General features: G+C 38.4%; 1 protein-coding gene across 1 annotated transcript; it reads left to right on the top strand.

The window, feature by feature from the left end:
* The first annotated feature begins 16,111 nt into the window (after nt 1–16,111).
* Nucleotides 16,112–49,781, top strand: CD200 (CD200 molecule). Its single transcript, XM_065875862.1, has 6 exons — nt 16,112–16,126; nt 18,896–18,962; nt 22,207–22,527; nt 24,864–25,136; nt 27,188–27,295; nt 49,537–49,781. Exons 1-6 carry the CDS (start codon nt 16,112–16,114, stop codon nt 49,779–49,781), a joined length of 1,029 nt encoding a protein of 342 aa, XP_065731934.1.
* Nucleotides 49,782–72,089: the final 22,308 nt, after the last annotated feature.

The raw sequence follows: 72,089 nt of genomic DNA, 5'->3' as shown, positions 1-72,089 counted from the left end.
GCACCTATTGTCAACTAATCTATGACAAAGGAGGCAAGGATACACAATGGAGAAAAGACAGTCTCTTCAATAAGTGTTGCTGGGAAAACTGGAGAGCTACATGTAAAAGAATGAAATGAAAACACTCCTTAACACCATACAAAAAAATAAATTCAAAATGGATTCTCTAATGTAAGACCAGACACGATAAACCTCTTAGAGGAAAACATAGGAAGAACATTCTTTGACATAAATCACAGCAAGATCTTTTCTGACACACCTCCTAGAGTAATAGAAATAAAACAAAAAAGAAATAAATGGAACCTAATGAAACTTAAAAGCTTTTTCACAGCAAAGGAAATCATAAACAAGATGAAAAGACAACCCTCAGAATGGGAGAAAATATTTCCAAATGAATCAACAGACAAAGGATTAATCTCCAGAATATATAAACAGCTCATGTAACTCAATATTAAAAAAACAACCAACCCCAAATTGGGCAGAAGACCTAAATAGACATTTCTCTAAAGAAGACATAGAGATGGCCAAGAAGCACATGAAAAGCTGCTCAACATCACTAATTATTAGAGAAATGCAAATCAAAACTACAATGAGGTATCACCTCACACCAGTCAGAATGGGCATCATCAGAAAATCTACAAACAACAAATCCTGGAGAGGGTGTGGAGAAAAGGGAACCCTCTTGCATTGTTGGTGGGAACGTAAATTGATACAGCCACTATGGAGAACAGTATGGAGGTTCCTTAAAAAACTAAAAATTGAATTGCCATATGTTCCAGCCATCCTATTACTTGGCATATGTTCCAGCCATCCCATTACTTGGCATATACTCAGAGAAAACCATAATTCAAAAAGACACATGCACCCCAATGTTCATTGCAGCATTATTTACAATAGCTATGTCATGGAAGCAACCTACAAGCCCATCGACAGACGAATGGTTAAAGAACATGTGATACATATATACAGTGGAATATTACTCAGCCATAAAAAGGAACAAAATTGGGTCATTTACAGAGACATGGATGGATCTAGAGACTGTCATACAGAGTGAAGTAAGTCAGAAAGAGAAAAACAGATATCGTATGTTAGTGTATATATGTGGAACCTAGAAAAATGGTACAGATGAACTGGTTTGCAGGGCAAAAATTGAGACACAGATGTAGAGAACAAACGTATGGACACCAAGGGGGGAAAGTGGTGGGGAGGTGAGGGTGTGGTATGATGATTTGGGAGATTGGGATTGACATGTATAGACTGATGTGTATAAAATTGATGACTAATAAGGACCTGCTGTGTAAAAAAATAAATTAAATAAAATTCAAAAAAGGAAAACTATTTTGATCTGTCAAGAGAGTTTTAATCTCCCAATTTTTTATTGATAGCATGCTCTTACAATATACCGCCATTAGGGGAAGTGTTTGGGTTGTATTCATCTTATGTATAATCTCAGTCTTTATAACTCTAGGTCTGAGAATGTGCTTGAAAGCACACCCCAGCTGAGACAGCCTGGCATGGACACCCTAATGAACCACACACCTTACTGAACACAGGTAATTGGCAGATGTGTGATTTTTGCTGTCATTGTCTATACTTCAAACTTAAGACTTACCCTTCCATATTAAATCATCCATTTTGTAGCAGCAATTATCATTTTAAAACTGTGGGAAAAATTTATTTATATATCCAATTTCATGAATTAGTAATTTCAATTGAGGTTATATTAATATTACTGTCTTGGAATGTTCCTATTCATTCACTGTCTATTCACTCCTCCCACTGTCACCAGTTGAATGGCTACTCTGATTTGGGGTGTGCTTTTTCTGATTATTAATAAGTATGAGCCTGTTTTGTTATACACTCCCCTTCTGTGAAGTTCTTGTCTACATCTTCATGTGACTTTGGGTAGGTGGACTGTATTTGTAGAAATTGTAGAATATCATAGATTCTGTAAATACTAGATATTGATTACTTCTCCCTATTTGGCCTCACTCCATTAAATTTCTCAGTTATATCATTAAAAGAACAGGGGTCTTTAATGCTTTAATGTTGTTAACTCCACCACTTTTTTACCTACTTTTGAGTTTGGGGTCTTATTTAAGAAGTCCTCATCCACCTAAATTCACAAAAATATAATCATATTTATTAACTTTATATTTTTATATTTTATATTTAGGCCTCTAAACCTTTATACATAATGTAGACTTGATAATATAGTGTTAATTTTCATCATATAATGATCCAGATTTCCTAACATCAGCTACTATACGATCTATCCTTTCCTTACTGATGAGATCTGTTTCCAGCTCTCTCAGGTGGAACTTTTGTTCCATTGTTTAATTTTTTTTTCATGGATGCATAGTTTTTATTACTGTGGTCTGTGTTAGGTGTTAAAATGTGGTAGGGAGAGGTTTCCCTTTTTTCTTTTTTAACTTGATATTTCAATTCAGGGGTACACAAACATACACATGTATCAAGAAATAAGTTTATTAAGTTCTTTAAAAAATACAGCTGTAATTTTGCTTAGTCCTATGTTGAATTTATAGATTAATTTTGGAAGTTTTGTATCTTTAGTGTAATTTACTCCACCTATAAATATGTTATCTGTTTATTCAAGTCTTTCTGAATGTCTTTTAGGAAAGTTTAAAAATTTTCTCTCTGTAGGTTTTGTGGAACTTTTGCTAAGTTAATTCTTTGATACTTTTTATTTGTGTGCTATAATTAATGGTATCTTATTTTTTAAATGAAATCTTCTAACTTGTTATTAGTGGTTTAGGAACTGTTATGGATTTTGTGACTTAACCTGTAGCTGGAAATCTTGCTAAACTCTTTATTAACTCAAAGATTTTCTGTTAATCTAATGATTTTCCACATAGATAACCATCTCCCTTGCACATAATGACATTTTTGCTTTAAAACACTTCTAAATTTAAAAACTATGTCTAAAATTTCTCTAAATATGATATTTGCTGTAGTGTTTGGTCTTTAAGCATATTATCAAGTTTAGGAGATGTTTCATTATTTCCAGTCTCTGTGGTTTTAACATATATAGGTTGTTGAACATAAGAAGTAATGTTTTTGTACCTGTTGAGATAGTGACATGAACTTTCCGAAGTGATTCATTAACATGATAAATTACATTGACAGATTTGCAAATGCTAAACCATTCTGGGAATTTTTGCTGCTTTATAAGTAAAACAGGACTATACTTTGATTTTTTTTAAATCATCTTTCCTTGCTTTGAAATAAAAGTTTCAAATTAAGGTTTTGAAATTAACACTCAAAGAGCTTAGTCATACAGTATTTCTCTTTTTAGAAACATATATAAGATAGAAATTTCTATTCCTTGATAGCCATCCAGATCTATGGATTTTTTTTGGCAGGGGAATTCTTTGATTTCAGTTATTTCCTTTCAAAATTATTGGATTATTCCATTTTAAATTTCTTATAATTTGTATAATATTATTTCTCTTTTTAACATTTTATTTTATTGTGGTAAGAACATTTAATATGACATTACCCTCTTAATAAAAATCTTAAGCCTACAATATAATATTGTTGATTATTGGTACAATGTTGTAGAGCAGATCTCTAGAACTAATTCATGTTGCTTAACTTACACCCACTGACTAGTAACTCTCTACTTCTCTCTCTCCCTAGCCCCTGGCAACCACCATTTCACTCTGATTTTATGAATTTGACTATTTTAGATACCTCACATAAGTGGAACTGTGCAGGATCTGTCTTTTGTGACTGGTTTATTTCCCTTAGCATAATGCCCATGAGGTTCATCTATGTTGTCACATATTTCAGAATTTCTTTCTTTTTAAGGCTGAATAGTATTCCACCACATACACCATACTGTCATTATCCATTCATCTGCAGATGAATATTTAAGTGGTTTCTACCACATTTTCATTATCCATTAATCTGCAGGTGAATATTTAGGTTGTTTCTACACCTTGGCTAATGTGCATAGTGCTGCAATGAATACAGAAGTGCTAATATCTCTTTGAGATCCTGATTTCCATTCTTTTGGATAAATAGCAGAAGTGAGACTAGATCATATGTGGTTATATTTAAAAATTTTTAGGAAACCTCTGTACTGTTTTCCATAGTAGCTGCACCATTTTGCATTCCCACCAATAACAAGCAAGGGTTGTCACTTCACCACATCCTCATCAACACTTGTTGTCTTTTGTTTTTTAATAATAGCCATCCTGACAGATGTCAGGTGATATCTCACTGTGGATTGATTCATATTTCCTTGATGATTAGTGACATTGACTATTTTTTCATATACCTCTTGGGTGTTTGTATCTTTGGAGAAATATCTGTTCAAATTCTCAGCTTATTTGTTCATTGGATTATTAGGGTTTTTTATTGTTGTTGTTGTGTGTATTTTTTTTTCTATGAGTTATAGGAGCTCTTTATATGTATATGTTTTGGAGATTAACCTCATCAGATATATGGTCTGCAAATTTTTTTCCCAGGGTCATGTTATCTTTTATTACTAGCACTGATTAATTTAAAAACACATCTGGAAACATGCCCTTAATAAAATGAAAACTACTTTTAGAAACTCATTAGGCCAGATAATGTGACTATAATTGGAAGAAATTAGGTGCAGAGGCTCAGGACAGTTTCTTGTGCAAGCACTTTGGGGCTGAAGAAAGACCTCCAAGATTCACATGGAGGACAAACCCTGACAGTGACCAAATGTCGTTGCCTATCCTGGAGCTACTTGTCTGTGTAACTGAGTAATTGTTTCCTGTTCCATATCTGGAACACACGTGAATAAGTTATGGGTTAAATGTCGTTAATGACACTAAGAAACCAATATTTGCATGCTTGTGATGGTTTTATGACTCTTAACGATTCCTGGAAATATTTCTCATATTCTTTAGGTTGCCCTTTCATGCTGTCATTGTTTCCTTTGTTTTGAAGAAGATTTTTAGCTTGATATAATTCCATCTGTATATTTTTGCCTTTGTGGCCTGTGTTTTTGGTGTCACATCCATGAAATCATGCCAAGACGAATGTCACGAAGTTTTTTCTCTATGTTTTCTTCTAGGAGTTTAACAGTTTCAAGTCTTACATTTAAGTCTTTAATTCATTTTGAGTTGATTTTTCTGTATGGTGTAAAATAAGGATCTAATTTCAGTCTTTTGCATGTGGATATCCAGTTTTCACAACATCATTTGTTCAAGAAACAATCCTTTCCCCATCATGTGTTCTTGGACCCTCCCTTGTCAAGCACCCTTGTCAAAGATCAGTCAACTGTATACATTTGGATTTATTTCTGAGTTCTCTCTTCTATTCCATTGATCCATATGTCTGTCATCACCCCAGTTCCATACTGTTTTGATTAATGTAACTTTGTACTATATTCTGAAATCAGGAAGTGTTATACCTCCAGCTTCATTCTTCTTTCTCAAGATTGATTTAGCTATTGATGGTTTTTTGTGTTTGATATGAATCATAGATTTGTTTTTTTCTATTTATGTAAAAAAATGCTATGGGAATTTTGATAGGCATTGCATAAAAAAACCTAATTCTACTCCTTAGAGATCTAGAAAAAGAAGAGAAAACTGAGTGCAAAGTTAGCAGAAGGAAGGAAGTTACAAAGATTAAGTGAAATAGAAAATAAAAAAAATAATAGAAAAAAATCGACAAAACTAAAAGTTGGTTTTTGAAAAGATAAGAAAAAGACAAACCATTAGCTAGACTAAGAAGAAAAGAAAGAATACTCAAATAAATAAAATCAGAAATGAAACAAGAGACATTAGGATTGATGCACAGAAATAAAAAGTATCATAAGAGACTACTGTGATATATTATATATCAAAAAACTAGATAGCCTAGAAGAAATTGATAAATTCTTAGAAACATACAACTTATCAAAACTAAATTATGAAGAAATAGAAAGTCTGAACAGACTGATAACTAGTATACAGGTTGAATCAGTAACCAAAAACCTTCCAATAAAGAAAAGTCCAGGACTAGATGGCTTCATTACTGAATTCTACCAAACATTTAAACAGGATTTAATACCAATGCTTCACAAACTCTTTCAAGAAATTGAAAGGGAGAGGACAGTTCCAAACTCATTTTATTAAGCTAGATTTACCTTGATACTAAAGTCAAACAAAGACAACACCAGAACAGAAAAACTACTGGACAATAGCTGTAACGAATATGTATGCAAAAGTCCTCAACAAAATGCCAGGAAACTGAATTCAGTGGCACATTAAAAGGCTCATATAGGCTTGGACTTGGCCAAGATGGTAGAGGAGGAAGACTCTGAGCTCACCTCCTCCCATGAGCACACCAAAATTACAACCATTTTAAGAGCAAATATCAATGAGGACAACCCAAAGACTAGCAGAAAAGATCTTCTACAACTAAAGATATAAAGATGGAACCACAACAAAATGGATGGGGGAATGGAGACTCAGTATAGTCAAGACCCACACTGCCAGGTAGGAGACCTGCAAACAGGAGGATAATCACAATTGCAGAGCTTCAGGAGTGAGGGGTCCAAGTTCCATATTGAACAACCCAGCCTGGAGGTCCTGTACCAGGAAGATGAGCACCTAGAAAATCTGGATTTGAAGGCCAGTGGGGTGTGCTTTCAGGAGAGCCAGAGGGCTCTAGGAAGTAGAGACTTCACGTTAAAGGGTGCACACAAAAATCTCACACAACAGAGACCCAGGGGAGAAGCAGTAATTTAAAAGGGCCTGAGTCAGACCCACTTGCTGATCTTGGAGAGCTTCATGAAGAGGCAGGAGGCAACTTGGTCTCACCCTGGGGATATAGATGCTGGTGGAATCTGGCCCCAGCTACACCAGGACATGGCCCTGCCCACCAGCAGGCCAGCACCAGTCCTGGGACTTGGCCTCACCCAACAGTGGGCAGGTACCAGCCCTGGGACTCCTATGCCACCACAGTCAACCATACCAGAACCCAGCCCTACCCACAAGTAAGCAAGGAGCAGCCCATGGGCAGACACCATCCGCAGCACCCCATGGGCTCCAGTCTGGCACACCAGTGGGCTAGCACCAGCCTCAGGAGCCCCTGAGCCCAACAGCCAGCTGCAACAAGATTGAGACCCAAAAATCAGTGAGCTGGCACCAGCCCTGGGACTTAGCTCCACCCACCAGTGGCCAGTAACTTCTGTACTAGGCAGGGCCTGACAACCAACCATGCTAAGGACTAGCCATGCTCATCAGAGACCCACAGTAGTCAGTCCCACAACAACAGAAGGGCCTATGCAGTCCACACAGGGGAACCCCTAGAGCATATACCTCTGCTGAACAGAGAGGACTGTGCTTCAGGGCTCCATAGGACATCTTCCTCATAAGGCCACTTCTCCAAAATCTGAAAATGTAACCACCTACCTAACATTAGGTTTACCTAATACATAGAAATAAAAGCAGAGTATCAGGCAAAATGAAATAACTCAAGAATAGCTTCAAAATAAAGGAAGAGGTTACAACCTTAGAAGAAGAGGTGGAAAGTTGAGATAAGCAATCTACCTAATAAAGAGTTCAAGGTAATAATCATAAAGATGATCAGTAAACTTGGAAGAAGAATGGATGAACACAGTGAGAAGTTTGACAAAGAATTAGAAAATATAAAGAAGAACCAAACAAAGTTGAAGAATACAATAAATGAAATTAAAAAAATACACTAGAAGGAATCAACAGTAGATTAGATAATACAAAGAATGGGTCAGAGAACTCGAAGACAGAGTATGGAAATCACTCAAGCTGAACAGAAAAAAAGAAAAAAGAATTTTAAAAATGAGGACAGTTTAAGAGACTTCTGGGACAACATCAAGTGCACTAACGTTGTCATTATAAGGAGCCCTGAAAGAGAAGAGAGAAAAAGAGACAGAGAATGTATATGAAGATATATTAGCTGAAAACTTCCCTAAGTTGAGAAAGGAAACAGACATCCAGGTCCAAGAAGAACAGAGAGTCCCAAATAGGATCAACCCAAAGAGGAACACACCAAGACACATTGTAATTAAAATGGCAAAAATTAAAGATAAAGAGAGAATTTTAAAAGCAGCAAGGGAAAAGTAACAAGTTATGTGCAAGGGAACTCCCATAAGACTGTCAGCTGGATTTTCAACAGAATCTCAGCAGGCCAGAAGGGAGTGGCACAATATATTTAAAGTGATGAAAGCAAAAAAATCCTACAAACAAGGATACTCTATTCAGCAAGACCTTCATTCAGATTTAATGGAGAGATCAAAAGTTTTATAGACAAGCAAAAGCTAAAAGAGTTCACCACCAAACCAGCTTCATAAGAAATGTAAAAGGAAAAGGAATTTCTCTAAGCAGAAAAGAAAAGAACAAAAACTAGAGGTATGAAAATTATGAAAGGAAAAATCTCATTGGTAAAGGCAAGTATACAATAAAGGTAGTAAGTCAACTAATAAACTTAGTAGAAGGGTTAAAAGCCAAAGGTACTAAAATCAACTATATTCTCAATAAGTAGTGAAGGGATACACAAAAGAAAAAGATGAATAATATAATGTCAAAACAGTAAACTTAGAGGGAGGCGTAAAAATGTAAGGCTGTTGAAAAGAATTTGAACTTAAGAGATCAGCAACTTAAAATAATCATGCATATATAAATAATCTATATATAGATTGCTATATATAAACCTCATGGTAACCACAAACCAAAAATTATGATATATACACACACAAAATGGAGAAAGAAATCCAAAAATAAAACTAAAAATAGTCACCATATAACAAAAGAAGAGAGCAAAAGAAGGAACAAAAAAGGACTATAAAACAACCTGAAAACAATTAACAAAATGGCAATAAGTACATACCTATCAATAATTACGTTAAATGTAAATAGACTAAATGTGCAAATCAAAAGATATAGAGTGACAGAATGAATAAAAAAACAAGACCCATATATATGCTCTTTATAAGAGATTCACTTCAGATCCAGAGATACACTAGCCTGAAAGTAAGGGGATGGAGAAAAGTATTTTTCACAGAAGTAGGACAAATAATTCTAAAACTTGTATGGAAACACAAAAGACCCCAAACAGCCAAATCCATCTTGAAAAAGTAGAACAAAGCTGGAGGTATCACACTCCCTTATTTCAAACAGTACTATGAAGCTACAGTCATGAATGCAATATGGTACTAGCACAGAAACAGGTACATAGATTCATGGAACAGAATCAGAGCCCAGAAATGAGCCCACACTTACATGGTCAGTTAATCTATGATATAGGAGGCAAGAATATACAATAGAGAAAAGACAGACTCTTCAATAATTATGTTGGGGAAAGCTGGACAGCTATGTTCAAAAGAATCAAACTGGACTACTTTCTCACACCATATACAAAAATAAACTCAAAATGGATTAAAGATGTAAATGTAAAACTTGAAACCATAAAACTGCTAGAAGAAAACATTGGCAGTAAACTCTTTGTCATCAGTCTTAGCAATATTTTTTTGACTCTGTCGCTTCAAGCAAGAGAAACAAACAAATGAACAAATGGAACTACATCAAACTAAAATTGGATATTGTAAATAATGCTGCAATGAACACAGGGGGAACTAACAAAATGGAAAGGCCATCTACTGTTTGGGAGAAGATATTTTCAAACAATATGTCTGATAAGGTGTTAATATCCAAAACATACAAAGAAGTCATATAACTCACCATCAAAAAACAAACAAGCCAATTAAAAAATGGGCATAGGACCAGAATAGACATTTTTTTTCCAAAGAAGACATACAGATGGCCAACAGGCACATGACATCAGGATCAACATCACTAATCATCAGGGAAACTCAAGACCACAATAAAATACCACCTCACACTTGTTAGAATGACTGTTATCAAAAAGACAACAAATAACAAGTGTTGGCAAGGATGTAGAGAAAAGAGAACCCTTGTGGAAATGTAAATTGGTGCAGCCACTATGGAAAATAGTATGTAAGTTCCTCAAAAAATGGAAAACAGAACTACCATATCATCCATAAATTCTACTCCTGGTTATTTATCCAAAGAAAATGAAAACACTAATTTGAAAAGATATATGCACCCCTGTGTTCATTGCAGCATTATTTACAATAGCCAAGATATGGAAGCAACCTAAGGTCCCACTGATAGATGAATGGATAAAGCAGATTTTGTATATATATACAATGGAATACTACTCAACCATAAAACAGAATGAAATCTTGCCATTTGTGACAACATAGATGAACTTAGATGGTATTATGCTAAGTGAAATGTCAGAGAGAGAAATATAAATACCATATGATTTCACTTATATGTGGAATCTAAAAAACAAAACAAAGGAACAAACATAACAAAATAGAAAAAGTCTTAGCTACAGAGAGCAGATGGTTGCCAGAAGGGATAGAGTGGGTGGATGAGAGAAATAGATGAGGGAAATTAGGAGGTACAAATTTCCAGTTGCATAATAAATGAGTCACAGGTATGAAAGGTATAGTGTAGAGAATATAGCCAATAACTATGTAATATCTTTTTATGGTCTAGGAGGTAACTAGACTTATTGTGGTGACCATTTTGTAATGTATAGAAATATTGAATCACTATGTTGTGCACTGGGAACAAACATAGTGTTGTAGGTCTATTTTACTTCAAAAACAAGCAAACAAACAAACAAGTTCATAGTAAAAGAGATCAGATTTGTGGTTACCACAGGCAGTGAATGGGGGGAGGCGGAATTGGATGAAGCTGGTCAAGAGGTACAAACTTCCAGTTATAAGATAAATAAGTACTAGGGATGTCATGCTCACCATGATAAATATAATTAACACTGCTCTATGTTATATATGGAAGTTGTTAAGAGAGTAAATCCTAAGAGTTCTCATCATGAGGAGAACAATTTTTCCTTTTTATTTTATTGTATCTACATGAGATGATGGATCTTCACTAAATTTATTGTAGTAATTATTTTATGATGTATGTAAGTCAAATCATTATTCTGTACACCGTAAACTTATACATGCTGTATTCTATTATATCTCAAGAAAACAGGAATAAATAAATATATATATAAATAAACAAAACAAAAATAAATAAGTAAAATGCTCATACATCATCTACTATACAACACAGGGAACCATATTCAGTAACTTGTAATAACCTATAATGAAAAAGAATCTGAAAAGGAATATATATATATATATGTATGTATAAATGAATCACTTTGCTGTATACCTGAAACTAACACAACATTGTAAATTAACTATACTTCAATATTTAAAAAAAATTTATTGGCATATAGATGATTTACAATGTTGTGTTAGTTTCTGCTGTACAGCAAAGTGAATCAGTTATACATATACATATATCCACTCTTTTTTTAGATTATTTTCGCATATAGATCATTAGAGTATTGAATAGAGTTCCCCGTGCTATACAGTAGGCCCTAATTAGTTCAATTTTTTTAAAATGTTAAAAAAAGAATTGTAAAGTGAAAACTATAAAATATTAATGAAAGAAATTAGAGAAGACACAACAAATGGAATGACATTCCATGTTCATAAATTGGAAGATTTTATGTTGTTAAAATGTCAATTAAAATGGTAAAAATTCTTATGATCAATCTGTCACTTTCAGAATTTTTTAATTGATATGATTGTTTATAATACTGTCTTGTTATTTTTTCTATTTGTTATACCAGTATTATTTCTAACTTTCATTCTATATTGTTTCTTTTTATTTTCTATTTTTCTTAGTAAATTTTGCCATAGGTTTGTTCAATCAATCTCTAGGAAAAAAATCCTTTTATATATATTCAATTTTGTTCCTTTTTATTGATTTTTACCTGTAGTTTTATTGTATCTGTCCTTCTTATTTTGTCGAGTTCAGTGTTTGCTTCTTTTGCTCAACATTGGTATCTGATATATATATTTCAGGTGATAAATTAGCTCTGAGTGCTCCTTTAAATCTGTCCAAGAATTTTAAACATCATTTTTTCCTTTCTTGCAAAGTGTTAAATTATATAAGCACATTTCTTATTTCCCAAAGAATTTTAAAACAATGTTTATGCTCCATGATGGCAGGGATTTTTTTTCCCCTCTTTTGTTCACTCTTCTGCATCCCAAGTCTCTATCTTTTGTGTTTTTAACTTATTTGTATATGTCATAAATACTAATATAATAGAACATTTTTTCCATTTTATTTTTGACTTTCACATTTCATACTGGTAACATTTTTCTCTTTTCTCCTATACTGTCTTTCACTAGGTTAAATATTCTTTTGCTAGTTTGAATCATATTTTATGCTATTCTTCTGGTGTTTTGCCTTAACTTACTAAGAACTTATATTTTTATTTCTTAAACATACACATCTTGGCATAATTCTCACCTACCTGTCATAATCTTATTATCTAACCTCTTATCCCCTTTCATGCACGTTTGAATTATTGAATTATGAACATACAATTTTGGGGATCTTGCTTTTTCTAGGCAGTTATAAGTTTTGATGAGTTTATTTACCCTTTCTGCATACCTTTCTATATAGCATACTCCTGGATTAATTTTTCTTTTTTCTAGAATACTTCTTTTGAAAATATTTTCAAGGAGAGTCTTGATGGAATAAATTTTCTGAGATTTATATGCTTAACAAAATCTTTTTTTTATCCTGTCATTTTATAATATTTTGCTAATAAAATTTAGGACAGAGTCTTTAAGTAGATTTTTTTAAATGTCAAAATATCATCTGCAAAATATCATCTATATACTTGGGGGGGAAAACAATAGAGAAAATTTTAAAGTAAAGTGATAGAAAAAGATAAAACTGGCAAAAGCAAAAAATAATCTAACAGTATGGTGTACATGTGTTTAGGAAAAGCCATGTATAAGAATGTTTATAACACCACTATTAAAAATAACCCCAAAATGGAAACAAACAAATGTCTAGTAACAGCAGAATAGATAAATAAATGTGGCATTTAAAGAATGGGATAGTATACAGTAGTGAGAATGAATGAACCACAACTGCATGCAATAACATGGATGAATTTTTCAAATCTGTTGAGTGAAAGAACCCAGATACAAATGAGGACATACTCTATGATGCCGTTTATACAAAGTTTACGAACAGGCAAGTCTAGTCTATGATGTTGAAAGTAAGAGTGGTGGGAAGGTGGCAGTGACAGAAGGGGTAGGCAAAGAGAGTAGGACAGTTTCTGGTGAGCTGGGAACAGTCAGGTTTTTATCTGCTTCTGGCTATGCAAGTATGTTTACTCTATGACGATTCATACTGGGTAGTTATGATGTATGCACTTTCCTCTATGAATAACACATTTAATCAAAAAATTAAATGTATTTTTTAAATATACCTCTGTAGCAATATTTATAAAAGACAAGGTAGAATTCAAAGTTATTTTTCTTCAATATTTTGAAAGTTAACTCATTGCCTTCTTGCATCCAGCACTGCCTTGTGACATTTAAAGTCACTTTGGAGGGCTTCCCTGGTGGTGCAGTGGTTGAGAGTCTGTCTGCCGATGCAGGGGACACGCGTTCGTGCCCCGGTCCGGGAAGATCCCACATGCCGCGGAGCGGCTGGGCCCGTGAGCCATGGCCGCTGAGCCTGTGCTCCGCAACGGGAGGGGCCACAGCAGTGAAAGGCCCGCGTACCGCAACAACAACAACAAAAAAGTCACTTTGGGGACTTCCCTGGTTGCACAGTGGTTGAGAATCCGCCTGCCAATGCAGGGGACACGGGTTCGATCCCTGGTCTGGGAAGATCCCACATGCTGCGGAGCAACTAAGCCCGTGCACCACAACTACTGAGCCTGTGCTCTAGAGCCCGCGTGCTGCAGCTACTGAGCCCACGCACCACAACTACTGAAGCCAGCACGCCTAGAGCCCGTGCTCCACAAGAGAAGCCACTGCAGTGAGAAGCCCGCGCACCACAACGAAGAGTAGCCCCCGCTCACGGCAACTAGAGAAAGCCTGCGGGCAGCAATGAAGACACAATGCAGCTAAAAATAAAAATAAATAAATAAATAAATAAAACACAGCTGTTTAAAAAAATAAAGTCACTTTGATTCTCTTTCTTGGTGTCTCTACTTGTCATTTTTGAAGCTTTAAGAATTTTCTTTCAATTTCCTTAATTTGATCTTAATTCCACTATGCCTATAAGTTGGCTTTCTTTTGTCTCCTGTTTGCCACTCCATGAATATTTTAGTCCTTTCAACGTGTTTGTGTTTTTCTGAAAATCAGTCATTATTTTAGTTACCGCCCTGGAATTTACAGCCCCACGGATCCTTAGGTAAAAGCTCTGTCCCAGCACCTTGTCACAGGGGTGGTGTTAGAAAAACAGAAAAGGCTTTAGGAATTGAACACTTCATTGATCTGTTTGTCTTTCTTTCTTTGTTTAAGAGCCAAGAACTCTGGAACTTGTAAAAAATTAAAAAATAAAATGAGAAGAATCCTCATCATCAATACAAATGAAAGAAAACTCCACACATAGAGAAAAAAACCCAGTCACATCATGAGAGGAGAGATCATTACAGCATTGATAGCTTCAATATATAATTTGGTTCTGGATAAAAATAAATATACATTTGTTTTGTAAAGTGTCTACTATTTAAATTCAGCTTCAAAATATTTGGATTTTCCGAGGTGGTAATTGTGGAAACTGTGTAACGTTTCTCAAAAATCATTTCGCACTCGGCAGCTGCACGGTGTAGATTGCCATTCCTCCAAGCGCCAACGCAGGGAAACAATTCATGTCTTCCCACCTCTCCCCGTTTCCTTTCTGTCTGTACAATGAAAATGGAAACGGTGTATATTTTTTCAAACATTTTCTGTTTCCCCAGTTGCCACCTCTGAAAACTGCGAATCGTTTTGAAGATAGGAAAAGAGGAGTACTATTTATTTTATTTTATCCCCTACAAGTAAACTGGAAAAAACTGGCCTTCACGCCTCTGCTTGGGGGGCGGGGCGGGGGTGGGGAGGAGGGGTATTTGTGTCGGAGGAGGAGTGAGGCAGCTCTCCCCAGGCGCTGGCGGGGCGCATCCTTACTCCACAGAACTGAAGGAGCTCAGTCTGGTCCGGTGTGAGATCCCTCCGGGCTTCCCAGCTGAAGCCAAACACCCCGCGCGGCCAGGAGCGAGGATGGAGTGGCTGGTGAGCCGGGCCAGGCGTGGGAAAGGGGGCGCAGGGTGGGCGACATCGCTCCGGCGGCCCTGGGGCGGTGGCGGGCTGAGAGCGCCGGGCTGCGGCTTTCCCCAGTCTGGTTCGGAGGTGGGATTTCTGCTAGCGCTTTCCCCTCAGCTGTTAACCTTGCTGAGAAGCGGATTTTGCCTTCCAAAGGGTGGTTTACAGGCCATTCCTGGCGTTCCAGTTCTCCGTCCCAGTGCGCTGGAAAAAGGATGCTGCCAGGCGCAGGCTCCGGAGACGCTTCTCCGAAGATCCTTGACATCCTCAGGCAGGAACTGGGCTGGGAGGCGGGCGCTGGCGGCGGGGATAGAGGGTGGTGTATTGGCTCCGTTTTGGTCCTGAAACCTGGGGTGGGGTTGCAGAATTTCAGGCTCAGGCTGTCCAGGAGAGCTGGCGCCCTCTGTGATGCTCCAGCCTCTTTCTGCATCCTCTGGGTCTTTGCCTTGGGAAACCATAAAGGATTGGATAAATCAGGGTTAAAACCCTGGGTATCCGCGAGAGACAGACATTTTGTTTATTCAGGACCTGTGTATATGACAAAATGAAGGAAGGGGAGGATTTTCATTTACATTGGTATTTGATAAAAATAATAAAAATTAAAATCTAAATACAAGAAATGCCTGAAGGTAGTTTTTTTTTTTTTTTTTTGTATATAGTTTATTGGCAGGATCATACAGCCAGTTATTTCACTGTTTTCCTTAATAAAGGAGAATGGTGGCCTTAGAGCTAGTGTTTACTGAGTGCCAGGTGCTCTTAATCTTCACCACTATCCTTCAAAGGAGGAGTTATTACCCAATTTTACAAATAAAGAAACAGGCAGAGAGGTTAAGTTTTCCAGGTCCATGTGACTGTATGTGGCAGGATCAGGATTTGGACCTAGAAATTTTCAGGGAAGAGGTATGTATAGGGGCAAAGTAGATGGGCAGCTGTCAGGTAAGACCCAGGCCTCTGAACCCTGGCCCTCTTGACAAAGGTTATAAATGGACTTCTCTATTTCCATTATTGTATGATCTGATTAATGACTTTTTTTAAGTTACCTAATATATATTGGCTTTTACCATACCTTAGGCACTGTATTAAGTACTTTAAATGCTTAATTAATTCTCATAGTAACCCAAAGAGATAACAGCAACATTGATTTAGCGCTTATTTGTATCAGTCACTGTTCTAGGAGCTTTACATATACTATCTCATTTAGTCTTTTTAACAGAGAGAAGGTTGGTACTATTATTTTCTTCTGCATTTCAGAGAGGTAAAATGATTTGTCCTAGCTTACACATCTAATATGGGTGCTAGCCTGAACTCAAGTCAGCCAGAGGGAATGTGTATATAATTAATAGCAAAGCTTTCTTTCTAATTCCCTTTGCCTCAATCACTGTGCTTCTGTTTCTTAAACATTGCTGGCCCCCAGTTCGTACATCTTGTGTTTTGGTGTGTGTCTGCTTTCTCTCTTATCCTAAAAGACAGATTTTTACTCGGAAAGCCAAACTATTTTCATTCCTCATCACAGCCTTTGCTAGAGCCTGGATTTCCATGTGGCATGATGGTGTGGAATTCGAACGCTAAAGAAAACTTTTTAGTTTCAGAAGCCAAAGTTTTTTCTTTTTTTTTTTTAAACATCTTTATTGGGGTATAATTGCTTTACAATGGTGTGTTAGTTTCTGCTTTATAACAAAGTGAATCAGCTATACATATACATATATCCCCATATCTCTTCCCTCTTGCGTCTCCCTCCCTCCCACCCACCCTATCCCCTAGGTGGTCACAAAGCACCGAGCTGATCTCCCTGTGCTATGCGGCTGCTTCCCACTAGCTATCTATTTTACGTTTGGTAGTGTATATATGTCCGTGCCACTCTCTCACTTTGTCCCAGCTTACCCTTCCCCCTCCCCATATCCTCAAGTCCATTCTCTAGTAGGTCGGTGTCTTTATTCCCGTCTTGCCCCTAGGTTCTTCATGACCATTTTTTTTTTTTTTAGATTCCATATATATGTGTTAGCATACGGTATTTGTTTTTCTCTTTCTGACTTACTTCACTCTGTATGACAGACTCTAGGTCCATCCACCTCACTACAAATAACTCAATTTCGTTTCTTTTTATGGCTGAGTAATATTCCATTGTATATACGTGCCACATCTTCTTTATCCATTCATCTGTTGATGGACACTCAGAAGCCAAAGTTTTGAAATAGCATAAGCATTTGAGTTTTAAAAGCCTAAATGCTGAAAGGCCAAGGACAGGCCTTCATCCCAGAAAAAGTTGATGGGAAGAATACAAGGTGATGGAGGAAGCAGCTTCTTTAACCCTAGGCTGGGAGAGCAAAGAGGGACTGACTAGTGTCGGTTTGTGTCCTGAAAAGGATGCTCTGTGCCTGGCCCCTGGGAGTAGGGAGTCCAGGAGGGTGGTGAATAGAACTTACAGGTAGGTGTTGAAATCAAAGAACAGAAAACACCTGTGCCTTGCTTTCTTGTGGGGAACTGTGGGAAGAGGCAAGCCTGCCCATCATGGCGAGGGAACTGTAAAACAGAGATGGACAGACACATGGGAGTCTAGTCAGAGATCCTTGCAGAATTCTCCTTTGTTCAGCACAGAAGAATCCAGGAGCACAGAATCTGAAGAATCGGGAAACATGAGAGAACATCCTGTAAGCACAAGATTTAATTGCACAAACCGATGATCAGGATGACTTGAGGGGAACATAGTGCCAGCGTGGATAGATGGTTGTAACCAAGGGTTAATGGTCCTGTCCCACGGCTTGGCATTCCCAGGACTGTGGATGCAGTGCCAGAGTTTGGGACAATTGTGAAGTGTTGGTGGGCTAAACTGACAGAAATTATGTGGTATTGACTGAAATTAAGTCTCTACCTCTAGTTGGAATGGCAACATGAAATAAAAATAAAGTTCGAGTTAAAGAAAAATACAGAGAAACCTATATTTCTTACGTACCTCAATTATAGAAAAATATAGAATATAGGAAAAAATATAGGGAAAATTTACATTCCTTGCTCATACCCCCTTACAGTGAACACACGAATGTCGACCAAAGCCAGCCATGGGGCTGCTGCAGAGTAAAGATATTCTGTCTTCACTCCACTCTCTCATTTTATAGCAAAATTATACCCAGAATAATAGTCCCTTAAATACCACCATGATTTGTAAAAAGGCCAAGGATTTCTGCCAGACACATGAAAATAAAGCAATGAAGAAAAACTAAAGCCATTACTGGTTTTTAAAAGGTAAAATTTACATAAACTGTGCAAAATTTGCAGGAAAATCTACCTCAGCAGTCACATCTTCGGCCAAGTGGTTACAACCTGAGTTACATTTTTAATATAAACAGATGTGGATTATTGGGGGAGTGAATGTTCTTCAGCATTTGCTGTCTCTATGTTATCTGAGTATACTTATGGCAGTTTGTTTTCCCAGCAGTCTTGACAGTGGTGGCTTTGGAAGCAAGGCCTCAAATTGCTTATTGATGGCCATAATGAAGGAACCACACTGCTGCTTTTCCCTTCCCATATCCTGAGCACCCTCTGTTATTTCTTCCATTTATAGTCTCTGGTTCTGCTTCCACAAAACCAAAGGTTTCCGGTGGTTAAAACTTTAGCTGCAGCATTTCCTGAAACAGAGATTAGATCGAAGCTTTCTTAGCTTTGTCCACATCCAAATGCCCACTTCTGTACTTTGCTTTCTGTCTTCAGGTGTTGAGGAAGCTCTTCTGTCATCTGATTTGGTTCTTGGCTGCCATGATGTTTTGCAGGGCACAAGGTAAAGATACTCAATTCCCCTGCGTGGAATCCAGGAAACACAGTTTTTGGAGTGGAAACATTTGGCCACTCTTGTTTGTGCTGTGTTAGTTCATCTGTCTGCATGAATTATCTAAGTGTGTAATTCGTTTGGAGGACTGGGAGTGGTTCTTTCTGCTTTCCACATTTTTTCCAATGTTTTCAAAGAATTTAATATTAAGCAACTTTTCCTAGATAACACCAGACATGAAAAAATTCTTCCTAAGTTAAGGTATCATTTTTCACCTATCAAATTGAATGATGTTTAAAATAATAATTCCCTATGTTTGTAAAGATATGGAATGCCTAAGGGAGTGTGAATGAATATGGCCTTTTGGGAAGGTAGTCTGGTAATAAACCTTAAATTTGGGTGTGTCCCTCTCACAGAAAAATACTAAAAATAATGAAATATGGAAGTTACGTAGGTTCCCATAGTCTATCATATAAAACATACACCTATGCTCTCCACTCATCTGCTGAATTTCCTACTTGTGCCAGTCCCTTCTCCTTGGTTCCATAGGAGACCACACCTCACTTTGCTGCTGGCCTTTTATCACCTTCTGCGTGATGTTGTACTACATCAGCCTTCACAGGGGTAGGAAAGGGAAGTGTCATACCATGTACAACATAGGATTTACCAACCCTAAATGGAGTTTCATATATGCAGTGAAGAATTATAAGCTTTCCACTAAATTATTAGTCAGAGAGAAAAGTTACCCAAGAAGTTAAAACTCTAGTTTTGATCCCTTTTCTACTCTGTTCTAAAAGCAGCAATTTCTTCAGATCTCTGCTCTGCAAAATCTCAACAAACTTTTTGGAAACCCCAGTCCTAACAACCGGTATTCCCCCCAGAACTTTTCACATCTACCAAGAGTACACCTCACTAAAATTGGAATTATGCAACACTTGTGGGTTCCAGTTTGTATTTGTTGCTATGCCCGTCTTTTCATGCTTGATGTTGTTGAGTGGATACTGTTTGTTTGTTTATGCTGCCTTCTTTTTTTCTAATTACTCTAACAGTTTATCTGTGTTATTAGTCTTAAAAAAAATAACAGATTTGGTGTTTTAAGTCAAAATTTTGTGTACCATTTTATTAATTTGTGCCTTCAACTTTATTAATTCACTCCTTTTATCATTTCTTGGGTGGGGTGGGAATTTTGAATATCTGTGTGTATTCATTTTCTTCTTGTTTCCCAGTAAATTAAGTTAGGATTAAATACTTCCCTCTGAGAACTGCTTTGTAAATTTCTACAGATTTTAATATATGATATTCTTATTGTCATTCATAGTGATTTATAATACTTGTTATGATTTCTGGTGTAATTAAGGAGTTAAAAGAAGCATGTAAATTTCTCATTTTATTGCATTATGGACAGAGTTCAAGGTCATTTTTTTGTACACTATTTCAAGTTCAATTTGAGGGTGTGTTCCATATGTTGTTTGAAAAGATTGTATGTTTTCTTTTGGGTAAAAGTTTACAAATACATGCTCATATGCACATACTACACATACATATATAATAAGTTATATATAAAAATTTGTTTTTCAAATGTTCTATATCCTTATATTTGATTTTATTGCTTTACTTACTTTTTTTAACATCTTTATTGGAGTATAATTGCTTTACAATGGTGTGTTAGTTTCTGCTTTATAACAAAGTGAATCAGTTATACATATACATATGTTCCCATATCTCTTCCCTCTTGTGTCTCCCTCCCTCCCACCCTCCTATCCCACCCCTCTAGGTGGTCACAAAGCACCGAGCTGATCTCCCTGTGCTATGCGGCTTACTTATTTTTTTAATATGTGGAAGTGAAAATTCCAAGAGAACAATGAAAAACTCTCTCATTATGATTATGGATTTATGGATTTTTCTTTGTAGTTCTATTAGGTTTTTATATATTTCAGAGTTATGTTGTTAGGTGCATGAAGGTTCATGATTAGTATGTCTTATTTTAGATTCCTCCTTTTATCGTTTTGAAAAATATATTTTTGTTCCTTACAGTGTTTTTGTCTTCTATTCTCCCCTTTCTCTCCTTTTAAAATTCTTACTGGACTCATGCTGAAACGTTCTAGTCTTTGAATTTTTCTTTAATCCTTTCTATATCTTTATCCCTTTGTGCTACATTCTGGAAAAATTCTATGACCTGGTCTTCCTACTTACTAATTTACCCTTCAGTGATATTCATTCTGCTAAGTCTGTTAAGAGTTTACATTTCTCATTTTCTGCATCTATAGTTTCTACTCTTTACAGTGCTGGTTCCTTTTCACACTTAAGATATCACATTTTTTCACATCAAAATTTATTTATTTATGATAATAAATAAATTTATTTATGATAATAAATAAATAAATGTATTTGTGATAATAAATAAATTTATTTATGATAATAAATAAATGTATTTATGATAATAAATACATTTATTTATGATATTTTTATTCATTTGGTGAGTTCTTGGGTTTGTAGAGTTTATTATTCCTCTATCATTGTGTTAACTTTCTCAAATATTTGGCTATTTGTTTTATTGAGATCTCCCATTGAGTCATCTATCATATCAATATGACTAGCCAGCATGGAGGGGGAAGAAATTATTGCCATACCTTATATTCTGCACTGCATACAGTAAAAATAGGGGAATGTGTAGATTGTCATTTGGTGGTCAAATCTCTCTGGTACTATCAGCCTCCTGGAGCACTGTCCTGTATATCTCTCTATCTTGCGTTCCTATACTCACCACTGCTTCCTGAAGGCAGACATCACTACTGCTGCTCCTTCCTTTGCAGGTATGTGTGTGGAATGTACAGAGCTGCTATACCTTCTTCACTTAAACTAATCACTCTGCCTATTGTCCGTTGGCCCTTTCTTATTCCTAGCTGTTACTGCTCCAGGCATAAACTCACTTGGTGATGCTTCTATCCTATTTGGCACTTTCCATCTTCAACCTCACTTCACCTAATTTCCAGCCTACAGGGATTCTTCATGTAATTTCTGGTCACTGGGATTTTGCTTTCTTATTTTTCTACTCTGCTACTCTTAAAGACTGAATAAATATTTGAACTTATATTTCTCTAGCAACATCAGGAAGGTAGGTAAACGTTTCCTTTTTTTAGCATTTTTCTGTATCTTTTCTAAATTTGACTTTGAACGTGCATTGTTTTTAATCAAAAAAATGTATATTTGTGTATGTATTAAAATGTAAATGTTTTTTATGATTCCATGATGAAAGTGGACACCCAAGATGTAAGAGAGTTGCTGAACGCACCTGCTTCTTTAAGATGCTCTCTGCAAAATCCCCAGGAAGTTTTGATTGTGACATGGCAAAAAATCAAGGCTGTAAGCCCAGAAAACATGATCACCTTTAGCCAGAACCATGGGGTTGTAGTCCAGCCTGCCTATAAGGACAAGATAAACATCACCCAGCTGGGACTCATGAACTCAACCATTACCTTCTGGAATACCACCTTGGAAGATGAAGGGTGTTACAAGTGCCTCTTCAATACCTTTGGTTCTGGGAAGATCTCAGGAATAGCCTGCCTCACTCTCTTTGGTGAGAGTCTCTGAGAATACATTGTCTCTGGCTTGAAATGTTATTTTGCAGAATGTTTGGAATGTAGTGGTAGTGCCTAGTTTTTCAGGATCCTAACCCCAGAAAGGCTCATGAGAGGACACTTGGCCTTTCATGTCTACTGTAACTGTGGTTACTGTTATTTGGAGAGTTCAAAGGACTATGTTGAATCTCTGCCTGGAGTTATCTTTGCCCTGACAAATACTGTTGTCAACAAGAGTAAATTAAGGACCATAGTGAGGATAGTTCTCTATAAGCACTGATGTGGTTCAGACCTGGCTTTGCAATTAGCAGTCATGTGACCCTAGAAGAGTCCTGTCCACTCTGTACCAGAGTTTATTTATCTGCACCAGAAGTGTGAAGTAGATCATCTCTAGGATCTCTAACAGCTTTAGTATTTTTGGATCTAAGGGCAAAGCCATATTGGGCTAAGCTGGAGCCAGTTATAGGGGTCCCTCTCGTTTTGTTTCAGTTTAGCTGTATCAGGATTGATAAGGAGACATGCATCAGAGGCTCTTCATTCCTGATGCCTACTAGGGATTTAACTGAATAATAAGCATTCTTTTAAAATCCAAGAGGCTTAGTTTGATAAGATTCCTTTCTTCTTAACTGATGCTTAGCTGAGATCAAGAATTCAGAATTAGGAATAAGGGGTAACTTTGGAGGATGGCACGCTTGGTGGTAGTTTTAGAAGGGAAACGACAAACTTAGACGGGGTTATTAGGAATGTTAAAATGAGAGTTCGTGCACACCAAGAATATTGGACAAGGGATAAGAAGAGGCTCAATAAATAAGAATGCAAGGGAGGTAAGACAACACCAAATACAAGTTTCTTTCACTTATTTTGCCTGTAATGAGTCCTCTCTGCAGGATCTTGCATCAGGCTTTCTCCTTGATTTCTGTTTCTTTCACTCCTCTTTCTCCCTCTGTCTCCCTGTCTTTCTCTCTCTCTCTCCCCTCCTCCAGTCCTTCCTTCCTCTTTCCTTTCCTTTTTCCCTCCCTTGCTCTTTTTTCTTCCCTCCCTCCCTCTCCTTTCCTTCCTTCCTTCTTTCCACCATTTTTCTTCCTTTTCCTTCTTGTGTCATATTTTTCTCATTTCTGTCTGTTTTCTTTTTCTTTTTTGTTCATCTTTCTTTCTCCTACTCCCCCTTCTTTACTCATAATCTTTATATTATTTTTTTGCCCGAAAAGCAGACTCTCCTGCATCTTCTAGTGAGTAATTCTGTAGTTCTTTTCCACACTGATCCTTTCCAGCCACAACTTATAGCTTTCATCTAAGTCATTCTTTGATACACCAGAGAACCCTGCTGCCAATCTGGCCACGTCAACCATACTCGTCTTCCTTTACCTTATGTCTCTTCCTCCAGGGCTTATTGATGTTAGTAATCTGGGCACTCTGGACAGAGCCACCGTCCTATAGGCTCATTTTCTCTAGCCTACTGCCACCCACCCACCTCTTGAACTTCTGAGCACAGACAAGCTTTCATTTAGCATTGCCCTTTAATTATCTTGTGGGCTCCAAAGCCAACCACAGAAAGGCAAGTTTACATTTGCTCAGCAGAGATAAACTGTATATTCCAAAGAAAATGAACTCATTAATCAAGGGACTTTTGAAAGGGAACAGGGTACAGCTGACCTAAAAATAATGTCCTTTTTTCATAAGCTAGTTATTTTCTGTTAACTCCATAAGGTGATCTCCACGGTCCTTACAACTGTCATTCTGTGATTTTCTGACTACTGACTATGAATTTCTAATTGACATTTTGTGTAGATATTTCAAGCAGGGACTTGCCAAGTCTGCTCCATGCATCTTGCTCCCTGGCCCAGTTCCAAACAGAAAAAGGCTTTCTCTAAGCAGCAGCCCCGCTACGGGCTCTCTGTTCTGAAACTGCCCTCGTGCTTCTGAGAAGTGTAGACTACTTGTGTGGAGGTGCCGATTGGTGGTCATTGTCAAACTATTTGAGAGGGGTACCCAGAAGAAGGCAGAGATCTTACATTGCCCATGGAAGAGAAAAGAATAATTAGGCTCTGCACTGTCTGGGGGAGAAGGTACCTTCTGTCCATCCAGCTCATTCTCCTAGAGGCAAACTACAGGGAGGATCGTACTTGTCACAGGGTTGTACTAGGCCAGTCTCCATCCTGCAATTCAGAGAATTAGACACAGAAAGAACCCAGAAGGCCGCAGTTTGGATTGGATGTGCTACCTTATCTTTCTAGCCTCCACTGTCTTTCTGTAAAGATCTTTTTCTCATCTCTCTGAGGAGAGTGTAGCACTCACACCATGCTTAACTGATGGCAGATCATTTTTTTTGTCCCAGTACAGCCCACAGTATTCCTTCACTATAAACTATCTGAAGACCACCTAAATATCACTTGCTCTGCCAATGCTCGCCCAGCCCCTATGATCTCCTGGAAGGTCTCTGGGTCAGAGATTGAGAACCGTACTGAGATTCTGTCACACTCCAATGGAACAACGTCTGTCATCAGCATCCTCCAGATCAAAGACCCCAAGAGTCAGGTGGGGAAGGAGGTGGTCTGCCAGGTACTGCACCTGGGGACTGTGACCGACTACAGGGAAACTGTGAACAAAGGTAAGAGAGAGAGGGCAAGATTTACCGTGGTCACATTTGTGGACACACACCTGCAAGGTGGTGAATGCTCTGCAGAGCCTCTTGGCCTTTAGCAAAGGACCTGATAAGGGAGAGAATGGGATAAGTAGGGAAAGAAAAACAGAGTTGAGGAAGCCAATAAAGCCGATTTTACCTTGGCAAATGTGGTATGTTGCCCACATACTGAACGCTTTTGCTGAGATCCATCCATTGATTTATTCTTCCGTGCTACTAACTGAGCATTTGTTATGCCAGAAACGCAACAGTGAGGACTCAGTCCCTTCACACAGGGAGCTTCTAGTCTAGGGGGGAATGCAAAAGGAGCTGGGCAATTGTAAAACTTCATGATAAATGCTTCAATAAGAAAGCTATAGTAGGAGTTCGGGTTTTTCAGCATGAGCCACCTGTTCTTCTTTGGCCCTGCAATAAACCTTTCTCTACTTAAAAAAAAAAGACAGCTGTGGTACACCATGGGAGGATTGAGAGAGGGGAAAAGGAGCATCAGCTCAATCTGGAGGGATTAGGATGTTTTCCTGGAAGCAGCCACATCCAGGATGAAACCTTTGCATAATCTACGCTGTGGGAAAGGGGCTTTTAGGAAGGGGGCCAATCTGAGATGTTCTCCTCACCCCATTTTAAAATAAACTGCCTCCTGTTCAGGACTTCTTTTGCTCTCCTGCGTTTCTATCTAAACTGCTTTCTCTGGGCCTCATCAATACAAGAGGTAAAGATTATGGGAGAAAGAATAAAGAAAGCGGTGGTTTTAGAGACAGGACACTTTAGTGATGACAGCCACAGTTTTCTTTCTCTATGCAGTTTTGAAGCACTAACTCTGGATGAGGCACTCAGCAATAAGCCTCCTATAAAAAGATATTGCTGCTTTTTTTCTGGGCGCATTGTAAACAATGAAAGCTGGAAAAGTTTAGACCTCATTGGTATGGTGGCCTCTAGTGAACATATCCTGTAGTCATTTCTGGGGTCCTTGAAAAAGCAGACTAATCAAAAAGTAAACATTTAGGTAAATTTGCTCAAGAGGTTTGCAGTATTAGCTTTGGACGTTCGTGAAGAGATCCTCAGATTCAGCCACAGTGAAGGGTAAATTTCCCTGAAAAACAAAAATCTGAAAAGGAACATGTCTTTCCAAGAGTGCCAAAATTGACATATCATTTATAATGTTTATGCATCATTTGTATAATGTTTGTTCATTCTGCGAACATTTACTAAAAATCTTTCATGCTTAAAGCATTATGTCGAGCACTAGAACTAGTGAAATTAGACAAATCTGAAGGTGCTCAGTTAAAGTATGATGTGACAAATTCCATTATAAAGGTATGGAGAAGATGCTGGAGACTCGCCAATCAGGGAGTGTTTCTTCTGCCTTTGTATTACACAGTGACACCGAGGGGCTGACATTCAGGCTAAGTTGCATCTATTGACTATTAGAAAGAGATTTAATAACAAAGGCATAGATTAGAAGCAACACAATAAAAACATTGAGATGAGTTCTTCCTGGGGGTTAGAATCACGAGATTCATTATTCTTTTCCTTTATATTTCTCTGTATTTTTCAACAATTCCTCAATAAACATATTACTTTAATGGACAGTATGGCAAAGAATATGTGCTTTGAAGGCAAACAGACCTCTGAGCAAGCCTTGTTCTACCACTTACTACACTGATTTTGGGCTTACTTAACTTCTCTGAGCCTCAGTTGTTTGTTTTTTTAATCTGTTAGATAATTATAATAAGACCTAACTCTTGGGCTATTTAGAGGATTAAATGAGGTAACACATTCAAAGCTCCTACAACTTAGTAACTACATAAAACATGTTAGTGATTATTATTATTTAAATGTTATTAAAATAATGTGAGGTCATGAATATAGACTTCAGTATATATATATATATTTAAGAATAATTTTCATCGAAAGCTCAGCTCTAGTAAAAACTCATCACAGCTGTCTCTTTATCGCTTTTTGCCTCTACAGTTTCCACTTATGACTTGTTTTTCCTTTTCTCCCTTCAATATCCACAGGCTTTTGGTTTTCAGTTCCACTGCTGTTAAGTATTGTTTCCTTGGTAATTCTTCTGGTCTTAATTTCAATCCTACTATACTGGAAACATCGTCGGAACCAAGACCGAGGTGAGTCCCCATGAAGTACAAAGAAGGAAAAAAATGATTGTTTAATGACAATTTGGGGGTAAAATGAAGATATAAGTAAAGGGGTGACAACCATGTGTTTGGTTTGGTGTTTCCAGAATACATAAATGTTGATGGTATTTTAAAACATTTCAGTGTCATTTTCTTGCAATTGGACATTAGTTTCTGCATTTCATTTGCCAAGATGGTTTAAAGGCCAATTATTTTATAAATTCAGAGTAAGGATTGATGAGAGGACATGTGGAAAATGTTTATTCAATAACTATGGAATCATCTAATGGCAAAAGCAGGGAAGTCTTGGCACCCAGGCTGTGTTCATTCTGCCCAGGACAATCTCTTCTCTTTTTACAGTATTCCACAGGTCAGCTACCCCACTTAAGAGACTGTGAACTTGTCTGATATGATCACTAATTGAGTAGTGCTTTCTATGTTATACTCTCACTATGGCTCAGACACTCTAGGCAAACATACAGGTGATCCATACTTATAATAACTGCATCATGTCATTCTGCCCTTATACACTGTTAATTTCTCTCCAGCCCCTACAACAACTATCACAGTGCCTTATTTATACCAGGTGGTCAATAAATGTTCATTAAAAGATGAACGAGTGAATGAATGGAAGGGTAGATTTTCAAAGGGATTTGTTCAATTCCATTTTAGTTTTAAATTGCAAATTCAGTACCTCATAGATGCTGAGTCTTAAACACTGTGAGACAATATAAAACAAGAGATGGTATCAAACAAGAGGTGTCAGCCAGCTGGGAAGAATTAAATTTCTTTAGTTTCTGAAGACAGTGCATAATTTATGAAAGCTAATGCAAAGCTGCAGTTTATGTTGTATGTAATGGGAATTTCCCAAGATGAAGGGGTGGTATGGGAGTTTTCTTCAGCTCACATGACTGACAGAGAGGAAAGAAAAAAATGTTGGCTTTGAGTGTTATTTTACATTTCTATTAAAAATCTCACTCAGGTCTTCCCTGGTGGTGCAGTGGTTGAGAGTCCGCCTGCCGATGCAGGGGACACGGGTTCGTGCCCCGGTCTGGGAAGGTCCCACATGCCGTGGAGTGGCTGGGCCCGTGAGCCATGGCCGCTGAGCCTGTGCGTCTGGAGCCTGTGCTCCACAACGGGAGAGGTCACAGCAGTGAGAGGCCCGCGTACCACAAAAAAAAAAAAAATCTCACTCAAATGCTACCTTTTTTCCTTTTTATTTTATGTCTCATAGACTAATATCTTTCACCTTCTAAGTTTTTTGAACATTTGATTTTGCATAAGCCTTATATAAACACCTGATTAATTCTTGTGACTTTATAAGAAAAGCAACAAATCACCAGTGTCAATGACCCTTTTGCAAAAGTAGATAAAGGGATTTGTTCTGTATGGGACAGGAGATTGCAAATCAGATAATCTTATTGCACATAAACCTAAACCCATAGAACTCCTTAGCACTCTGCAAAATGTCAAAGGCAGAAGGCCGTTTGATTCCACTTTTTCCAAACATTTCACTTTTCCAGTTAGGAACTGAAGTTGACTTCCTTCCCTAAGGTCACACAGTTAGTTAACAGCAGACCTAGGATTAGAATCCTGGTCTCCTGACCTCTGCCGGAATGTTCTTTCAGTTATAGTTTCCTGACTTGAAAGGTGCTGTTGTTAGTTGCATTTATTTCTGTCTGTGCTGGCTGATATTACTGTGTTCTTCTGTAAAGTACAAGCAGAAAAGTATGAAGTGTTTAAATTCATTTTAAAAATCCCCTTGGGCAAGAATCTTATAATACAACCTATTCAAGCCCAAGGTAAATTTCAGTAGAAAGGGGCATTTGCAAAATAATTGTCCTTTGTTCATTAAGTCTTGTATTTTCTGGGAAATACGTTTGTTCAATGCCTTATTCAGTTGCTGAAGTGAAGTGAGTCAGTTTAAGATTATTTGGTTCCATATACTTAAATAGCTAGTAAAATCAAATGTCAATTATGCTGGAGACAAACCCTCAAGTCTGAGGGAATACTGGTTTGTTAAGACCAAAACTTAAGTAATACAAAAAGCTGGGAGAGAGGGAAGAAAATCATCAAAGATAGAGACATTTTTTATTTCTTCAAGTAACAAATTTTGATTGTCAATTTGTGCTGAAAGTGAATAGTGCTACCACATTTGCTTTCCATCTTTCTTTTTTTTAATTTTTATTTTATATTGGAGTATAGTTGACTTACAGTATTGTGTTAGTTTCAGGTGTGAAGCAAAGTGATTCAGTTATACATATACATGTATCTATTTTTTTTGGAATTCTTTTCCCATTTAGGTTATTACAGAATATCTTTCTTTACCCTTTGTGTTTTTTTGCTTTCTCTCTCTCTTTTACTTTCTGTTATCTTCTGAAACATAAAACTTTTGGACGGGTGGGGAAACATGATCAGTCAAAAATGACACCAAGATTCTGGACCTGGTGACCTGAAAAAATGGTGATATGAACAGAAATAGAAGTGGAGAGGGGGAACTGAGTGTGAGAGTGTGTGTGTGTGTGTGTGTGTGTGTGTTCAGAGTTTGTGGGGAGAGAAAGAGTAGAGATTAATTAGTTCTTGAACTTATTGAATATGAGTAGACAAAGAGTCATCTCCTTGGAGCTGCCCAATAGTAAGACAAATCTGGTAAGTAAGAAAAGTCTGTTAAGTAAAGTCCAACTCTTTGTTAGATAAATGACCAAAAAAAGTTTATTTTAGATTAAAATCACTAATTTGTTGCTCACAAAAACATAAGCAAATTTATAGTTTGTGGACAGAAGGGTAGTCTCTAATGACAGATGTTATTTTCATATAGAAGTCAGGCTCCCTGCAGTTTTCCTGTGATTCTGTATAATGCCAGAGAGTGTGATGTTGGGTTTTTCAACTATAAAGCTGTACTAGTGATGAGCTAGAGGTGACTTCTCTTTGCACCATTCCTAATGGAATCATCACAAATACTTCCCATGAGACTACAGCAATACAATAATAGGTTAATAGGTTTTCAAAGAACATTCTTTTTTTCTTTTATGAATCAGTACTTCATTACTAAATAGAAAATGGGAAGAAATTGAAATTTCCTAGGGAAATTTTCCATCATTTCATGATAGTTCTTTCTGTTAAAGCCAGTTGTTGCCCCTTCCACACATACTACAGTGAAGTAAAATTTGAGGTTGAGGATAATCTTTTATTTCTCATTAGCCAACCCACCAATGATCACAAGCTTCTTAGAAACAACAACTTCACTTTGGGGCAGATCATCATAGATAATCACCTAATTTTTAGAAATCTTTATTTTGAGTAGCAGTCTTCTTGTGTTTGATTGGGTCAAGGCTGATTTGGAAACCAATAGAAGATTTAGACAATCATATGAAATGCATATTCCAAACCTCACTTTTCTTCAAGTATCTAACTATTTCAGGTAAAAGTGGGTTTTTTTAAGCCCACATTAGCTATATAATTGCCTTGATTTTTTTCAGTTCGCTTCACAATAATCTAACCTTATAAATAGGTTCTTTGCAATGCTAATAATGATAATGTTGGTACACACTATATCTTGGGTGGAATCATGTCACTTTCTCCTATTAATTTTTTTTACCATCTTTATTGGAGTATAATTGCTTTACAATGGTGTGTTATTTTCCACTGTATAACAAAGTGAATCAGCCATATATATACATATATCCCCATATCTGTTCCCTCTTGCGTCTCCCTCCCACCCTCGCTATCCCACCCCTCTAGGTGGTCACAAAGCACCAAGCTGATCTCCCTGTGCTATGCGGCTGCTTCCCACTAGCTATCTATTTTACATTTGGTAGTGTATATATGTCCATGCCACTTTCTCACTTCATCCCAGCTTACCCTTCCCCCTCCCCGTGTCCTCGAGTCCATTCTCTATGTCTGCGTCTTTATTCCTGTCCTGCCTCTAGGTTCTTCAGAACCTTTTTTTTTTTTTTTTTAGATTTCATATATACGTGTTAGCATACGGTATTTGTTTTTCTCTTTCTGATTTACTGCACATACAGATTGCCAACAAACACATGAAAGGATGCTCAACATCACTAATCGTTAGAGAAACGCAAATCAAAACTACAATGAGGTATCACCTCACACCAGTCAGAATGGCCATCATCAAAAAATCTACAAACAATAAATGCTGGAGAGGGTGTGGAGAAAAGGGAACCCTCTTGCACTGTTGGTGGGAATGTAAATTGATACAGCCACTATGGAGAACAGTATGGAGGTTCCTTAAAAAACTAAAAATAGAACTACCATACGACCCAGCAATCCCACTACTGAGCATATACTCTGAAAAAACCATAATTCAAAAAGAGTCATGTACCACAATGTTCATTGCAGCTCTTTTTACAATAGCCAGGACATGGAAGCAACCTAAGTGTCCATCGACAGATGAATGGATAAAGAAGATGTGGCACATATATACAATGGAATATTACTCAGCCATAAAAAGAAATGAAATTGAGTTATTTGTAGTGCAGTGGATGGACTTTCTCCTATTTTAAGCTTAGTACTACATCAAATAACAGAGGTGCTCAGTAAATAATTTGTGTTGCGGAAATTGGTGATTAGTCGGAAAGATAATACAAAAGATATATGTTTCCAAAAAAGTGAGAATCCTTGCTTTGCTAAATAATTGTACTTACACTTTCCAGATGAAGGCTGGATGAGTGGTAACCCTCACCTCTATCCCAGTGTCCTCCTAGTTCCAAGCAGAAGAAAGGGTGCTTTATATGAGAAAAGTGTGAAGCAATCTTTATTGAACCGTCTAGGTTAGAATTGCTTGGAGGAATCTTGCATTCCAAGGCTACTTGTCTACAAAATTTCGCCCTTGAATGGGTGCAAATGCCACCCATCATATCAAAATGTCATAACAAAATCCAATCACAAAGTAGGTGGCTAACAGACCTGTAAACCTGGGCATTCTTGCCTGAGCTGTTCTGTCTTTCACGGCTGAACAGATCACTGATACTGGAAATGTTGGCACAGTTAAAACATGAAGAACTTTGCAGTTTCTGGTAAAGAATTACTTCAGATTACATGGAGAGTGAGATGTGGAACCAAGATGATATCCGAGGTCTTTTACTTCACTGTTTACATGCCTTGTAGAGAGGCCCACATGCTCCAAGTTTAAGTGCTAGAAAGCTAATAACCTTGAAAGGACCTCTATCTGTCTACTTTGTGACCATTCCCAACCTGATCTCCAGTAAGTGAGGAAACAAAGGAAACAAAGCCCAAGGTCTTATAAATAAAATACATGTAGATCATTTGGAATTCTTGAACGTGTTCTTTTACTTGTAGTCTTAAGTGTATTACTGAGCAAGTACAGTCTTACTTAGGAATAGCAAACTATTACTCCCTAGAATCCTAGAATTACTCATGTCCTTTTAAAGAGAGTCACAGTTGCCTCACATCATGTTGGGTCAGGAATGTCTACTTCCTTCTCTTGGCTGATGAAATATACACAGGAGAATTCTGTGTTTATTGATCCTTCTGTTATTTATCTTCTTAAAATCTATTAGAATAGAAATTATAAATGTTCAAAGTTAATATCTTGATCTTTCTTTTACCCAGAGCCATAGAGGAGTCACACAGAACCCTGAAAGTTATTCCCTGGTCTACTTGAATCTGACTCAGGAGGCAAGCAGGAGAAAGAGGGTCATTCTTCAAGGAACCTAAAAGAGCAAAAGAAATTGGAGTCAAAGGCGTAAGAATTTCAAGACTTTCTACTGCCATCTAGGCTACCCAATGCTTCTGTGAGTTCCAAGAGGAAGTCATTTTACCTCTCAGGTCTGTTGTAGGACTTGATTTTGTAAAACAATGCCATGTTGTGCTGTTGAAAGGGTAGTGGACTTAGAATCAGGAGCCACCGCTCAGAGACTGACTTTGACTCCGACTGGTGGCAACTCTATGTTAATCACTATCTCAATGAGCTTCCACATTTGCATACAGAAAATTAAGGATTTGGACCAAATAATTTGCCATTCTGCTCCCAAAATGGCCGTAATTCCAGGGAAAAAAAAGGAATAAACAAAGAGAAAAGAAATGAAAAAGAGAGAGAAGAATACAGGAAGGTAGGGACCAAAGAACTTTTCTGAGACTACCTTTTGCCTTTCTGTGGCTATTCCACCTCTTCTTCCCTTCTTCTTTGGTCCATTAAGTCTATTTCCTCATCACTTGGTATCTAGTCCACCACCTGCTTACTGTTTTGCTAATAACTGGTCTTTCTAGAACCCTCAGTTTCACTGCTATTCTTCATGTACTTCTGTGATATTTACCACAGTGGAAGCGGAACTGAATTTATTGTGAAGTAATGTTGGCAACCTTAACTTTACTTTCTGTTTTTATAGCAGACTAGATATTATTAGTCTCAGCAGCTCACATTTTTAAAAAGGCATGCATTTCTCATCCATTTGTTTCATAATATGACCCAGCCCTATTTTAGTCATTCTAAATTCAGCCTAGTATAATGAAGACATATTTAGAAAATATGGCATTTAGAAAGTTTCCTGAATGGCAGTCAGCTAATTCAAATGCTTTGTCTCTCCCAGCTTCTTTTCTCATGAGTTAACTTCTCACAATAGCAGAGGAAGCATGTATGGGTGTACAAATCCCTTTGTTGTAAACATATGGTTCTAACTAGTGGAACAATTTTGAACTCTTAAATAATCATACGACCAAGTTGGTGACTTTTTCAGTATCTTTTGCCTTCTTGTCTCTATCCAGTGACCTAGGAACTAAAAACTAAAACTTAAGTTGTTTTCACTGTTGAATTGAATATTTATATATTTAGTAAGGTTTTTGTATGTTATTTAATTCTGTATTATTTCGTATATTTGTATTAATATACTGAATAATTAAAAGTGTCAACTCTAAATATTTGGTTCATGATATTCTCGTAGGGAATGTGGAAAATGTGGGCATTAATGATAATCTGTATATTTTTCCTCTGTGTGTGAAATCCTCCCCTCTATCTCTTACCCCCTAAAAGATGCTGTTGGCATTTATGATTTGTCACAACGTCACAAATCAGATGTTCTTGATCTGACCAGTGAAAGCTGCTTCATGTTGGTGCCTGTGTCCTTTTGATATGACCCGGTCAATTTTGGAGTACTTCCTTATATGTGCTGTTTTGATTTTGCTTTTTTGTTTGTTTGGGGATTTTTAAAAATTTAATTTAATTTATTTATTTTTATACAGCAGGCTCTTATTAGTTATCTATTTTATACATATTAGTATATAGATGTCAATCTGATTTTGCTTTTAGATACCAACCTTTGCACATGGATTAGCTCACACAGTTTTGAATTTAGTAGGAATTATCATCCTGCTTCTGGTTTTGCTGTTTTTTCTGGTATCTCAGCTGCCAGATCAGACAGGGTAAATTAAAGCAGCAGTTCTCAAACATTTAAAGGTCTCAGGACCCCTTTACACACGTAAAAACGTTATTGAGGACCCCAAAGAGCTTTCTTGTAAAGCGAATTATGTCTGTTGATGTTTACCATATTTGAGATTAAAACTGATAAACTTTAAAAACAAAAATCTACAAACATGCATTTCATTAGTCATCAGAGTGATAGCAACATCACACATCAGGTAGCTTCTGGAAGGCTCCACAGCACACTTGTGAGATAATGAAAATAAGGAATTGATGTGATTATGACAGTAGTTTTGACTTTGTGGAACCCCGGAAATGGTCTCAAGGACAATTTTGAGGACTGCTCACTTAACGTATAGGCAAAGAAGGAGACCATCTTATGAGATTTCATGAGTCTCTCCCAAAGGCTCTCCTTTATGAAACAGCTATCTTCACAGTGCCTAAGCATTCCACCATTCCACCATAATTTTAGTTAGGCCATTATCTTTCTGGGAGTTCCGCTTAAAGTGCAGAAAGGCCTAGGTCTACTCCTTCTTCCTCACTAGCAATTCAACTTAAATTGGCTTATTAAATGGCTTATCAGTTACCTTGCAGGGTATTGAGAGACTTGGACTTAGAATAGGTAGGTTTTGATGGGAAAAACTTGGGAGGGTCATAGAGAGCAAAGAGAGGAGGTGGAAGGTGTGACTCAGAGCACATGGCTCTGTCTGACAAGGCAGATCCCTGGGTAGCACCAGTCTTGCCTTGTGACTCCTGCCCTCTCACCCCTGGGAGGGTCTCACCAACTGCCCCTTACTCATCCTGAACCTTTCAATTAGGGGAGTTTCTTCCGAATCTATGAATTGGAAAGAGACAGTTTGGGCTTTGTGTGCTTCAGCAAGGTTGGGAAAGTTGTAAATATTTGAGTCACTTTGAATAACTCAATCACAAAGTTTTCTTGGCAGTAAAAATTTAGAAACTTCCCAGGGTGGTGGTAAATGAGCTCAGAGATAAGGGAAACCAAAAGAAGTTTTTTGTTCTTAAATAGAACTAAAACTGAAGGTGAAGATTTGGGGGGAGCGGTTGGAATTTATTAACCATAAATACAAGTTCAAAGAGTACAAAATCCCATAGTATGACTAGGGATTATGAGGCTTTGGTTAAAATAGTTCTCTTGGACCAACTTTCTTCTATGGTTATTTAACTCGTCAAGAAGGAGATTTAACTTTCTAAAAATAAAGCTTCCTAAAGTAATTCTTCACAACTGTAATGTTTTTGTTTTTTATATTTGCTCTCAAAATGTTCCAGATAGGACTTCAGTCTCCCTACCATTGTCACTTAGGCTAAGAAACATGGACAGGGTCACAGAGACCTGTGATTCAATTGTAAGCAAGCCAACTTTTGCATAGACATCATATTCATTTGAGCCTTGTGAGGTCAGGAAGGTTTTTAAGCCCATCTTTATAGGTGTGAAAAATGAAGCCTTAAGCTTTTCAGTGACTTTCTTTGGGTAACACTGAAAGCATGACATGGGACTAAAACTCCAACTCAGAATCCCAGACTTCCTGCCCAGTGCTCTCTCTGTTCCCTCCACTCTTACTGTCATTCATCCCAAATCCTACTTGTCAGTATATCCTATTTGCTCTATCAATATATTTAGAATCCAACTCTTACCCCCAATCTTACCACCTGGCCCAAACCATCATTATCTTTCTCCCAGATTGTTGACATAGTTTTCTAATTAATCTCCCTGCTTCTGCTTTCTCCCCTTTTTAGTCTCTTCTCACATCTGTTTTAAAATATAGGTCAAGACAAATCGTGTCATTCTTTTTCACAAAATCTCCAAGTGCTCCCTATCTTATTTAGAGGAGAAGCCAAGGTCTTTACATGGGCTGTATGGCTCTACATGATTGGGCTCCCTGATACTCTCTGAGATCACTTCCTGCTGCTCTTTCTCCTGTTCATGCTCTGCCAGCCACACTAGCCTCCTTGCTGTTTCACTAACATTCAGAGAGGTTTCCACCACAGGACCTTGGCACTTACTTTTCTCTCTGCCTGGAATGTTCTTCCCAAAGGTGGCCACATAAGCCTTTTCCCCAACAAACACTTTCTGTCTCCCTCTCCTTCATTTTTCTCCCTTGCATCCATCAAAATCTAGCATGCTACATACTTTACTTGTTTATTTTATTATCTGTCTCTTTCCAATAGATTGTAAGCTTCATAAGGGCAGAGGTTTTTAAATCTGTTGGCTTGCTTGCTTGCTTTTCCCTAGCATCTAGTATAAGCAGTCAAGCAGTATTTCTTGAACAAATCAATTTTATGCCAATACATTATGGGAGGGAGGAATAGTTCAAACAGCTTTGTACTGGAGCATCTCTCCTTCCCTGTGGGAGAGTATGATTGAACTAGAGAGTAGAAAAGGACTTTTAGAAATTGTTGGTCATAAGGCATAGAGACAAGCATAATGGATCTAGAACCAAAAGAATGGGGTTTAAGTTCCATCTCTGATATTTAGTAATGGGTTGACCTTGGACCAGTCATTTAATCTCTCTGAATTTACATGTCCTCAATTTTAAATTGCGTGTGCACCAAGTCTGTCTTCTGTAAAGGTTCAAGTATGAAGGGGTATAGCTCCCAACATGCGCAAGTTTATGTGCTGAGGCGTGTCTACCCTGTGACCTCAAAACCCCCACTGAAACAACACAGGCCTCATGTCCTTCCCAGTTCCTTCTCACAGTCAGCCCCACCCTTGTCCAGAAGTGGATGTGGGGTTGAGGTGGAGATAGGAGTGCTGGCAGTGGGAGCTTCCTTCTGGATGAACAGAGAGAAAACCTACTGGTCTTTGTATTAGGGACCCTAATACATAATCCAGGATGATTTGGCCTTTCCTTGGGCTGAGGATAGGACCAAAGGAATAAAACACACAAAAGTTAGCAAGAAGGTGCTGTCTGCAAACCAGGAAGAGAGACCTTCCAGAACCCGACCATGCCGGCACACTATAAAAACAAAACCCAAACCAAAAAAATCCCACAAAAGTTAAAGTCCTTTCTATTGAGCATCAGCTTCTGAATACAGTTTTGCCACCTTGCTCCAGAGTATTAACAGCCACCACCTGCCGTAAGAGATGGCAGAGAGCTCTCCAAACACTTAAAGAGGATGCAAAAATTGATACCGCTGAAAGCTCTCCCTAGAATTATGTTGCTTTACCAGATTTGATAATATGTCATGATAGAAGGACCTTACCAGAATTTGAAAGGTTCCAGAGAATTCAACAGATACTTAGGTACTTTTCACCTAAATCATATTAGCCTAGAGAGTGAAGCACTCAACTCAAAGAGTTGGAACTCAAAAGGAGAGTTGTGTTTTTCTGGAAGTAGCTTTCACTTTCTAGTCCAACAGCAAAAGGCACTGAAGACCAGCTGCTCAGATGATGCATGATTCTGGATCTGTCATTGCCATTTAGCTTTGTATATAATTCCCTTAACTTGTACACACAAGAAGGTCTCCCTTCTTATAAATCAAAGACAATATTGTAAATATCTCATATAAAAATAAGTCAGATGATGTATTTAATTAAATGGTCTTTTGTAATGTATTGATTAGTAAACCCGGTGGTTCTTAGTTAAGAAACATGAGGAAGCACTAAAATTTCAGCAACAGTGACCAGTTGGATGGAAGCACACTGATACCGTCAGTGGTGGGTAGCCCTGGCCTAGACCAGTGTTTGTGAAATATAGCTCAAAGATAGCTTAGAATTTTATTCCCCTTTTTCAGTTGTCCCAGTGAGTTTCTGGGAGACCAAGCTAGTTCTGCAGCTGCCCATGCCTGGTTGGAACCACTTGGGGAAAGGAGATGCTTTTCTCCACTTTGTCTTAGAGGCTAAAGTTAATTTACAAATCGCCTGGAAAGAGAGAATGTATTCTTTGAGGGAACTCTAGGCCTACCAAGTTGTATTTGATTTGACTGGGTCCTACCCTCAAAGCGTCATCAGAAGCCACCATCTTATGTAACTAAAGATCATCAACAATTCCTGACACTTCAGGAACTGACTGACACTTATGCCCCTGGGTAAGCTGATACTTCCTGTTGCATGGCAAGAGGCAGTGAAAGAGACTGAGTTAAAATCATAGAAAGTCAGAATGAAGAGATTTCAGAGACAAGAAAACAGGCCTCAGAATGCCAAGTGACTCACTAAAATCACACAGGACTTTACCAGGACACAGGAAAAAACCAGGCAGCAGAAACTCCCAATGTAGTTACAGACAAAAGATTCTTACACGGCCTGCCATAATCTGGTTAGCCAAGAAAAACCATTTCCTAAGTTTAAATATATCTGCAGGCCCACAGGGCTTACGGGAACCCCAAACTTTCCTGAACTGCCTCCTTCTGCATGAGGTTCAAAGCTGTTCCCGTCACTGGTTTTTGATGTACCTCCAGCTTCTTTGGCAGTGAACAGGTAAACATCTGGTTTGATAGATAATATGTAGTTTTGACTTGATGCTTAAATTCTGGAAAATGCTTTCCCTTGACTGGAATAGTTTTGATTGTTTTCAGCAAAGGTAATTTTGAGGGTGGATGGGTGGATCTTGATGCAAGAGAGAGAGAGAGAGAGAGAAAGAGAGAGAGAGCAAGCACATTCTTGGTTAGGGAGGAGAAAGTTTCCAGATATATCAGATTAAAAACAAATATTTAAAAAGCCCCAAGAATCACTTATAAAGCTAACACTTATAAAGTCAGACTTGAATGAATTTCCAGTCATCAGGTTTCAAAAGCAAAACATATTAAAGGGAACATTACAAAAATCGTGAAAAGATGAAGAGAAAGAAAAAAAGTGATTTCACAGGTTTGGGGTTCGTATTTGACTTGGTTTCTTGAATAAAACGATGGAATAGAGGTGATGATGTCATTAGATGAAGTTTGTGATAATTGGCTTTTATACCAATTAAATATGTAATAATTTCTAACCATATAGCTGTTAGAGAGCAACATTGCATTTATCTTTGCTATTTTATCAATATTCTGTTAGCTTTGTTTACGGTGATCAGAACAGCAGCATGTATCTTGCAGTGGATAGCATTTTATGAAGCACTGTTTCAACCACCCAACTGTCCTGGGTCCTGAGAGATAGTTGCAGAGGGAGGCATGGAAAAAAATTCTTTTCCTGGGGAAATTTTAAACTTAAGGACAGACAAAATAAACCTACCTGCATGTATTTAAAAACAGCTTGTGAAATTACATGAAGTACTGTCATGAATGGGAAATAAAAGTTACAAATGTATTTATTATAATTCAATTTATACTTTGATTCCACATCATTACATGTGTAACGATATGATATCTTGGATATGGATGATAGAGAATAAGATTGGCCAAATGTTGATCACTGTTGAAACTGAGGTTCTTTATACTCTACTCTCTACTTTTGTATATGTTTGAAAATCTCATAAATCAAATTAAAAAAAAAAGAACTGTGTTCCAACTTTGCTACTAATGGGCTACTCGAGCGAAGACTTTCCTCTGAGCAAGAATACGATTATCAGCTCTATTTTCACAGTCTATTCATCTCTGCCGCATTTTCATCTGGCTTCCAAATAAAATCTTTCCTCAGTCAACAACCTTGAATTCCATTACTCTAGATCTTTATCAATGGAAATATAATCCCAAATTCTCTGCACTCAATCTTCCATCAAAGCTCAGGTGTTAAAATGATTTTACAATCACCCTCTTGACAAAGGTCATAATAGGAAAGAGTTGACAGGAAGATCAGGCACTGACAATTTGGGTAATCAGGCAGGATTTACTTTTGGATTCAAAAGAAAATCAGCATGATCAGGATACGTGGCAGAGAGCTTTGCAATAGTTTCTTTGACCAGTCGAGATGACTCTCTTGACCTCCAGTGCTTTATCAAAGGGTGCACTGTTGCAGATGATACAGTTGGAGTGATATTTACTTCACACCTTCTGGTAGTGTCACTGTCTTCCTCAGTGACTAGAGTGTTCCTACTCTTAGTTTAAAGTGGCTACAGGCTAAGGGCCACCCATCTAGACCAGGTATTCTATCATTTCTGGAGTTATACTATACACAATATTATTGCAAAACTTTAAACACATATTTATCATCCCCAGATACTCCAAGCTCTTATAGCCAGCTCTGGGCACATTTTCAAACTCAGTGCTGATGAACCAGATCCAGGAGTGATGCCTTTCTACTCACTCTTGGGCTCACTTCACAGTGATCTTTAGGAGTAATTGTCTAAGGACCACATAATCTTAGTCCATTGCAGAATCACATACACCTTCTGCTTTTTCTGATCAACGCTGCAAGAAGCATCTGGGGGCATTGTCAATGTATTTGCTGAGAAATTATGCTGAGTTCAAAGTACATTATACTGATTAGTATTCAAAGTAAAAACAATACTAGAAAACTTATTTTCCTGAAGGAATTGACACACTCGATCCTTTCTGATTTTACTATATAAGTGACTGACTTTTTTTTTTGTGGTACGCGGGCCTCTCACTGCTGTGGCCTCCCCCATTGCGGAGCACAGGCTCCAGACACGCAGGCTCAGCGGCCGCGGCTCACGGGCCCAGCCGCTCCGCGGCACGTGGGATCTTCCCAGAGCGGGACACGAACCCGTGTCCCCTGCATCGGCAGGCGGACCTCTCAACCACTGCGCCACCAGGGAAGCCCCTAAGTTACTGACTTTTTCCCCTCTTCCCTTGACTATCAAGAAGGCAACGTTCAGTTAAGAAGCTTCTTTCTGATTATGAAAATAATAAATAAATACATGTTCATTATAGAAAAGTTATAAAGTACGGAAGAGTAAAAACAGGGGAAGGAGAGACATAAAAAAATTAACCCGTTATCCCACCATCCAGAAGAGCCAGAGCCACTGCTAACATTCTTGTAAGAGACAAATATGACACTCAATTGATGGAATTGAATCTACCATTATGGTTGATATGAATACTTACCTTTCACTTGGTTGATTTTCCAAATTTACTGCTTTTTAAGTATATATTTATATATATACACATATATATTTTGAAACTGCTTCAAGTCACTTTGGGGACGAGAAGGGACAAATAAAAATTATCTTTAAACTAATATTGGGGTAATATCTTGCCGAGTCTAGGTCTCCTGACATAATACCTACTCAACTGTGGGATTATAAGTATTAAATGAGATGAATCACTGGTTACACATTAAAAACTTCAAAGTACTATAAAAGAATAATAATAACAATGAACATGTATTGAGCAGTGTGATATTTTGGCAGGCATAGTGCTGATTGCTCTTCATATATTATGTCATTTAATATTCACAACAACCCTATGAAAGGGTATCATTATCCTACTTGATAACAACAAAAACAACAATTACAGCTACAACAAAAACCCTGGAGGCTTGGGAAGGCTAAGTAATTTTTCCAGTTATAAACTGGCAAAATGACATAATTAGATGAAAAAAATGTGATGTGATATAAATTTTTGAAGTGGTTTTGATCAAAACTTGGAGAATTTCTCCAGGAATTAATACTTAAAATCCAGCCTTTGAGTCTACGAAACAGTCCACTTCACTCTTCTGTAAGATAATGAGGTCCACATCTTAGTCCCTAGAACCTAAGAATGTGATATTATTTGAAAATAGGTCTGCGCAGGCATAATTTAAGATAAGGACCTTGAGATGAGGTCATCTTGGATTATCTCAGCATGCCCTAAATCTAATGAAAAGTGTCTTAATAAGACACATATAGAGGAGAGGAGAAGGCAGTGTGACCATGGAAGCAGAGATCAGAGTAATGTGGCAATAAACCAAGGAATGCCTGGAGCCACCAAAAGCTAGAATAGGCAAATAACAGACTGCCCACAAAGCCTTTGGAGTAAGTGTAGCCCTGTGGGCAACCTTGATTTTGGACTTCTAACCTCCAGAACTGTGAGAGAATCAATTATGTGGTTTTAAGCTACAAAATTTATGGTAATTTGTTATAACAGCCCCAGGAAAATAATATAAAGATCCAGAGGACAGAAATAGAACCAACTGGGAGAAAGTGAAAGGATGAACTTTCTAATTATTAGAATTGCTCAAGAGTGTGAGGGACAGAATTATAAAATTCCTGGCCTCTGGCAATTGGAGTAATGGTTCAGCAGTTGAAGGGTCAGGAGGGAGAGAGTCCATTGCATGGAATCGGGAGTCAGATTTACATATTTCTGACTATAGTTTTCTAGAATCACTTCTCAGGAATACCCAGGTTTTATTCAAATCATCGTCCATTATCTCTGTTTGGGTTAAGAATAATACAGTTAAGTCCAAACAGGAAGATTTGTTTCCAGGGCAGGAGGAAGCCAATGTTGACCGTGCTTGGAAAATAGATTGGGAATACCTGGCAGAGCGTCATACCTGTGCAACCATTTCCCTGAAGCTGATTTCATCTGATGCTTTCTATACTTGGAGAGGCACAGACTTTCTTACAGGCAAATATGCCTTCTTTATATTATTATGACCTCTTTCTTTGGGTCACTAGCCTACCTGAAGACACAAAACTCACATAATTGCAGTTGGCCTTAAAGTCAACTAAAACATTTCCCCTGTCTTTGAGATAGTAAAGAATTAATACTTTGCATCCAATTAGGTTATCTGATTAGATGGCTTTTAGGAAGACACAGGTAGTTTTTAACCTGGGTTACCTCTACCATCCTCTTGAAATTGTTAGCAAAGTTTTGCTTTTTGGAAGGATTCTGGTGACCTCCACATCACTACATTCAAGGAATATTTCTTACCTCTTCTCACAGTATCTCACATTAGACTCTCTTTAAACTCTCTCTTCCATTATCAGCTGTGATATTAAGTGCTCTTGATTTTCCTCTTTATCTTTCCAGCCCATCCTCCTGTACCTAACCTTTTAATTTTGCAGTTCTTGAAAGCTTGGATATAGAACCTGTCATTTTCTCACTCTGTACTCTTTCCCTGTATGACCTCATCCATGTTCATGGCTTCAACTATGATCAATACACTAACAGCTCCAAGATTACTACTTTTAACCCAGACCTCTCCTCTGAGCTTCAGATGAATGCATGCAACTGCTTACCAACATCTCTACCTTACAGGAGACTCAAATAGAACAGGTCCACAACTGAACTCTGGTTTTTCCCAGACCTACCTCATGCTCCTCCAGTTTTCCCTATCACAATAGATAGTATCATCCATCCAGGCATATTAACCAGAATCCGGCAGGCATGCTTGACACTTCTCTCTTCATCTGTCCCCATATCCAATTACTCAAAGTTCTGTTACTGTTACATCCTAAAAATAAAATATACATCTCTGCATCTCCACCACTACTACCTTTATTCTAGACATTATCATCACTGTCTGAAATATTGCCAATCCATTCCCTACAAATGTACCCAAGAAGTCTTTCTAGATTCTGATTATGACATCCCTCTGATTTACATATTCCAGTGGCTTTCTATGGCTCTTCGAATATAACCTAAGATCCTATAACCTAATAACCTATTATAATAAGATCAGCACTTATTGTACCATTTTCCCCGACTCTCTTTGACCAAAAGGACTGTGCCAGATATCTAATGCCATGATTATGTTGCAAACCACCATCAAATATCAGGGTGTATGACCATTTTGTATTGCTCATGGATTCATCATGGTTGGCTGGACAGCTTTACAGTTCTTGGCTAGGCTTGCTCACATGTCTGAGAGTCAGTTGGCAGTCACCCAGGAAACCTTGGTTCTACTCCATATGTCTCTCATCCTCCAGCAGGCTATCTTGGGCATGTTCCTGTAGCAATTAGAGAAGGTACAAGAAAAAACAAATGGAAGTACACAGGCCTAGGCTTGGAACTGGCACATGCCATTTCCACCACATTCTATTGATTGAAGCAGATTCAAGGAGTGTGAAAATAGAAGGGTTGGTCACCGGGAAAATTATTTAGTTGACTTTAAGCCTAAGTGCAATTATGTGAGTTTTGTGTCTTCAGGCAGGCTAGCGACCCAAAGAAGGAGGTCATAATAATATAAAGAAGGCATATTTGCCTGTAAGAAAGTCTGTGCCTCTCCAAGTGTATAAAGCATCAGATGAAATCAACATCAGGGAAATGGTTGCACAGATATGACGCTCTGCCAGGTATTCCCAATCTATTTTTTAGTAAAAGGAACTTCAAACTGATTGAGCAAAGGAGAAGATAAAGGGTGAAGAGAAGACTCAGGATCATCATTACACCCTTTCATCTTTCATTTTTTTCCTTTTGTCTTAGGGCCTCGATACATGCTCTTCAATCTGCTCTTCAATGAGTTTTCCCCACCTTAACATCACCACTCCAATTGACTGGCTAAATTCTACTGAATCTTCAGCTATCAGCTGATAAAATTTCCTTAAAAAAACCTTCCAGAACTGCCCCCTCCAAACTAGTTCAGATATTCACACCTCTTCACTGTGCCCCATATATCCTCTCCTTGAACGAGTATTTCAACCAAAGTGAATAATTAATTTTATAAGCTGCTATTTAATGTCTGACCACCCTTCTAGAACATAAGCTCTGTGAGTGCAAGAGAGGGTATCTGTATTGTGTAATATTGTGTCTCTAGCCCTGAACATAGTGCTTTTCACAGATTGAGTTTTCTGTAAGTACCTTTCAAACATGTGATTGAATGCTGACATCTGAGAAAAAGTTCCAAAGCTTTCATTAGAATCCCAAATGGGTTTGTGATCCTCTAAAAAGTTAAGAGCCCCTACCTGAAGGTGATGTGACACAGACTATGGGCAGATATATTTGGGGCATGGAAGCCTGAGGGCTTGGAGAAGTTAGGGTCTGAGTTGAGTGCTCCACTGATGGCCCAGAGTCCAACATATAGCATAAGAATATCTAGGGTCTTTTTGAGGCTTTGGGGATGAAGGGTTGGTCACAAAATGCAAACTTCTTCTACTTCATGTTTTTGCTCCCCTCCTGGTCCCTTTTTGAGCCACTTTGACAGAACTATTCTGGTAATTCCTTTGGAGTTGCCATCGCCATAAAGAGATTATAGAATCAAATTATAGAAGATAATGCAAAATATAACAGGTATTTTTTGAGGGGGGTGAGTGTTCCATTCTATATTTACTCAAAGGCTTCATGCCATTCTAAAACTACTATTTCTTTCTAAGATACTGAAACTTATTTTTCTGGTACCTAAGCCATGAGAGAGACTTAGAAGCCCAGGATTAATTCCTAGAAAAGTACTCATTCCTTTAGACACAAATCTTTATAAGGTGCTGTGAATTCCCTTCCCTGACCATGCCTCCTACCAATCCCCAACTCCTAAAATCCTTCAACTCTGTTCCCTGGAATATATGACCAGTCATCAGCAAACTCCCCTACATCTTCAACCTTTTTCTAAAGGTTTCCTTTTTATCTCCTGTACTAGCTGAACCTGGTACCCTTTTGAGAACAGTGATCCCCTGAAGTCCTCTGCCTTGGTTTTGCTTTCCTTGTACCACTGGACTGGGCTATGGTGTGGGGAGGTATCTTTTTTGCTCCTTGTTGCCACTTCTAGGTCATTTTCCTTTCTGATTCCATGAAAAGCCCCTTCGTTAGTACTCAAATCAGCAGATAATTTACTAAGCTCTCCTCCTTCTTACAGTTATTACCTTCCCCAGGTCACTACCCCTCATTCCTTGAAGATTTTAATTCCTGTCTGTCACTGGCTCCAAAACTACTTCTGTCATAATTATTGATTATGTCAATATGTACATAGATGATTCTTTCATTCCCTGGCTCCTTCCTCTACACTAATCTAGTTCTCACCCTTCTTCAGGCATTCACTCCTATGCTCATATCCTAATCTCTGTAATTACAAACTGCTACCCTTCATGACCTCCTTTTCACATTTCACACTTCCCACTGCCATAAGACAACCTCCTATTTTTCCTGTTTTTATCCTCAAGTACTCCAACTCCAGCTATCCTTTATCTGTGGTTTTCTTTATCCTTTATCTCTAGTTCTCAAATGAGGGCAATTTTGACCTCTAACCTCCAACCCCCAGGAGATCTTGGAAATGTCTGGAAACATTTATGGTTGTCACAACTAAGAGGGTGCTTCTGGAATCCACCAGGTAGAGGTCATCTGCTAAACATCAGACAATGCACATGACAGCCCTCCACAGCAAAGGATTATCCAGTCCAAACTGTCAATAGTGCCAAGATTGAGAAACTGCTTCACATGACCAGGATCTACAATCCATTCATTCTACATGGTGTTATAGATTGAATTGTGTCTTCCAAAAAAAAAAGATATATTGAAGTCCTAACCCCTGGTTCTTCAGAATGCGAATTTACACAGAAATAGAGTCATTGAAGATACAACTAGTTAAGTTAAGATGGGGTCATGCTGAAGTAGTGTGGGCCTCTAATTTAATATGATTAATATCCTTATAAAAAGAATACCATGTGAAGAAACAGAGACACAGGGAGAACTCCACATGAAGACAAAGGATTAGAGCGATGCATCTGTAAGTCATGGAATGCCAAAGATTACTAGCAAGTCATCAGAAGCTAGGAAGAGAAGGGTCAAAAAAGAATTCTTCCCTACAGGTGTCAGAGAGAGCACGGCCTTTTTGGCACCTTGATTTTGGACTTCTAACCTCCAGAATTGTGAGAGAATAAGCAATTCAGTTTGTGGTACTTTATTACAGTAGTTGTAGGAAGCTAATATGCATAGTTTCGTTGAACTTTACTCCATTTATGTCCTCATTTCTTGCTTTGCCCAACGTAAATAATGGTGGTTGTTAAAGCAATAAAATATACAATATTGCACAACTGTATTTATTCCCATCAGAAAGCAAAGAGATTGAAATCTGGGTATGTGTTACAGTACTCATCTAAATCATGTAATAAAATGTTGTAAGTAAATATAAAATTTGGGTAAGGGTGATACCGAAAAGAGGACCAGGACTTACATGATGCACTAAATTGATATACTAGTGGGTTCTCCACTGACATAGCAGAATCCTTGAAGAGACTTACCCTGCAAACCTGAGCTGAATCTTCTTGGGATGTGTTTTGTGCTGGTTTACATCTTCCAAGTTTTAATTCCCTGACCAATGACCAATAACCCCCAATCCATAGCATTGGTATCAAATCTCTGACCGAGGACTCTGAGTAAATAATTTCAGCTACTATGGTGGTCCTGAAATCATGATTCTGTTCTACTCAACTAAGTAAATGACTTTGCAGACCTAAGACTGTACAAAAAATAAATACATAGATGATGAAAAACTAAATATGATGTTTTCTGCAAAAATTTATTTTAATGCAAATATATCAAGTTTAAAAAAATCATTTTACTGCTTTGTATATGCTTTATATTAAAGATACTTAGGAGAAACTAACATAGTAGACAAATGACTTTTACTGAAACACTTAAGAGATTTTACCCATTTATGTTTGTAGTCAATTTTCAATACTTAAGATAATCTGATTTACTAAATTTATGAGTTTAAGCTTTAAGATGTTGAAATGCTTATGAAAATCATGTAAATGTACAGTTGACTACTGAACAACAAAAGATTAGGGGAGCTGCCCGCCTCCCCTACCTCTCTTTATCCACAGTTCTGCATCCATGGGTTCAACCAGCCATGTAGTACTGTAGCGTGTATTTATTGGAAAAAGAATCCACATATAAGTGGACTCATGCAGTTCAAACCCGCGTTGTTCAAGGATCATCTGTATAAGTTTTTGCTATTATTAGCTTTATTATAGTTGCTTATGTGTTTAGGAAGGTTTTGTTTATGGGGTTTGCATGTCTGCTTTCTTAGTGGCTTGCAATTCCTGAGGAAATCCATTATATGCAATGTTTTTTGCAGTTGTGTTTAACAGTTTAAGAAGAGGAGGGTTTTCAATTTATAACTGTAGAAGATGCAACATCACTGATAACACAGGCTACTGTAAGTATTGTTTCCTACACACAAAAGCTTCTATGAGATTTAAAAAAATGCCAACTAATGTCACTCTGGGATGGATCCAAAAATCTTTTTGATAAAAGTGACTCTGAGGCTGAAAATAAGGAATTTGAAGGAGAGCCAGAATAGAAAGAGCCTGAGCAGGAGAGAGAAACAACAGTGTTCAGAGGACTATAGAATTTCATTCTCAGTGGAGCAGAGAGAATGTGTTAGGGATCCCTAGGAAGGTAGATGCCAAAACCCCTTAACTGGAAAACTGTGCAAGGGGCAGCTAAAAAAACCCTCTCCAAATGGCTCCCACTTCCAAAACACACACACATACTTGATATGGTAAAAATGAATCTGACTGGTTCCTTCCAGAACCAGTCTTTGCCCTGAAGAAGTTTTGGTGGGCAGTCTGGTTGGAAAACAAGGCTGTGATTTGTGCCTTTTCAGCAGAGCCTGGTGCCTGTTCTGTGACTCAGGAAACAGAGCTCAATTGTCCCTCCCTCCCCTTGCCTCAGTTTTCAACATAATAAACTTTCCTGGCAGGCAGTGCTACCAAGCCAGACCTCCTCCGCTTGTAGGTGCAGGATCTCCATCTGCACTGAGGTCAACACGTGGGCGTGAATTGGCAGAAACAAACAGGAAAGCAGATCAGGAGAAACATGTTTGGATGCAATAAAATGTAAACCCGGTAGACGTCTGCCCTGCTGCTGACCCTCCCAGGCTGCCCCAAACTCCTCCTCCTGCCAGCGCCTTCTCCTACAGTGACTTCACACAGCTTCCCCACAGTTGAACCACGCGGAGCTTGGCTGCTGGCAGGCATCTGCTGGGTTTCAGCGCAGGGGTTTTATCCGTATTTGCTGTTTCCTCTACCTCAAATATGAACCTTCTCTCTCTTGTCCACTCCTATACTTCCAGTGTCCAGAACCGTATCTTCACATAACAGCCACTCGGAGAACATGCGTGGACGCCTGAGTGGAGAACAGGAAATGCGAGAATGCTCTTTCAATGGCTTCTTCAGCATTTTCCGCTTTAGTTCACCCAAGGGGCAGAGAAGACCCTTCAGGTTTTGCTTTCCACCTTCTGCACAAGAAAGAGGCCTTTTGCCATTGTCCTTAGGGGCTCAAAAGAGAGGAACAGGCAGCTTTCTGGAAAACTCGTAAAGCAAAGCTTTTTAAAGGCACAGATGAGGACTTCCCTGGTGGTCCAGTGGGTAAGACTCCGTGCTCCCAACGCAGGGGGCCTGGGTTCGATTCCTGGTCAGGGAACTAGATCCTGCATGCATGCCACAACTAAGAGTCCACATGTCACAACTAGGAAGTCTGCATGCTGCCACTAAAAAAAAAAAAAAGGTACTGCATGCCACTGCATGCCACAACTAAAGATCCCGCGTGCTGCAACTAAGACCTGGCACAGCCAAAATAAATTTATAAATAAATAAATAAATAAAATAAAGGCACAAATAGACTCTGTACTCAGTCCCTTTTTTTCATACTGGTGTCCTAGGTCCTGCTCGATCCCACAGAAGAGAACGCCAGGTTGGTATGCAAGAGCCTTGGATTGGCTCTGTCTCTTCTATTTACTAGCTCTGTGACCTCAAGCAGCTCACTGATCTTTATACATCTTTTTCCTTATAAGTAAAAAGAGTTAAAGATAATACTTGGCCCATAAGTTTGCAACGAGGAACAAAGAAGATAATGTTTGCAAAGATTTAGTTAATTTTCTCAAGAGGTGTGTGCTCAATCTATGTTAACTATATTACGGTTATTGATGATATTATTATTTATCAAATCAAGGAAAATCTCACTTGGTGTGTTTCAGATGACTGGAGGTTTCTTAGAGGTGCTTCAGGTTCAGCAAATGTTTAATTCTATTTTTTAATAGGCTTTACGTTTTACTGTTTTTTAAAAAATAGACTTTAGTTTTAAGTTCACAGTAAAATTGAGCAGAGTAAAAATGAAGTTTCCCAATACTCCTTGCACACTCCCCAGTTACAGCCTCTCCAAGTATCAGCATCCTGCACCAGAGTGGTACATTTGTTACAATCAAAGAACCTACATTATTACCCAAAGTCCATACTATACATTAGGGTTCACTCTTGGTGTTGTACCTTCTATGGGTTTCAACAAATGTACAGTGACGTGTATCCACTATTATAGTATCATATAGAATAGTTTCATGCCCTAAAAATCCTATGTACTCTGCCAGTTCATCCCTTCTTTCCCCCCAACCCCTGGCAATCACTAGTCCTTTATTCTCTTCAAAGATTTGCCTTTCCAGAATGTCATATAGTTTAAATCATACAATGTATTACCTTTTCATATTGACTTCTTTTACCTGGCAACATACATTTAATTTCATCTATGTCTTTTTGTGGCTTGATAGCTCATTTCTTTCTAGCATTGCATGATATTCCATCTGGATGGACCACGGTTTGTCTTTTCATTCACCAAGGACATCATGGTTACTTCCAAGTTTTGTCAATTCCAAATAAATCTGCTATAAGCATCCCTGTGCAAGGTTTTTGTGCAGACATAAGTTTTCAGTTCTTTTGGGTAAATACGAAGGAGTGCAACTGCGGATCATATGATTAACAGAGTGTTCAGTTTTGTAAGGAACTGCAAAACTGTCTTCCAAAGTGGCTGTAGCATTTTACATTCGCACCAGAAATGAATGAGAGTTCCTGTTGCTCTGTGTCCATGCCAGGACTAGTATTGTTAATGTTTGGATTCTGGCCATTCTAATAAGTGTACAGTGGTAGCTCATTGTTTACACATGTGCTTATTTGCCACCTGTGTATCTTCTTTGGTGAGTTGTCTTTGGTGGCCTTTTAAAAACTGGGTTGTAGCCTGATTGTTGAGTTTTAAGAGTTCATTTTATATTTTGGATAACAGTCCTTTATCAGACATACATTTCACAAATATTTTCTCCCAGTCGGTGACTTGTGTTCTCATTCTCTTGACTGTGTCCTATGAAGAGCAGAGACTTTTTATTTTAATGAAGACCAGCTTATCAGTTCTTTCTTTAGTGTATCATGCCTTTGATGTATCTAAAAAGTCATCACCATGCTCAAGATCACCGAAATTTTTCTCTTATATTATTTTCTTGGGCTTTTCATAGTTTTGCATTTTATATTTAAATTCAATATCCATTTTGAGTTCATTTCTGTGAAGGGTATAAGATCTGTGTCTCTATTCTTTGCCCCCTTGTGTTGCCTTTGCTCCTTTGTCAAAGATGAGTTGACTATATTTATGGGGCCTATTTTGGGGATCTCTATTCTGTTGAATAGAGACAATTCAAACAATCTCTATTCCATTGTTCTATTTGTCTATTCTTTCACCAATACCACACTGTATTGATTCCTGTAGCTTTAGAGTTAAGTCTTGAAGTTGGGTAATGTTGGTCTTCTGACTTTGTTCTTCTCCTTCAATATTGTCTGGACTATTCTGGGTCTTTTGCCAATAAACTTTAGAAACCATTTGTTGCTGCCCACAAAATAAACTGCTGGGATTTTAATTAAGATTATGTTGAATCTATAGATTAAGTTGAGAAGCACAAACATCTTGACAATAATAAGTCTATCCATGTACATGGAGTATCTCTCCATTTATTTAGTTCTTAGATTTCTTTCATCAGAATTTTGTGGTTTTCCCCATATAGATCTTGTACATATTTTGTTAGATTTATACGTATTTCATTTTGGGAGGTAATAATGGAAATGGCATTGTGTTATTCATTTCAAATTCCAGTTGTTCATTGCTGGTATATAGGAAAGTGATTGACTTTTGTATATTAATCTTTACCTGCAACCTTGTTATAATCACTTCTTAGACCCAGGAATATTTTTGCCAATTCTGTCGAATTGTCCACATATGTCATCTGATAACAAAAATAGTTTTATTTCTTCTCTCTCTCTCTCTCTCTCTCTCTCTATATATATATATATATATATATATATATATATATATATATATATATATAGTCTTTCTGCATTAGCTAGGACTTCCAGTAAAATCTTGAAAAAGAGTGGTGAGAGGGGACATTCTTGCTTTGTTCCTGATCTTAGCAGGAAAACTTCTAGTTTCTCACCATTAAGTATTATGTTAGCTGAATTCTCTTTTTAAGAATATATTTAAGCTATTATAAATTTAAATTAAAAATAACATTCAAGTATGTTTGCATGGGGGGACCTTGAAGATGGCGGAAGAGTAAGACGTGGAGATCGCCTTCCTCCCCACGGATACACCAGAAATACATCCACACGTGGAACAACTCCTACAGAACTCCTACTGAAGGCTGGCAGAAGACCTCAGACCTCCCAAAAGGCAAGAAACTCCCCACGTAACTGGGTAGGGCAAAAGAAAAAGCAGAGACAAAAGAATAAGGACGGCACCTGCACCAGTGGGAGGGAGCTGTGAAGGAGGAAAAGTTTCCACACACTAGGAAGCCCCTCCGCGGGCGGAGACTGCGGGAGGCAGAGGGGGGAGTTTCGGGACCGCGGAGTAGTGCACAGCGACAGGTGCGGAGGTCAAAGCGGGGAGATTCCTGCACAGACGATCGGTGCCGACCAGCACTCACCAGCCCGAGAGGCTTGCTGCTCACCCACCGGGGCGGGCGGGGCTGCGAGCTGAGGCTCGGGTTTTGGTTTTGGACGGAGCTCAGGGAGAGGACTGGGGTTGGCGGCTTGAACATAGCCTGAAGGGGTTAGTGCACCACGACTAGCCGGGAGGGAGTTCGGGGAAAAGCCTGCACCGGCCGAAGAGGCAAGAGACTTTTTCTTCCCTCTTTGTTTCCTGGTGCGCGAGGAGAGGGGTTTAAGAGCGCTGCTTAAAGGAACTCCAGAGACGGGCGCGAGCCGCGGCTAAAAGCGCGAACCCCAGAGACGGGCGCGAGCCGCGGCTGAGGGCGCGAGCCCCCGAGACGGGCGCGAGCCGCGGCTGAAAGCGCAAACCCCAGAGACGGGCGCGAGCTGCGGCTAAAACCGCGGACCCCAGAGACGGGCGGGAGACGCTAAGGCTGCTGCTGCCGCCACCAAGGGGCCTGTGTGCGAGCACAGGTCACTCTCCACACCCCTCTTCCGCGGAGCCTGTGCTGCCCGCCACTGCCAGGTTCCCGGGATCCAGGGACAACTTCCCCGGGACAACGCACGGCGGGCCTCAGGCTGGTGCAACGTCACGCCGGCCTCTGCCGCAACGTCACGCTGCCTCTGCCGCCGCAGGCCGGCCCCGCACGCAGTGCCCCTCCTTCCCCCATCCCCCAAACCCCGGCCTGAGTGAGCCGGAGGCCCCGAATCAGCGGCTCCTTTAACCCCATCCTGTCTGAGCGAAAAAACAGACGCCCTCCAGCGACCTACACGCAGAGGCAGGGCCAAATCCAAAGCTGAGCTCCTGTGAGCTGTGAGAACAAAGAAGAGAAAGGGAAATCTCTCCCAGCAGCCACAGAAGCAGCGGATTAAAGCTCCACAATCAACTTGATATACCCTGCATCTGTGGAATACCTGAATAGATAAGGAATGATCCCAAATTGAAGAGGTGGAATTTAGGAGCGAGATCTATGATTTTTTTCCCTTTTCCTCTTTTTGTGAATGTGTACGTGTATGCTTCTGTGTGAGATCTGGTCTGTATACTCTTGCTTCCACCATTTGTCCTAGGGCTCTATCCGTCCATGACTTTTTTTTAAAAAATTCTTTTTCTTAATAATTAAGTTTAATTGTAATAACTTTATTATACTTTACCTTCGTTCTTTCTTTCTTTCCTTCCTTCCTTCCCTCCTTTAGACAACGAATCACCCCAAATTGAGGAGGTGGTCTCAGGGAGCAGGATTTATGATTTTTCCCCCTTTACCTCTTTTTGTGAAGGTGTATGTGTATCCTTCTGTGTAAGATTTTCTCTGTATAGCTTTGCTTCCAACATTTGTCCTAAGGTTCTATCCGTCCCTTTTTTTTTTTCTAAATATTTTTTAATTCAATAACTATATTATACTTTATTTTATTTTTACTGTATCATCTTTCATTCTGTCTTTTTTCCTTCTTTCCCTCCTTCTTCCTTCCTCCCTCCCTCCCTCCCTCCCTCCTTTCTTTCCTTCTTTGCTTCTTTCTTCCTTCCTTCCTTTCCTCCTTTCCTTCTTTCTTTACTCATACTTCTACTAATTCTCCCTACTTTTTCTCCCTTTTATTCTGAGCTGTGTGGATGAAAGGCTCTTGGTGCTCCAGCCAGGAGTCAGGGCTCTGCCTCTGAGGTAGGAGAGCCAACTTCAGGACACTGGTCAACAAGAGACCTCCCAGCTCCACATAATATTAAACGGTGGAAATATCCCAGAGACCTCCATCTTAACACCAGCACCCAGCTTCACTCAACGACCAGCAAGCCACAGTGCTGGACAACCTATGCCAAACAACTAGCAAAACAGGAACACAACCCTACCCATTAGCAGAGAGGCTGCCTAAAATCATAATAAGGCCACAGACACCCCAAAACACACCACCAGACGTGAACCTGCCCACTAGAGAGACAAGATCCAGCCTCATCCAGCACAACACAGGCACTAGTCCCCTCCACCAGGAAGCCTACACAACCCACTGAAACAACCTTAGCCACTGGAGACAGACATCAAAAACAACGGGAACTACGAAAGTGCAGCCTGCAAAAAGGAGACCCCAAACACAGTAAGATAAGCAAAATGAGAAGACAGAAAAACACACAGCAGATGAAGGAGCAAGATAAAAACCCACCAGACCTAACAAATGAAGAGGAAATAGGCAATCTACCTGAAAAAGAATTCAGAATAATGATAGTAAGGATGATCCGAAATCTTGGAAGTAGAATGGACAAAATGCAAGAAACAGTTAACAAGGACCTACAAGAACTAAAGATGAAACAAGCAACGATGAACAATGCAATAAATGAAATTAAAATCACTCTAGATAGGATCAATAGCAGAATAACTGAGGCAGAAGAACGGATAAGTGACCTGGAAGATAAAGTAGTGGAAATAACTACTGCAGAGCAGAATAAAGAAAAAAGAATGAAAAGAACTGAGGACAGTCTCAGAGACCTCTGGGACAACATGAAACGCACCAACATTCGAATTATAGGGGTTCCAGAAGAAGAAGAAAGAAAGAAAGGGACTGAGAAAATATTTGAAGAGATTATAGTTGAAAACTTCCCTAATATGGGAAAGGAAATAGTTAATCAAGTCCAGGAAGCACAGAGGGTCCCATACAGGATAAATACAAGGAGAAACACGCCAAGACACATATTAATCAAACTGTCAAAAATTAAATATAAAGAAAGCATATTAAAAGCAGCAGGGGAAAAACAACAAATAACACACAAGGGAATCCCCATAAGGTTAACAGCTGATCTCTCAGCAGAAACCCTACAAGCCAGAAGGGAGTGGCAGGACATACTGAAAGTGATGAAGGAGAATAGCCTGCAACCAAGACTACTCTACCCAGCAGGATCTCATTCACATTTGATGGAGAAATTAAAACCTTTACAGACAAGCAAAAGCTGAGAGAGTTCAGCACCACCAAACCAGCTTTACAACAAATGCTAAAGGAACTTCTCTAGACACGAAACACAAGAGAAGGAAATGACCTATAGTAGCGAACCCAAAACAATATATAAAATGGAAATAGGAACATACATATCTATAATTACCTTAAATGTAAATGGACTAAATGCTCCCACCAAAAGACACAGATTGGCTGAATGGATACAAAAACAAGACCCTTATATATGCTGTCTACAAGAGACCCACTTCAGAACTAGAGACACATACAGAATGAAAGTAAGGGGATGGAAAAAGATATTCCATGCAAATGGAAACCAAAAGAAAGCTGGAGTAGCAATTCTCATATCAGACAAAATAGACTTTAAAATAAGGACTATTAAAAGGGACAAAGAAGGACACTACATAATGATCAAGGGATCGATCCAAGAAGAAGATATAACAATTGTAAATATTTATGCACCCAACATAGGAGCACCTCAATACATAAGGCAAATACTAACAACCATAAAAGGGGAGATCAACAGTAACACATTCATAGTAGGGGACTTTAACACCCCACTTTCACCCATGGACAGATCATCCAAAATGAAAATAAATAAGGAAACACAAGCTTTAAATGATACATTAAACAAGATGGACTTAATTGATATTTATAGGACACTCCATCCAAAAACAACAGAATACACATTCTTCTCAAGTGCTCATGGAACATTCTCCAGGATAGATCATATCTTGGGTCACAAATCAAGCCTTGGTAAATTTAAGAAAACTGAAATTGTATCAAGTATCTTTTCCGACCACAATGCCATGAGACTAGATATCAATTACAGGAAAAGATCTGTAAAAAATACAAACACATGGAGGCTAAACAATACACTACTTAATAATGAAGTGATCACTGAAGAAATCAAAGAGGAAATAAAAAAATACCTAGAAACAAATGACAATGGAGACACAACGACCCAAAACCTATGGGATGCAGCAAAAGCAGTTCTAAGGGGGAAGTTTATAGCAATACAAGCCCACCTTAAGAAGCAGGAAACATCTCGAATAAACAACCTAACCTTGCACCTCAAGCAATTAGAGAAAGAAGAACAAAAAAACCCCAAAGCTAGCAGAAGGAAAGAAATCATAAAAATCAGATCAGAAATAAATGAAAAAGAAATGAAGGAAACAATAGCAAAGATCAATAAAACTAAAAGGTGGTTCTTTGAGAAGATAAACAAAATAGATAAACCACTAGCCAGACTCATCAAGAAAAAAAGGGAGAAGACTCAAATCAATAGAATTAGAAATGAAAAAGGAGAAGTAACAACTGGCACTGCAGAAATAAAAAAAATCATGAGAGATTACTACAAGCAACTCTATGCCAATAAAATGGACACTCTGGAAGAAATGGACAAATTCTTAGAAATGCACAACCTGCCAAGACTGAATCAGGAAGAAATAGAAAATATGAACAGACCAATCACAAGCACTGAAATTGAAACTGTGATTAAAAACCTTCCAACAAACAAAAGCCCAGGACCAGATGGCTTCACAGGTGAATTCTATCAAACGTTTAGAGAAGAGCTAACACCTATCCTTCTCAAACTCTTCCAAAATATAGCAGAGGGAGGAACACTCCCAAATTCCTTCTACGAAGCCACCATCACCTTGATACCAAAACCAGACAAGGATGTCACAAAGAAAGAAAACTACAGGCCAATATCACTGATGAACATAGATGCAAAAATCCTCAACAAAATACTAGCAAACAGAATCCAACAGCACATTAAAAGGATCATACACCATGATCAAGTGGGGTTTATTCCAGGAATGCAAGGATTCTTCAATATACGCAAATCTATCAATGTGATAAACCATATTAACAAATTGAAGGAGAAAAACCATATGATCACCTCAATAGATGCAGAGAAAGCTTTCGACAAAATTCAACACCCATTTATGATAAAAACCCTCCAGAAAGTAGGCATAGAGGGAACTTTCCTAAACATAATAAAAGCCATATATGACAAGCCCACAGCAAACATCATCCTCAATGGTGAAAAACTGAAAGCATTTCCACTAAGATCAGGAACAAGACAAGGTTGCCCACTCTCACCACTCTTATTCAACATAGTTTTGGAAGTTTTAGCCACAGCAATCAGAGAAGAAAAGGAAATAAAAGGAATCCAAATCGGAAAAGAAGAAGTAAAGCTGTCACTGTTTGCAGATGACATGATACTATACATAGAGAATCCTAAAGATGCTACCAGAAAACTACTAGAGCTAATCAATGAATTTGGTAAAGTAGCAGGATACAAAATTAATGCACAGAAATCTCTGGCATTCCTATATACTAATGATGAAAAATCTGAAAGTGAAATCAAGAAAACACTCCCATTTACCATTGCAACAAAAAGAATAAAATATCTAGGAATAAACCTACCTAAGGATACGAAAGACCTGTATGCAGAAAATTATAAGACACTGATGAAAGAAATTAAAGATGATACAAATAGATGGAGAGATATACCATGTTCTTGGATGGGAAGAATCAACATTGTGAAAATGACTCTACTACCCAAAGCAATCTACAGATTCAATGCAATCCCTATCAAACTACCACTGGCATTTTTCACAGAACTAGAACAAAAAATTTCGCAATTTGTATGGAAACACAAAAGACCCCGAATAGCCAAAGCAATCTTGAGAACGAAAAAAGGAGCTGGAGGAATAAGGCTCCCTGACTTCAGACTATATTACAAAGCAACAGTAATCAAGACAGTATGGTACTGGCACAAAAACAGAAAGATAGATCAGTGGAACAGGATAGAAAGCCCAGAGATAAACCCACGCACATATGGACACCTTATCTTTGATAAAGGAGGCAGGAATGTACAGTGGAGAAAGGACAGCCTCTTCAATAAATGGTGCTGGGAAAACTGGACAGGTACATGTAAAAGTATGAGATTAGATCACTCCCTAACACCATACACAAAAATAAGCTCAAAATGGATTAAAGACCTAAATGTAAGGCCAGAAACTATCAAACTCTTAGAAGAAAACATAGGAAGAACACTCTATGACATAAATCACAGCAAGATCCTTTCTGACCCACCTCCTAGAGTAATGGAAATAAAAACAAAAATAAACAAATGGGACCTAATGAAACTTCAAAGCTTTTGCACAGCAAAGGAAACCATAACCAAGACCAAAAGACAACCCTCAGAATGGGAGAAAACATTTGCAAATGAAGCAACTGACAAAGGATTAATCTCCAAAATTTACAAGCAGCTCATGCAGCTCAATAACAAAAAAACAAACAACCCCATCCAAAAATGGGCAGAAGACCTAAATAGACATTTCTCCAAAGAAGATATACAGAATGCCAACAAACACATGAAAGAATGCTCAACATCATTAATCATTAGAGAAATGCAAATCAAAACTACAATGAGATATCATCTCACACCAGTCAGAATGGCCATCATCAAAAAATCTAGAAACAATAAATGCTGGAGAGGGTGTGGAGAAAAGGGGACACTCTTGCACTGCTGGTGGGAATGTGAATTGGTTCAACCACTGTGGAGAACAGTATGGAGGTTCCTTAAAAAACTACAAATAGAATTACCATATGACCCAGCAATCCCACTACTTGGCATATACCCTGAGAAAACCAAAATTCAAAAAGAGTCATGTACCAAAATGTTCATTGCAGCTCTATTTACAATAGCCAGGACATGGAAACAACCTAAGCGCCCATCATCGGATGAATGGATAAAGAAGATGTGGCACATATACACAATGGAATATTACTCAGCCTTAAAAAGAAATGAAATTGAGCTATTTGTAATGAGATGGATAGACCTAGAGTCTGTCATACAGAGTGAAGTAAGTCAGAAAGAAAAAGACAAATACCGTATGCTAACACATATATATGGAATTTAAGGGAAAAAAATGTCATGAAGAACCTAGGGGTAAGATAGGAATAAAGACGTAGACCTACTGGAGAACGGACTTGAGGATATGGGGAGGGGGAAGGGTGAGTTTTGACAGGGCGAGAGAGAGTCATGGACATATACACACTAACAAACGTAGTAAGGTAGATAGCTGGGGGGAAGCAGCCGCAAGGCACAGGGATATTAGCTCGGTGCTTTGTGACAGCCTGGAAGTGTGGGATGGGGAGAGTGGGAGGGAGGGAGATGCAAGAGGGAAGACATATGGGAACATATGTATATGTATAGCTGATTCACTTTGTTATAAAGCAGAAACTAACACACCATTGTAAAGCAATTATACCCCAATAAAGATGTTTAAAAAAAAAAAAAAAAACAAGTATGTTTGCATGCCTAATTTTCAATAAATGTGAACAATTAAGGCACTATATTTTTCTTCCAGGGTGACTTCTGGGCAGTCTTGGAATGAAGGTCACTTCTTCATTCCTGAAATTCTTTGAAATTTGTCATTGATTAGGAACATTTTCTGTCTGGAGTAGTTTTTTATTCCTTGGAAGACAATGCTGAGCTTCCTCATCATTCCTTCTAGAGAAAGTGCCAGCAGATTAATGACTCACTCAGTCAAACTCTGATCAAACTATAGGATATTTTGACATGGAATTCAGATCTAGTTCACTAATAGCTGGTTTAAAGGTTGAGAAAAGATCATTTCCTTACTGTAGACTCTGTGCTTCCCAGTACTGAATTCAATGGCAGATATAAGTTGGGTTAAAGTGGTTCCATAATAACTTTCGTAGAGTCATATTAGTGTCTTGGGTCCTAAGGGGCATTCAAAAAATGTATTTTATCATATGTTCAGACTGTTTTACAAAACTTCATTATGGATAGAAAAACAGAGAAGTGAGCTGGTTAGTAAAATCCTCCCAGATGCCAGCAGAATGGACTCCATGACACTCCTAGACCTTCCCCACAGGAGGGTTTTTAGAGGTTTGTCTGCTCACTCCTTGCCAGCTTCAGCTTCAGCTTCAATTCCTCCCTGACACTACAGACCCTACACTTTGGCAGGGGACAAAATAATGAGGTTTGTTTTGTTAGTTCATAAAATTTGTTTTTATTTATTTAAAGCTAATTTATTAAGAAAGGCTTTATAAGGAATAAAGAGTAATATAATAAATATGAAATCCACTGACATGAACTTTAAGGAATAGATCATTGTCAACTACCAATGTTGTTTAAACACTTAGGAGGGCAATCTTAGTATTTATATCTTTTTCTAGATTGTTAGAGTTTTGCAATCTTAGTATTTATTTCTTTTTCTAGATTGTTAGAGTTTTGTTTTTTCTTCATACCTTTTGGAAATAATGAAATTTGATGTGGGAACCAGATGTTCATTTTTTGTGCCATCAAATGTTATATTTACTGCCAAAGAAGGACAACTGTTATACGTGTCATAATGACTCTGATTCATTTATTCATCCATTCAATAAATGTTTATTGAGCTTCTATTATATGAGAAGTGCTTGTGTTTTGCTTGGCATCCAGTGACGGTGTTTTTTAATTTTAAGTGAGATGATTCCTATAGCTTATTCCTTGGGCCATATTGTTAGTCTTATGGTTCTTTCAATACCATCTCTGAGGGAAGCTTGATGCAACTCTGTTCTCTGAGGTAAATAGATCCTTCTCATTTTTTTCTAAACCTACATATTATACTTACATTATACTTACAGCTGTCTGCTCTGGATTTTCAAGAGCAGTTCTGTGTTCAAATTTTTGTCTTAATTTTTGTCTCATAAATGTACATGTAAATGGTTCCTTTGCACTTGTCTTTGTTGAGAACATACCCTGTATATTCGTCATATAGGGAAACTTTTCTGTAAATATTTGTTGAGTAGATTGATAAATATGTTTTAATTGGAGAAGGAATTTATCAGAAGGAAAAAATTATATATTGCACTTACTTTTCATCTAGATTGGAGTATGTTTTTTTTTTTTTTTTTGCGGTACACGGGCCTCTCACTGTTGCGGCCTCTGCCGTTGCGGAGCACAGGCTCCAGACGCGCAGGCTCAGCAGCCATGGCTCTCTGGCCTAGCCGCTCTGCGGCATGTGGGATATTCCCAGACCGGGGCACGAACCCGTGTCCCCTGCATCAGCAGGCGGACTCTCAACCACTGCGCCACCAGGAAAGCCCCAAGATTGGAGTATTTTTAAAGGGAAAATAAGATCCTTATCACCTAAAGCTTCTACGTTTGCCCATCTCTGACTCAAAAACCTCTGTTACAACATTTCACATTGCTGTGTTTGTGTTCATATGCACGCTTTTCTCTGACAAGGCAAACTGTCCCTCCACTTCTACTCCCCTTTGTAAATTTTCCCCATCCCGCAAAGGCAATTCCCCCAGGAAATTTCCCCAGGACCAGTCTCTATGTTCCTTGACTAGACATGTAAAGTCTTTGGATAAAAAGAGAAAAATTCAAGTTGTTTTCTCTAGGCTTTTGTTCTTTTGCTTCCCAACTTCTTCAAAAGAAAAACAAGCGTATGAGGGCAAGGGGACTCCTTTCCTCCAGAGTTTTTCAATAAGACAAGTATATATTTTAAGTATAACAAACTGAATTGTTTAAATAAACAACTCAGGTGTTGCATAATAGACTTTCACGCCTCCAAACAACATGATTTTAGCTTTGCCAGTTATAAAAGGAAAAGAAAAAAGTTCTGTATATTTTCCCTTTTTAAAATGTCAGTCATTTCTAACTTCACTCTCCTAACTTAGTTTTTGACTCACATTTGGAAATTAATCATGTACTGACCCATGTGATGATATATATCATGTTACTTAATGTCTGTAGAGTTGTTTAATAGTTTATTGGTTTAGAAACATGATAAGCGTTCCAAGAAGATACCCCAGGAATATTGGAAGAAGGAGAAGAATTATTTGGGGGTTAATTGAAGTGTTGGGGCACTGGAATTGAGATTCCTAAGTGAAAAGGAAAGGTGTGGGAGCAAAGTTTGTTTATGCCTCTAGAGTGGGAGCATAACCCCAGATGCCTGCCTACAGGAGTCAGTGGAGATAAATGAAAATAGTTTAAGAAGAGCAGGGAGTTGCAGGATATGTGTCAGACTTGAACTCAACTACTAGGTAGTGGGAAATAGAATGGCTAGGAAGGTGGAGAACTGCCCCTGTGGCACTGGGATAATGGTTTGTGGTAGATTGAAAATTAATATTTTTAAGTGTAAGTCCTGGCCGTATTGTTCAAATGTCCCAAAATGTCCTTTGACTGAGCCCAGGGTAATTTTTGCCAAATTTCTCAATGGAGTATCCAACCTGACTTGAAGCTCCATCTTCTCCATATCACTTGGAATTGCTATTCTCAAGTGAAGAGTAAGGGGATTATAATGGATGTTGTGCCCCCTGGAATATTTTTAAAGGTTCTTATCCCTATCTTGGATGCCTCAATAAAATTCCTCAAGCTCTGTCTTTGTAGGCACTTTTTTTAAAATTAATTAATTAATTTATTATTTTTGGCTGTGTTGGGTCTTCGTTTCTGTGCGAGGGCTTTCTCCAGTTGCGGCGAGCGGGGGCCACTCTTCATCGTGGTGCACAGGCCTCTCACTGTCGCAGCCTCTTTTGTTGCGGAGCACAGGCTCCAGAAGCGCAGGCTCAGTAGTTGTGGCTCACGGGTCTAGCTGCTCCGTGGCACGTGGGATCCTCCCAGACCAGGGCTCGAACCTGTGTCCCCTGAATTGACAGGCAGATTCTCAACCACTGAGCCACCAGGGAAGCCCTGTAGGCACTTTTAAGCTAGCCCTTGCCTTTCTCCTCACCATTGTCCTGGCCTCTTGGCCTTGCATCTGATTTTCTCCTATGAAACACACTCTCACCCTATTTAAAGAATTCTTTGTTTGGACTAGTCGACTCACAACTTCACTTTCTGCAAGATTCTGTTTTGTTTCCCCTTTGCTTGACAATCTTTTCCTTTGTGAAGCCGCATGTTCTTATCAGACTCAGTGCCAGCCTTCAGAAACCCAGCCAAGAGCAAAGTCCTCAGGTCCCTACATACTAAGGAAAGGAACTTAGACATGGATAATGTCACAAGGAAACTAAGGGAATTGAGAGAAAAAGTTACCCGAGAACAGCAAGAGCTCCGATAAAGGTGAATGAGTGGAGAAAGAGCCTTCCCCACTTTGGCAATGATAACGCCAGTGGGATTGGTTTTTGCAACAGTTAGGCTCAGCTGCTCTCCAGTTAGCAACAAGGTTTCTGCAGCCACACACCTTCACAGGAAAATAGAAAGGAAATGGGGGAGGACAACTCTTGAAATCCTTAGTGGAAGGAAACTACTGTCAAAGATCACTGAGATTTTTGTTGTCCTTCCTCTGAAGGTCTGCTCCCCAGGAAGAAAAGCTACAGATGTTTCCTCAACAGAACACTTTGAACATAGTAGAACAGTGCAGCTATTCTAGACTTGGAGCCAGAAAACCAAGGTTCACATTCTGTCACAAACATCATTGTTCCATCTGCCACAAGTCAGTTACCCCTCTAAACCTTGACTTCCCCATTTAAAACAAAAGATTCATCTTGTACTATTGCACAAGAGGTAATGTGTATAAAAGAACTATCAAATACTAAAGTACCTCATTAATTTGAAGTTGCATTGTGACTTAATATTTTAGCACTTATGATATTCATACTACGTATTTGTGATTTAAATGATACAGATTTGAAAGGAAATTTGGATTTTCAGTCCAAAACAGTGTGAGTACTAAAAGAGACCCCCAACAGGATAGAAATAAGTAGTATAATAGTATGATGGGGTTTGGAGTCAAACCTCAGTGCAAATCCAAGATCTGCTATATACTAACTACGTAATAATAAATCTGACAATTTTACGCCCACATGTCCTCATCAGTGACTAATTCTTGGCATTGTTTTCAATGGGATTAAGTGAGAAAGCAGAGCAGAGCATAATGTTAGTTTTCTTTCTTTTTGCATTGACGAGGAGCAATAACAGGGAAGTTCTGACTGGTTGGACATGAAAAAAGAGGAAGCTGAGGACACAGAAATTGCAATGTCATGTATAATAATACTTTTGTGATCAAAAAATAAAATAAAATTGGACAAAGACTGCCAATAAATTCTCAGAAAAATCTCTCCTAAAGGGCCAATCAATCAAATCTTAGCGTAAGTTTGAGAGGCAACACACAGGGAGAAAAAAAAAAAACCAAAAATGTGAGTTTAGTGATAAAAGTGAAAGAATATCTCATTTTATGTGTACTTTTCCCCTTTTATGAGATGATAAAATTATAGCTTATAACTGGTTTTACTTAATTATATAGGCACAATGAAACAGTTCTAATCAATAATTATCAATTATCAGTTAAAAAAAAAACTTATTTTGCTTACCCAGGAGAGAATATCTGCCTTAAATGTTGCTCCTTTGACTAGTCACTCACATCTACCTGGTACGTTAATAGAAAATTATTGCAAAAGAACGGAGCAGAGACTGAATATAGCTAACCTCTTCTCTTTAGCTATACCTCAACCTGGACTTACAAGTGACAGACACTTGTTAGAGTCATTTGATCGTAAAGTTAGGTGAATAAGTATATTCAGGAGATCGGTTGTTGGAAATTCTAGATAGGATTAGACAAAAGTAAGTCTGGGTCTTCAGGAGGCTATTGTAAGCAAATTCAGCAAGTGTGTTTTACAGTAACCACTCTTATGTAGAATTCCATCTACTGCAGCTTACTTCCTCATTTCATGATACCAACCCTGAGCATGCAGTATTTCTGAAATAATGCAAGACCCAAAACATAATAATTCTTACATGATTAATGATATCCTTATATCAAAGCACTTTCATAAATTTTACTATATTTATTGTCATTTTACATATTAGGAAGCTGAGGTTCAGAAATGTGATGGGATGGACTCAGTCTCATAGCTAGCTCGTAGCAAAGCCAGGACTCAAATCCCCTTCTCCCAACGCCAAGGACAGTGCCCTTTCCAGTGTACCTTGCCTGAAAGAGTATCAGATGCATGAAAAAATTAAATACATTTTCTTTCCCTTTAGTATGGGAGGGGACATCCTGACTCATTGGCTGAATTGGTAGAATAGAAAGTGACTAATCCAAGGCAAACAGACTGACCTGGGAGCCCAAACAGAGATGTCCTTCATTCCAGACCTCTTTCTACTGCTTTATCCTTGCTCATTTATTTGTCATCCATTCCAAAGATTAAGAAACGGAAAGAAACTATTACAATAGAAAGTTCAAAAGGGAACTATTTGTAAAACATGTGCCAAATATGATCAAATAACATTAGGTTATAAACCTGTCACTTCATCCATTTAAAGTTTTAAACTTGTGTCAAATTCACTTGACACTTGAAAACAAATAATTGAGTCTGTCACTTGTCTTATTTGTATATAGTTTATTAGAAATTATGCCCTTAAACATAGTCATGAGCTATGTTTTTCATTCCCCAAACCGCCAATACTTAAAACAGAGCCTGGCACACACTTGATGCTTAAAAACTATTTGTCTAATGAATGAAAGTACAAATTGTGCAGTGGTAACAGGAGGCTGAGAAGGAATAATGAAAGAAAAGAGGAAAGAACTGTATATTACAGACATGACCCTTCTTCTATCTGCCTGGATGGTGACAATGAAAAATTACACAACTTTGGCAACAGTAGAAAGCTGATTAGGAAATTTTCTAAATAGGATGCTTCATATCCAAGGAAATCAGAGAACAAAATTCACTGAATTTAGTTTCCTTGTGCATTCAAGTGTTATTAGTAATGGAACTCATAAAGACATTTTTATCGTATATCAACAGCAAGGAAATTATCAGCTTCTTAGGCAACATTGTTCTTGGGTTATTCTAGTGCCTCTCAAACTCTTATGTGCACATGAGCCACCTGGAGAACTTAAGAAAATATAACCCTTGTAGATTTGATTGAATGAGTCTACAGTGAGGCCTGAGATTCTGCATGGCTAACAGCTCCCACATGCTGCCAACACTGCTGATCCATAGATTACACTATAAATAGTGTGTGTTTTGTTTAGTTTTGGGGGGATTCCCATATTTTCCTTCATCTTCACTAAAACCGTACCATTTCACTGTAAATATATACTCGATGTCAAATATAAAGGTCTGCGATGTGCCTTAGGTGAAATTTTGGATTGATCCTTCATCCTTGCTGTATCACCAGTATACTTAGGTCACCAAGTCAGACTATTGATGTGAGATATTCTGATTCGTCAATCTTTTTATTATGACAATTTTCATCATTGAGAATGTCAAATTAACCACGTTAGGAAAACACTTGACATCCCACCTGAAAATGATTGATCATAGTTTCTTTAACAGGTTATTCCGCCATCAAAAAAATTCTCTTTAATGAAATTCCTTTTTTTTTTTTTTTTCTCAGTTTATTGCTATTACCTGAGGCTATGAGCTGGGTCACACCTCTCTGAAAATTAAGGTTAAGCAACCATTTTCAATTATGGTCTCTGTAGGTTGTGAAATGTTTTGAAAGCAATTTTATGGTGATATTGAATATCATAAAGTAGTGAAATTGGCAAAAGATTTACATTATTTAAAAACTATAGTCCAGGGGCTTCCCTGGTGGCGCAGTGGTTGAGAGTCCGCCTGCCGATGCAGGGGACACGGGTTCGTGCCCCGGTCTGGGAAGATCCCACATGCCGCGGAGCGGCTGAGCCCATGAGCCATGGCCGCTGAGCCTGCGCGTCCAGAGCCTGTGCTCCGCAACGGGAGAGGCCACAGCAGTGAGAGGCCCGCGTACGGCAAAACAAAAACAAAAACAAACTATAGTCCAGTCAAGGTAATATTTCTGCCAGTAGTTCTCAGACTTGAAAATCAAAGTCACTTGGAAGACTTCTTAAATCACAAATGCTGGGCCCAGCCCTCTGTTTCTGGGTGGGGCTCGATAATTTGTATTTCTAGCAAATTCCAAGATGATGTTCTATACCACAGTTTCTCAACCTCAGCACTATTGAAATTTTGGTATGAATAATTCCTTGTTATCCAAAGGATAACAAATGAACCAAAGGAACCAAAGAAACCAAAAAAAAAGGACCTACTGTAGAGCACAGGGAGCTCTGCTCAATATTCTGTAATAACCTACATGGGAAAAGAACTTGAAAAAGAATAGATACATGTATACGTATAACTGAATCACTTTGCTGTATACCTGAAACTAACACATTGTTAACCAAATATACTCCAATATAATTTTTTTAAAGCAATCAAAGACTAAAATTGTCTTTGTGGTGTTATCCAGCAAGAGGCCCAAAGCCCCACACCTGCTCCAACTTCAGTCTCCTGGAGCCCTTCTTTAGCCATGCTCTGTTCATTTGGTATCCTCACCTTTCTCCAGGAGATTGTCCCTATTACTGGTGTACAGAATATGGGGAACTTGATCCCTTTCCTGAATGCAGAGATATGTTCCCAGAATCCAACGCTGTGAATTTGAATGTATTTTTATTGTGTCACAACCTTATTGGCTGGTAAGTCACTGCTGTTGCAGAATTTCAGACATATCGAAGGTTAAATAGGTTGTTACTGATGTTTTAGGACACGACTGTCCTAACTAACATTGTTCCAAGACCTAAACAAAAGACTACAAATGGACATTGGAACACAGTCCATTCTTATGGCACGGGTTATCTCCTGATACCAAGTAGCTTGTCTAGAAAACACATGTGATTCATGCAAAATCACATCCTCTCTTTTTCTCTCTCTTCTATTTCTCACTTTGTCTCTCTCTCACTGAACTGTACTCTCCCTGTGTTTGAACAGTATTTTTTTTAATTTTCCTTTGGATTCTCCATTAAAAATTTATTTTTGCATACAAGAAGTATTATGTAATCTTTGTAACTTCATTACGATTGTGTATTTCCTTCATTTAATTCATTGAGTCACTTTTCTGGGGAAAAAATATTACAAGAGACTTATGAAAAATCCAATGAATAATGATGCTATTGATATCGATAAAAGGCGATTTCTTCCTGTTAAAGTTTAACTTTCATATTGACCCAGAATTCTTATTAAGGGAAATTTCTCAAAACATATTTTTGTTCATTTACTGAAAGAAGTCCATTAACACTGAATTCAAATTTCCATTGAAACATGAAAAACGGCTCTCTTTAGAATATGTGATTCAAAGACACAAAATGAATTCCAGAAGTCTCAAATAGTGAAGACTAATAGAGGGCTGAAGAAGAGAAGAGGGTAGATTTTCTTCAGACAAATTCTGCAGTTCCCTAGTCTCCTTCTCTATCTTCCTTTTGCTCTCCCTACCCCATCTCCACTAAAAAAAATTAAAAAAATAAAAAATAATAAAAATAAAAGACTGAGAAAGGCCTGAGTAAGATGCCTTCTGAAGTGGGAGGATCTCTTCTCTAAGGAAGGGGAGGTTTTAGAATATGGGCAGTACAAGGCTATAAGAAAGACAAGTAAAATTCCTGCAGAACAGAGCCAGGGCAGAGGAGAGCTCTGGGAGCTAAGCATAGGATGCTAATACTGATGCTCAGAGGGAACAGCTACATCAGAGACAAAGCTCAGAAGATGCCCTGGGGCTAAAGGAATTGATGTTGAAGGAAGCAGCAGAGCTAGCAAGAATGGTAACTTACCTTCACTTATAAGTTTACATTTTATTTGATATTTTGTAATACATACATAAATTTTTGCATTTGAAATGTATTATATATTTAGCTTTGTGGGTTTTTAAAATTTTTATGAGTTCTGATCTCATTTTAAAATAAAACTCCTGGATATGGAAATAGTGAAACAAATCCCTAAATACCGGCATTGTAATTTTTCTCCAATACAGTGCTCACTTATTCAACACATCCGAAACTGAAGTGATACTTGACCTACAAGCACTTCCTCTCCATCAGAATCCACAGTAAAAGGAATCTCCATTCCTTCTTAGGCATTCAAACCCTGGGTATTATTACTGATGCCTCCTTCTCACTCAGTCTCCAAATCCAACTTGCTACCAAGTCTCAAAAGTTCTACCTGTTAAATATTTCTGGAGTCCACCTCCACCTCTCCATTTTCTGCTGGCAACATTCTTGCTCACCTAGATGACTTTCAGAGGCTTAAGATTTGTCTCCCTCCACCCCTTCTTTTCCCCCCAGTTAATTACCTATACACGAGCTAGTGATTTTCTGAAACCCATCTCAGGCTTTACATTATTGTTAGAATAGAATCCTCACATGAGGTGTACATTTTTGCTAGTCAGTTTGCTAGTCAGTCAGACTCCATTCCCTATCCGTCCCTGAAACATAACTCCAATTTTTATGTGTTTTTGAGGAAGGTGATCCCACCCATAATCTAAGTTGTCTTAAAGGGTGGGCCTTTGTTGGTTTCATCCAATCAGCACGTAGCATTTGTCTTGTTCAGGAAACACATAGCAACTGAAGAAAAAGAGACTGCAGGAGGTGTTTATTGGATTCTTAGGGAAAAGCAGCATTCTACTTTTCCAAGAGAGAATTGAGTGAAATTTCTTTCTTGTTTTTTCATCTTTTCCTGATGTGAATAAAGAAACACAGAACCTCTAGGAAAACTGGCAGCTATCATAGGCAAAAAATGGAACCATAGTTACATTAACACCGTAAGACATCTGCAGAAAGCAGAGAGGGTGACAAGTAATAAATTAGTTCCTTTTGTCCATATTTGAGTTGCCGGATATACCCTTGCCTGAAGCTCATTTTACCACTAGAATTTTCTATTATGGAAGCCAGTAATTTTTTCCTTTTTTTATGACTTAAGCCCATGTGAATTTCTTTCTGGCTTCTCCCAGCCTCTTTAGTCTCATTCTACCCCTCTAAATGAATCTCTCTGGGCCACATGGCCTTCTTTCAGCAGTTTGACCACATTGAGGGTTTATCAAAGAGTTTCCTATGTATTGTTCCTTCTGCCTGAAACATACTTTACCCCTGTGCCATTATCAATGTATTGCCTCTCAGCTCCAAATTCACCTTGTTGCCTGATCTGTAAAAATAGATCTGGGCCCTTTAAATAATATTTTCCTTTTGGCAGCTGCATGATGTTAAGCCTTATCAGTTGAGGGCACTGGAGAGATACTGTAGGAACAAGGAGTTTCCTTCCCTTTCCAGTGTCTCATTTGCCAGGCTCCTGGAGAGCATGGTTTCTTCTTCAGTGCTTGAACCATATAGTTTTCATCAGTGCAAGGTGCCTGCATGGCACAGCTTTCTCCAGCATTTGGCCATATGTTTCCTTTAATTCTTGACTAGAGCAGTGGCTCAGATAGTGTGGGCCTGTTCCCTAGCTCAGGTTATTGTTTTTTGTACTCTCAGCCCCATGTGTGCACATGCTGGCCCTGAGCTGCCCTAGCCTGAGCTGTACTTGGGAGTGCACTGGGTTCATATAAAGGAATCCTCTCCATTCCAATGGTACTCTCAACTCCCACTGTGTGCCCCACCCTTTCTTCATGGCTGCCTACCAGTCTGCCTGCCTGTTCCCTGCCCAGAGACTGTGAACCAGCTCTGGCTCAGGCCATCTGGCAATCTTCTCCACCCTCCAGTGTTCTACAACCACATCTCTTTCAGCAACCTCTTTCAATGAAAGCTGAACCTTCCTTGCAAATTTGTCCTTCCTTAGGTATGCTACCCAGCCCTAAGGTACCTTTTAGAGTTCTCTTTCCATGTACATAGTGAGTCTCCTATCTTAGCTTGATAATCTTTATATTAAACTTCCCCTGTTTAAATTACTGTCACCTGATGGGACTCAAGACGATGCACCCCCTTTACCTATGGCCGCTCATATTCCTGATCTCATTTTCTCCAGCAAACTTCCCTTAACCTCCAGACTAAGTTAGATCCTCATATTAATTAGCTCTCATTGCATACCACAGAGTTTTTTTTTTTTTTTGGTTTATAATGCTTACAAACGTAATTAATGTTTGTGTGGTGATTTGCTTAATATCTTAATTACTATCCTGGAAAGTCAATGAAGAAAGGGAAAA

Source organism: Phocoena phocoena, chromosome 4 (assembly GCF_963924675.1).
Source record: "Phocoena phocoena chromosome 4, mPhoPho1.1, whole genome shotgun sequence".
In the NCBI taxonomy this organism is placed as follows: domain Eukaryota; kingdom Metazoa; phylum Chordata; class Mammalia; order Artiodactyla; family Phocoenidae; genus Phocoena; species Phocoena phocoena.
This window is presented reverse-complemented; position numbering and strand designations above follow the sequence as displayed.

Excerpts from the sequence above, each read along its gene's own strand:
- CD200 (XM_065875862.1), top strand. Across the intron at positions 22,528-24,863 it reads AGCCTGCCTCACTCTCTTTG|TACAGCCCACAGTATTCCTT; the intron begins GTGAGAGTCTCT and ends TTTTTGTCCCAG. Across the intron at positions 27,296-49,536 it reads TCGTCGGAACCAAGACCGAG|TGTCCAGAACCGTATCTTCA; the intron begins GTGAGTCCCCAT and ends CTATACTTCCAG.